Source organism: Pseudorasbora parva, chromosome 15 (assembly GCF_024679245.1).
Source record: "Pseudorasbora parva isolate DD20220531a chromosome 15, ASM2467924v1, whole genome shotgun sequence".
NCBI classification, from domain to species: Eukaryota; Metazoa; Chordata; class Actinopteri; order Cypriniformes; family Gobionidae; genus Pseudorasbora; species Pseudorasbora parva.
This window is the reverse complement of record NC_090186.1, coordinates 44,284,479-44,356,567: the sequence shown is the minus strand read 5'-3', so window position 1 is coordinate 44,356,567 and position 72,089 is coordinate 44,284,479. Positions and strand designations below refer to the sequence as shown.

Genomic DNA, 72,089 nt, shown 5'->3' with positions numbered 1-72,089 from the left:
TTTAGTTTAATTTTATACTGTACAGATAATGTATAACATATATAATAATTTAATTCCAAGTTGTGTTCAGAGGCTGTTCGAAATAAGATAAAGTCAGTACAAACTAAGAGGAATTCACATAAATAAGGTCAAAAACTAATATAAAAAATAGATGAATATCTGTCAAAGGTGTACATTTATGGAATAATTTAGAGATGGAATTAAAACAGTGTAATTAGTTCTGCAAATTTAAGAAAATCTTAAAAAAAAATGAATACTTGAATATATTATAAATAATTGGTGTATGTAATACTACAGTTTTTGTAATAATATCTGAAATGTATATATGATCTTTGTAATTATCATTGTACATTCTAGGAAGTGTTTATAGTTATACTATTGTATATCTTGTACTAATCTAATCCATTAGAAAGAAAAGAAAAGAAGAAAAAAAAGAGTGACACTCATTTAAGAATAGTTATAAAGGGTAGGCATAAGCAGCAGTGGCTTCTGCCCAGAGCTGGACAGTCCCTCAGCTCATCTCCTCGAGTCCTGTACTGAAGTTCACTGTTTGAGTCTCTGTGCTTTACTGGAGTATTATTTTTTCTGTAATCTTCTGACTTTAACTTCACTCCATCTGAAAGACAAATATCGTCCTCTTTACTCCACTACATTTCTATCAAGGTCCTCGAAGTGGAAAGTCGTTTCTGTCGCAGCTCTGAAAGTCAGTGATGATTTTTTTCTTCTTTAAAAGGTGTTTGGGTTTTTGCAGAAAGCCTTTCAGGAATCACTCTTGTAGAGTCTCGTGAAGTTCAATGATTTCACAGCATTTATTAAACACTGATTTATAGTTTAGAGCAAAATGGAAGAAGACGGATGTCCAAATGCTCATTTAGTGGAGGATTCACATAAACAAAGTTGATTCTGTCTTAAAGGTGCACTATGTAGTATTTTTGCAGTAAAATATCCAAAAACCACTAGGCCAGTGTTATATATTTTGTTCAGTTGAGTACCTACAATATCCCAGATGTTTCCAACTATTTGTAAATTGTGAGAAAATTGCTGTTTTAACTGAGGACCGGGACGTTTCAGCATTGCGTCTGACGGAGTCGCCTGTCAATCACGTCATATCTGCGTTACCCTCGGTTTAGGCTTTTATTTGGCAGGAGCGCTTTACTCTTAGCAGTGTGAACAAGTGAACGCACGGAGTAACGTCATAACATCGTTTTAAACACACTTAAATGTATCTAATATGATAAACAGAGCTACATTACCTCATAATCATAACCGGAGGAGCGGATCTGTGCAGGCGACTGGCGAATGTGTCCCGTCCCGTCATAATAAAAGTCCCGGTATTCGCGAGGCGGGTATTTGTTTAACCATCGCTCCAGCAGCCGTGCTCAGCTCCACAACACTCGCTCCTGCTCTGCTTCACTACAGTAACGTTAATAACCGCACGCATGAACGTGATTTCTGCCCGAGTCCTATTTTCCACCGGCTGTGAGGTGAAGACCACATCTCCCAAGATGCTGCGCTCACACTTTGCGTCATCAAACTACGCATTTGTTTTGAATAGGCGCCCTCCAGTGGACGGAAAGTTGCATAGTGCACCTTTAAGTGAAGGTGAACAGTGTGAGACTATCAGATGTGTATCAGTGTATTGGTGTATTAAAGTGACAGCAGCTTTGTAACTTTTCTACAAGTATTTAAATGAGTTTAAGGGCGTTTTCACACCTGAAAGTCCGCACCAAGGTCCGAACCTAAGTTTGTGTTTGGACATTTGGTTCTTTTTGGTTTGCTTTCACATTGCAGTTATGTTAGCGCACCAAAGAACTTTACACTCGCACTGGCGTCCTGTCGTCATCATCTATGTGGGCTGCATCTTAACATTGATTGGTTTGTTAGCGGACGTGCGTCTGACGTCAGTGTGTTGTCAATTCAGCGGCTAACTTTGACAAGAATGAATGAACAGACGCATCGTTGCCAATAATGTTAATATTATGGCATTACTATCTGCAGCACTAACTATACTCGAGGCAAATTCACCAAATGAACATCCTCATTGTGCAAACATTTTATCGGCGCCGACAGGAAAGGAGGAGCTCCTAGAAGATAGGCTTTTTAGCCAAACAATGTATTTTATTTTATAGCCTAGTTATGTTTAAATATTATAATGTTATTTTTAAATTTCATCTAGGCTATATTGATTATGAAACGTGCACAGATGTGCAAAGACATCGAGTCAGAAATAATTTTGACCACTTCATTAGATTTGTTTTGTAGAAAGCTTTATTTTGTATCTTAATTTTAATAAATGTTTCATCGTTTGCCTGAATTTAATAAATAAGCTTAAATAAATAATATAGCAGACATCCCGTGACGGAGTGATCATTTGTGTTGCACATGAACTGGAGCGGTCTCATAACTAAACTGAAACTCATATAGTCAAGCAGAGCACGCTGTTCACGCGAGCTGAAATGAGCACACAAGCGGTTCTGGTTAAAATGCTGCGCGATCACTGCTGCTCACGTGTGCTGTGAGTTTAATCTGTGTTTTTTCACTAATCCTACACCAGAACTTCTTGTAAATGGTCTGAAAGTCCGAACTATACAGAAAATGCTTTCACACAAGAAACGAACCGAACCTTTGTTCAGTTTGGTCCGGACCGAGACTACCTCTTGACGTCGGACCAAATTTCGTCTGTTTGGTCCGGACCGTGGTCTGAGGGAGGTTTCACACCTGTAATTTTGGTTCGTACCAAACTGAAAAGTCCGAAAATCCGGACCAAACAAGGTAGGTGTGAAAGCACCCTAAGTTAGTCGTCTGCTAGTGTGTCAGATGGAGCGTCACTGACTGGCTTAAACCATGATGGCATAATGTGCATTTATACAACTATAATACAATAATGCGGCGACATACAAAAAGAAATGTACTTTTGATACTTAAGTACTTTTGAAAACAAATACTTCTGTACTCTTACTCCAGTAAAAATCTGTTTTTACAACTTTCACTTGTAACGGAGTAATATTTGACCAGCAGTGCTTTTACTGTTACTCAAGTAATGACGTTGTGTATTTGTCCGCCTCTGTTCTGCCTATACCCTTTTCGGTTATGTGTATTATGTTATATTTCTTTGGTTATTTTATTTAATTATTTTTTGTTTTTGTTTTGTTTTATTAATTGTGGAAAATTTTATGTCAAGAACGAAAAGACTGCTGTCAGACCTGGTGTGTGTGTGTGTTTGTGTGTGTGTGTGTGTGTTTGTGTGTGTCCTGTAGGTCCGACTGCAGGTCCAGAGTGTGGATAAACCGCTGTACCGCGGCACCTATCACTGTTTCCAGTCCATCATACGGCAGGAGACAGTGAGTGATCTTATCCTTTACATATAGCTCAACACTGAGATGAAGAATATACAGTGTTGGGTAAGTTACTCTAAAAAAGTCATTAATTACTAGTTACTAATTACATCTTCAATAGTGTAATTAGATTACTGTACAAATTACAATCTCCAAAAAGTATTTAATTACTTATTCAAATTACTTTCTAAATCCTATATCAACATCTATTCAAGGATAGACATGAAACGGCTCTTTTATACAAATTATAAAACTACATCAATTATTCTTATTAACTGACCAAAGTTTTACAAGTGAGACCGATAGATAAAAACATGCATTTTATTTATAAAAAAAACAAGTTTTGATATTAATTCCACTGTTGTATTATGTATAACTTTTCTACAGTCTATACACTGTATTTAGTTCAATAACATGTGAAGTAACTGTAATTAAATTACACAAAAACTAAGAGTAATCCCTTACTTTACTTTATCAAGGGAAAAGTAATTAAATTACAGTAACTAATTACACCCAACACTGAGAATATCTTACTACAGCTGCTTTAAAGCACAATTTGCATCATTAATCCTGTTTATTACTGTGAAGCTGCTACTATATGGCATAAACGTGACCCTATATCTGTGGCGATAGCCAACAATACATTAAAAGGGTGAAAATCATCTATTTTTCTTTTATGCCAAAAATCATTAGGATATTAAGATCATGCTCCATGAAGATGTTTTGTACATTTCAAAATATAAAATAATTGAAAAGTTATGGAAGTTTACATTTTTTGAAAATGAAAAATACAGTACTAAATATTTTTATTTTATATGAAATAAATATTTTACAAAAAATGTTTTACTCTAAAATTACTATGAAATCAAAGCATATGTCTAAACAAATTGTGTTCCAAATTTGAAGTTGATATCACAAAAATTGAAGTCCCCATGAGATTTTGTTTCGGCGCTGTACCAAAAATAGCCACCGGGTGTCATTCAATTCTTCATTGATTGTTTTTTTTGATGTATTTTCCTGTACATTTCTGTCCAAATATCACTTCCATCAAAAAACAGTCACCAAATATGGAACATTGAGACTCAGACCTTTCAAATGATGTGTGTTTTGTCAAGAAATTATGTGTTTTGTTAAGATAAGAAAAGATTTTCATTATAAAGTAGTTAAAGGTTACAACTGCTGTTATGATGTAGATTTTTTTTTAGAGGGGCACTCTCGTCATAAATTACTATTTTACTGTCATCATGTAATTTTTATCATAAAACAATGGACACACATCTCTTCAGGAGGGTTAGACCTTTCCAACAATATATAGTTGGTCATGATTACATTAGGATTTAATTGAAATATAGTGAAGTAAATGTAGAATGCCCGTGACAAAGGCAGGTGACAGTTAAGGGGTTAAAGAAGATTTTCTCAATATTTAGATGCTCTCAATACTCTCAAATTCCAGATATTCAAATAGTCATATCTCAGCCAAATATTGTCCTAACAAACCATACCTCAATGATGCTTATGTATTCAGCTTTAAGATGATCTATAAATCTCAATTTCAAAACATTGACACTATAGCAATATATATACTGTGTATTGCAAATCTCTGCTTAATTACTTCTATCATCAAAAAATGTAACCGTATTAGTTAGAAGCCCTAATCTGTTGTCCGTTAATATACTAAATGTGACCATAAATCCTAATGATATTAAGATATTATACACATTGTGTTTCGTGAAAAAGGGCTGTATTTAACTTGATTTCATTCTAGAAAGCAATTCAGATTTTGGTTGTATTTTCTAAAATTTAAATGAGGACCCTAAAGAAGTCTGACCTACATGGGGAAATCATCACACACTTTAAAAAAAATAATTATATTTAATATATATATCATTTCACATTTGTAATCATTTCACACATTGATATATCTCAAATCCTCATCTGAGAATGATTAGTGAAGGATCATGTGACGCTGAAGACTGGAGTAATGATGATAAATTCAGCTTTGATCACAGGAATAAATCACACTTTACTATATATTCACATAGAGAACAGATGATCTACACTGGAGGAATATTTCATCATTCTTACTGTATTTATTATCAAATAAACAGCCTTAGTGAGCAGAAGACACTCTTGAACTGTAGTGTATATTAATTAAATGTATCATTTATATTATTTAGTTCATTTTTAAGCAATTATTCTGTATTTTGAGTGAAATAATAAGCTCCATATTACTAACTTTTTCCTGTTTGCTCTGACACCAAAAACCAAATCTGTGTCGCTCGAATGTGAGAACCTTCAAATCTAGGCCGCGTCGAGCTGCGGTGGGAGAACAGTGTTTGACACACAAGTCAAGTCACCTTTATTTAGTGCTTCAGACAATACAGATTGTTTCAAAGCAGCTTCACTGTAATAAACAGAGAAATAACATAATCAATGATTCCAACTTCATGAGACTAGAGTTAAGCAGCTCTAAACAGTGTCATTATTGAGCTCAGTTTAGTTCAGTGTAAAGTTGGATTCGGCGATAAGCAGCTTTACAGTCACGGTAGTGTCGTTAGTCAGCTGTTGATTCTGTTCAGTTCAATGCTGACTCAGGTCAGTTCAATGCTGACTCAGGTCAGTTCAATGCTGAGTCAGGTCAGTTCAATGCTGACTCAGGTCAGTTCAATGCTGACTCAGGTCAGTTCAATGCTGAGTCAGGTCAGTTCAATGCTGACTCAGGTCAGTTCAATGCTGACTCAGGTCAGTTCAATGCTGACTCAGGTCAGTTCAATGCTGACTCAGGTCAGTTCAATGCTGACTCAGGTCAGTTCAATGCTGACTCAGGTCAGTTCAATGCTGAGTCAGGTCAGTTCAATGCTGACTCAGGTCAGTTCAATGCTGACTCAGGTCAGTTCAATGCTGACTCAGGTCAGTTCAATGCTGACTCAGGTCAGTTCAATGCTGACTCAGGTCAGTTCAATGCTGAGTCAGGTCAGTTCAATGCTGACTCAGGTCAGTTCAATGCTGACTCAGGTCAGTTCAATGCTGACTCAGGTCAGTTCAATGCTGAGTCAGGTCAGTTCAATGCTGACTCAGGTCAGTTCAATGCTGACTCAGGTCAGTTCAATGCTGAGTCAGGTCAGTTCAATGCTGACTCAGGTCAGTTCAATGCTGACTCAGGTCAGTTCAATGCTGACTCAGGTCAGTTCAATGCTGAGTCAGGTCAGTTCAATGCTGACTCAGGTCAGTTCAATGCTGACTCAGGTCAGTTCAATGCTGACTCAGGTCAGTTCAATGCTGACTCAGGTCAGTTCAATGCTGAGTCAGGTCAGTTCAATGCTGAGTCAGGTCAGTTCAATGCTGAGTCAGGTCAGTTCAATGCTGACTCAGGTCAGTTCAGTGCTGACTCAGGTCAGTTCAATGCTGAGTCAGGTCAGTTCAATGCTGACTCAGGTCAGTTCAGTGCTGACTCAGGTCAGTTCAATGCTGACTCAGGTCAGTTCAATGCTGACTCAGGTCAGTTCAATGCTGACTCAGGTCAGTTCAATGCTGACTCAGGTCAGTTCAATGCTGACTCAGGTCAGTTCAATGCTGACTCAGGTCAGTTCAATGCTGACTCAGGTCAGTTCAATGCTGACTCAGGTCAGTTCAATGCTGACTCAGGTCAGTTCAATGCTGACTCAGGTCAGTTCAATGCTGACTCAGGTCAGTTCAATGCTGACTCAGGTCAGTTCAATGCTGACTCAGGTCAGTTCAATGCTGACTCAGGTCAGTTCAATGCTGACTCAGGTCAGTTCAATGCTGACTCAGGTCAGTTCAATGCTGACTCAGGTCAGTTCAATGCTGACTCAGGTCAGTTCAGTGCTGAGTCAGGTCAGTTCAATGCTGACTCAGGTCAGTTCAATGCTGAGTCAGGTCAGTTCAGTGCTGAGTCAGGTCAGTTCAGTGCTGACTCAGGTCAGTTCAGTGCTGACTCAGGTCAGTTCAGTGCTGACTCAGGTCAGTTCAGTGCTGACTCAGGTCAGTTCAGTGCTGACTCAGGTCAGTTCAGTGCTGACTCAGGTCAGTTCAGTGCTGACTCAGGTCAGTTCAGTGCTGACTCAGGTCAGTTCAGTGCTGACTCAGGTCAGTTCAGTGCTGACTCAGGTCAGTTCAGTGCTGACTCAGGTCAGTTCAATGCTGACTCAGGTCAGTTCAATGCTGACTCAGGTCAGTTCAGTGCTGACTCAGGTCAGTTCAGTGCTGACTCAGGTCAGTTCAGTGCTGACTCAGGTCAGTTCAGTGCTGACTCAGGTCAGTTCAGTGCTGACTCAGGTCAGTTCAGTGCTGACTCAGGTCAGTTCAGTGCTGACTCAGGTCAGTTCAGTGCTGACTCAGTTCAGTTCAATGCTGACTCAGTTCAGTTCAATGCTGACTCAGGTCAGTTCAATGCTGACTCAGGTCAGTTCAATGCTGACTCAGGTCAGTTCAATGCTGACTCAGGTCAGTTCAATGCTGACTCAGGTCAGTTCAATGCTGACTCAGGTCAGTTCAATGCTGACTCAGGTCAGTTCAATGCTGACTCAGGTCAGTTCAATGCTGACTCAGGTCAGTTCAATGCTGACTCAGGTCAGTTCAATGCTGACTCAGTACAGTTCAAGGCTGACTCAGTTCTGTTCAATACTGATCCTGTTCAGTTAGATGTTTGTTCAGTTCAGTGTTGACTCAGTTAAGTTAGATGTTTGTGCAGTTCAATGCTGATACAATTCAGTTCAGTGCTGACTCAGGTCAGTTCAATGCTGATTCAGTCCAGTTTAAATCAATGTTGACTCAGTTAAGTTAGATATTTGTTCAGTTCAGTGCAGTCCAATGCTGATACAGTTAAGTTAAATTCAATGCTGACTCAGTTCAGTTCAATGCTGATTCATTTCAGTTCAATGTTCATTCAGTTCAGTCCAATGCTGATACAGTTCAGGTCAATTCAATGCTGACTCAGTCCAGTTCAATGCTGATTCATTTCAGTTTGATCCTGATTCTGTTCAGTTCAATACTAATTCAGTTCAGTTCAATGCTGACTCAGGTCAGTTCAATGCTGACTCAGGTCAGTTCAATACTGACTCAGTTCAGTTCAATACTGATTTAGTTCAGTGTAATACTGACTCAGTTCCATTCAATACTGATTCAGTTCCGCTCAATACTGATTTAGTTCAGTGTAATACTGACTCAGTTCCATTCAATACTGATTCAGTTCCGCTCAATACTGATATAGTTCAGTTCAATACTGATTCTGTTCAGTTAGATGTTTGTTCAGTTCAGTGCAGTTCAATGCTGACTCAGTTCAGTTCAATACTAATTCAGTTCAGTTCAATGCTGACTCAGGTCAGTTCAATGCTGACTCAGGTCAGTTCAATACTGACTCAGTTCAGTTCAATACTGATTTAGTTCAGTGTAATACTGATTCAGTTCCGCTCAATACTGATTTAGTTCAGTGTAATACTGACTCAGTTCCATTCAATACTGATTCAGTTCCGCTCAATACTGATATAGTTCAGTTCAATACTGATTCTGTTCAGTTAGATGTTTGTTCAGTTCAGTGCAGTTCAATGCTGACTCAGTTCAGTTCAATGCTGATTCAGTTCAGTTCAGTGCTGACTCAGGTCAGTTCAATGCTGTTTCAGTCCAGTTTAAATCAATGTTGACTCAGTTAAGTTAGATGTTTGTTCAGTTCAGTGCAGTCCAATGCTGATACAGTTAAGTTCAATTCAATGCTGATTCATTTCAGTTCAGTGTTCATTCAGTTCAGTTCAATGCTGATACAGTTCAGTCCAGTTCAATGCTGATTCATTTCAGTTTGATGCTGACTCAGGTCAGTTAAATTCTGACTCAGTTCAGTTCAAAGTTTGTTTAGTCCAGTTCAATGTTGATACAGTTCAGTTCAGTGTTCGTTCAGTTCAATGCTGATACAGTTCAGTTCAGTGTTCGTTCAGTTCAATGCTGATACAGTTCAGTTCAATGTTCGTTTAGTTCAATGCTGATACAGTTCAGTTCAGTGTTCGTTCAGTTCAATGCTGATACAGTTCAGTTCAATGTTCGTTTAGTTCAATGCTGATACAGTTCAGTTCAATTCTGACTCAGTTTAGTTCAATGTTCGTTCAGTTCAGTTCATTGCTGGCTCACTCTTCAGTTAATTGTCAATGCTTCGCTCATTCTGCTCCATCTCTTCCGCAGATGCTTGGCCTTTATAAAGGCATTGGTTCGCCCATGATGGGCCTGACGTTCATCAACGCCATCGTCTTCGGCGTGCAGGGCAACACCATGCGCAGATTAGGTGAAGACACGCCCCTGAACCAGTTTCTGGCCGGAGCGGCGGCCGGAGCCATTCAGTGTGTGATCTGCTGCCCGATGGAGCTCGCTAAAACCCGGATGCAGATGCAAGGAACGGGCGAGAAGAAATCGTCTCGGAAGATGTACAAGAACTCTCTGGACTGCCTGGCTCGCATCTACCAGCGCGAGGGTTTGCGGGGCGTAAACCGAGGCATGGTGACCACGCTGATCCGAGAAACGCCGGGATTCGGGGTTTATTTCCTGGCGTACGATCTCCTGACGCGCTCATTGGGCTGCGAGCCGGAGGATCCGTACATGATTCCCAAATTGCTGTTCGCCGGCGGAATGTCAGGAATCGCATCTTGGCTTTCTACGTACCCCGTGGATGTGATTAAATCTCGGCTTCAGGCCGATGGAGTTGGCGGGACTTACCAGTACAGCAGCATTATGGACTGCACCAGAAAGAGCATCCAACGCGAAGGCTGGAGAGTTTTCACGCGCGGACTTACTTCCACTCTTCTCCGAGCTTTTCCGGTCAACGCAGCCACATTTGCCACGGTGACCCTCTTCCTTTTGTACGTGCGCTCGGACGACGCTCCTAAAGATTGCGAAACGGCTCCTCATCACGCGCAAATTCAGCAGCAAGCGCATCCGTCCAGTCTGTGAGTAGCCTCATCGGACTTCGTTTCGAAGTATAGCACTTCCCGAATTATGGCTACGAATATACAGTACTGTGCAAAACTCTTAAAGGGTTAGTTCACCCATAATGAAATGTCTGTCATTAACTCCTCTCCCTAATGTCGCTCCACACCCGTCAGACCTCCGTTCATCTTCACACACAGTTTAAGATATTTTATATTTAGTCCGAGAGCGTATGCAAGTGTATGCACACTATACTGTCCATGTCCAGAAAGGGAATAAAAACATCATCACAGTAGTCCATATGAGACATCAGTGGGTTAATTAGAGTCTCTTGAAGCATCCAAAATACATTTGGGTCCAAAAATAACAAAAACTACGACTTTATTCAGCACGCTGATTCATAACCGTTTGAATCTTTATTTGAGGATTGAACACAAACGCGGAAGAGAAGCCAATGCTGAATAAAGTCGTAGTTTTTGTTATTTTTGGACCCAAATGTATTTTGGATGCTTCAAGAGACTCTAATTAACCCACTGATGTCTCATATGGACTACTGTGATGATGTTTTTATTCCCTTTCTGGACATGGACAGTATAGTGTGCATACACTTGCATACGCTCTCGGACTAAATATAAAATATCTTAAACTGTGTGTGAAGATGAACGGAGGTCTTACGGGTGTGGAGCGACATTAGAGAGAGGAGTTAATGACAGACATTTCATTTGTGGCTGAACTAACCCTTTAAGCTGATAATACACAGGGCAACTTTTTGAGCAATGTTGCTGAAAGATGTTTCTCTGGGCTTTTCCCCTTTGGGAATGGGAAACAAATTTCTCTTTGGATAACCAGATAGGAATTTGTTGCCCATTCTCAAGGGGAAAGTGCCCAGAGAAACACCTAGCAGCAACATTGCTCAAAAAGTTGCCCTGTGTATTATCAGCTTTAGGCATGTTAGTATTTTCACCCCACGCATTTTTTTTTAAGCCAGTTTTTTATATATTTTGCAATAGTAGTGTAATATAAGTTTGCATTTTCAAACATTTATTTTGCTGTTAATTGTAATAATCCATTGCAGTGAGATTTGAGTGTGACAGCAGCTGATCCACACGGAGATCTAATCTCACCGTCATCGAGTCCGTCTGAGATTACATGAAGAGACAAAATCCACAAGAACTGCCTCAACATCTCCAGACTCTTGAAGAAGCTCCTGCAAAGCTCCTGAAGAACTCTTGAGCAAGTGAAGCAGACAAAAGCAACGGGTCACACCAAACACTGATCTGATTTAGTTATTAGGAGTTCATTGATCAACTAAATCTATTTATGACGTTATTTCTGAAACCATCTCACTTTACAGCGTTTTTACACAAGTGTCTAAAACTGTTCTCAGTACTGGAGCTTTGCAGGAGTTTCTTCAAGCGTCTCGGAGATGTTGTGGCGGTTCTTGTGGATTTTGTCTGTGTACACTGCAAAAAATGCTCTTCTTCCTCAGTATTTTTGTCTTGTTTCTAGTCCAAACGTCTAAAAATTCTTAAAACAAGAAGTATTTCCTAGACAAGCAAAAGTAATTGTCTTGTTTTGGGGAAAATAACTCAAAATGAAGAGAGTTTTTGCTTAAAATAAGATAAATAATCTGCCAATGGGGTGAGAAAAATAATCTTGTTTTCTGTTTGAATTAATATTATTTTACTCGCCCCAATGGGAGATTATTTATCTTATTGTAAGACAGAACTCGCTTAATTTTTAGTTATTTCTTCCCAAAACAAGACACAAATTTGTACTTGTCTAGTTAATGTTTCTTAATGTAAGAATTTGTAGATATTTTGAATAGAAACAAGACAAACATACTAAGTAAGAAAAGCATTTATTGCAGTGTAATCTCAGACGGACTCGATGATGGTGAGATTAGATCTCCGTGTGGATCAGCTGCTGTCACACTGCAATGGATTATTATAATTAACGGCAAAATAAATGTAAACTGATATTACCGACTAACACACTATTACAAAATATAATAACTGGCTTAAAAACATTTTGGAGGTGAAAATTGTAATAATGTGCCTAAGACTTGTGGACAGTACTGTATAGTGTGCGGCGAGCAGTCTGTCTGTCCACTGTAAACGTAATTGCACAACCTGTACAATGACTTGAGATCTGTTAACTGCATTTGTAAATATATTTTTTATATTCATTGGTCAATGGTTCCCTGTTTCTGCCTTACGAGAACAGCTGAAAGAAAGAATCCGACGTCTGAAAGTAAGAGTTTGCGTGTTGATGTAATCGACAGCTTCGGGCTCCTCTGGGTTTGACCTGGCAGAACTAAACTAGTTTTGCTACATTGAGCGTCTAAACAAATCCTCCTACATTCATCAGCTTCAGTGTGGGCGGACAGCATTCTTTAAATTGCAATGTGCAGACCAGTCTTATGGTTATAGGTCATTTTGTATTAGTCAATTTTTCATCTCATTTTACTCTTAGCTAGGGTTGCAAATTTGCTGTGAATGTACAGAAACTTTCCAAAAGTGTCGGAAATGTTCCCCAAAATCCTGGAAAGTTTATGGACAGTTTGCAACCCTACTCTCAACCCCACCTACACAATCTGACAAATGTGATTCTGGAGCTGGAGAATTTAGTGCTTGTTAATGTGATGTTTTTATTCTTTATTCTAAACCTGCACCTTGAACCTTGAAGCTGCTGGTGATATTGCCAGAACGGTTGCGATATCTTGGCCTCATCTTGTGCAATTAATATGTTAGACAACAAATTATGTTTGCTAATCTTTCCCCGAACATTTTTGTTGCCTACTTGAATTGTTTTGGCTTGAATAATACAGATTTTGAAGTAGGGTTTCAAAGTTTCCAGAAGGTTTCCAGGATTTATTGGAACTTTTCCAGAGTTTTTGGAAATATTCTAGGAGTTTTGGAAACTTTCAATGATTTTTTTTTGGAAACTATTCTAGGATTTATGGAAACTTTTTCAGAATTTTTGGAAAATTTCTCATATTTGGAAAATTTCCAGGATTTTGGGGAAAATCCTGGATTTTTCGAAATATTCGAAAACGTTGTTGAAACGTTTCCAGAATTTTTGGAAATGTTTTAGGAGTTTTAGAAACTTTCGATGATTTTTTGAAACTATTCTAGGATTTATGGAAACTTTTCCAGGAAATATGGAAACTTTTTCAGAATTTTTGGAAATTTTCTCTCATATTTGGAAACTTTCCAGGATTTTGGGAAAAAAATTCAGAATTTTTCGAAACATTAAAGGATTTGTAGAAAACTTTCCAGGATTTATTGAAACTTTTCCAGAGTTTTTGGAAATGTTTTAGGAGTTTTAGAAACTTTCGATGATTTTTGGAAACTTTTCCAGGATGTATGGAAACTTTTCGAGAATTTTTGGAAATGTTTTCTGATTTTTGGAAAATGTTCATAATTTTTGGAAAATTTCTCTCATATTTGGAAACTTTCCAGGATTTTGGGAACAAAAATTCAGAATTTTTCGAAATATTTGAGGATTTTTAGAAAACTTTCCAGGATTTGTGGAAACTTTTTTCCCTGAATTTTTGGAAAGTTTCCCTAAATTTACCAGAAGTGTCCACACTCTGTGCAACTTTATTTTGAAGAGCCTAATTGGTCCTGTTGCACAAAAAAAGAGAACGAACCAAAGGTTTTTGTCTACAAATATAATTCTATCCCCCTCAGTGTAAGTTATGAACACTTTCCCCGTCCACGTGTCTTCGCCCCAAAGTTTGTAATTTATGATCAACAAAATTAATGCAATATTTGCATGTTTTATGTAACTTATTAAGTGGTTGGGAACGGATACAGGTTGTATCTGGCCCAGTGTAACTATACTGCTAGTAGAATGAAAATTGACCTGCTGTGTTTAAATCCTGTCGTTTGATTGACTATCAATATATATTTTATGTTTGTATATATACCGAGGCTTGAATTTTCTCTGCATAATATTGAAAGATGTTTGATAGTGTCAGACTTAAACCATGCAGTTGGAAAAGAAGCGTATAGAACGAACAGAATGGGCTTTTAAAGAGATGCTGCTCTTTTTGTAACGGTATGGATTGTAAATATGTAGGTATTCCATTAAAAAGGGAAGTTTAGAGAGATGCTTTGTGTGCTATCTATATGTTAGAGATGTACATAAATTGTATTTTACAGTACCGAGTTGCAGAAGTACTGAACTGATTTTACTTTGAATAGTTTTAGATTGTTACTGCTGAAGAGATGGTCAAATGTTTGTCCTATTTTTCTATGAAATTCTGTGCTGCTCCCATTTGAAATGTGGTTGGCCTAAAACAGTTTCTGAATTGCTTTTGGTCGGCTAAACTGAAATGTGAAAATAAATGGGATAAATGATCAGTGTTGTGTTTTTTTTTGTGTCTTCATATATCATTTGTTGTAACTTTTTTAGTTTATTCTTAGCTAAAAACACTTAGTTCTTTCACAAATATATGTGCTTATTAATGTATATTTACTTCTTTTAAGTAATTAAGTATTCTCGTAAGTTTATAATATCCCATTGAAAACACATACGGGTGAGGGGTTCGGATGCCGGTCGCCATGTTGCTCCTCCATCTTGAAAGTACAGCAGCCAAAGAGGGACATACCCGTAAATTCAAGCTTCGCCTTTCGCCTTTTAACACTCGATGGCACCGTGTCGAATGTGAAGAGGAGGATTGTCGTGTTAATCTTGGACTAAATCAGCCACCGTAGGAGTTAAAACGAAATCAGAATTGAGAGGAACAGAAACTAATATTCACTGGATGGTCATAAACCTTTACACCACTAGATGGGGGAAAATATCACACAGTGGAGCTTTAAATATAGGCTTTTTCTTTTATTTTGGCTTCTCATCATGTCAATGCATTTCAAATTCTAAGCAAAGATTTCATTTTGAGTGTTGGTTTTATGGTATTGTTCAATCACATTTGGATCGAAGATGAAAAGGGCATTTCAAGCGTCAAAAAATAATGTAATACAGCTTTAAATTATGTATTAATTAATGTGACAAAATCCTGTACATTAGTATGTTACTGCCACATACATATTTTTTTTCTACTCCATAATAACATGATGCTGTCGTTCAATTGAAATTTGTTCTTGTTAAAACATTTTCTCGTAATAGTGTCATTATCATTATATATATTTTTGTAATAATTGATATTATAGTTAAAACATAATTTTCTTGTTAAAATTACATTTACGTGCAACAAAATTTGTTTAAAAAATGTCAGTGTGTCATTAAAATTATATATATTTTCCTATAATATTTTTATATTTATATGTGATATATTGAACTTACATTTGTACGTGACATCTCATTACGACATAAGAGTGGAAATATGTATGCGGCAGCGATGGGTCAGTGTCCTGTTTAATTTTGAGATTTTTCTAAGCAAAAACCTACATAGATTTCGGCGTAAGAAATGTTGAAAAATAATCAGCACTTTATGTCTGACTTGCTCAGCCCCAAAAATGACCGCTTGCAGCTATATTTATGAATAATTTCTGTTTGCCAGCATAAATCACAATCAGGATATTTTGGATGGAGAATCCCCTCGATGATCTCTTTTGACTTTATGACTCTCTGTTCAGAAAAATTGGTAAGTTTTTATTCTGACCATTGCAATCCTCAATACTGCTCTCTTTCCCTTGATAAAGTGCTGCTCGAGCTGTTGGATCTGCATTTACTTTAAATATTTTTTAGGCTTTTTGTAGTGCTTAACAACGCTCTCTGTGATCATCTAAAATAAATCAATGACACAAACCAAACAATACAAAAAAAATGCATTAAAATAGTGATATTTATTAAGTGTAACACATTTGTCAGTGCTAACCATTCCTCATCTATCTGTAATATTAATAATTGCTAAAGTCAATGATCCCGTCCTTCAGTGTAATGGATAATACTGTGGCGTAACAGAGAGTTTGAACTACTCTAAATGACAAAAACATTTCTCTGAATGACAAAACTTCTACTTCAAGAAAACAAATAATGGTATTTTATGTTTATTTAAAGATGTAATCATAAAATTAAAGCCTGGATCATTACGCCAAATGACAATTTTACACTTTATTTTCTTAAAAGATGAAATGTGAAAGTAGACACTTGCATTTAATATGTTTTTGTATGTACAGTACAGATAAGAAGCTTGTTATTTTAATGTTTTTAAAATGAGTCTAATGCGCATCAAGCCTGCATTTATTTGAAATATAATTGAAATATTACAATTTAAAATATTTTTTTGTAACAACATAAAATATAATTTATTTCTGTAATCAAAGCTGAATTTATCATCATCATTACTCAAGTCTTCAGTGTCACATGATCCTTCAGAAATTATTCTCATATGATGATTAACTTTTTATCAATTTAATGCATCCTTGCTGAATAAAAGTATACATTTCTGTCCAAAAAAAGAAAGGAAACTAAATTACTGAGCCCAAACTATTGCATGGTAGTGTATATTGTTACAAAAGATTTCTATTAAAAAAATGCTGTTCTTTTTAAAGTTTTAATTCATCAAATAATCCTGATAAAAAGTATCACAGGCTATTAAGAAGAAATAAAATAAAATAAAAAATAAGCTGCACAACTTTTTTCAACATTGACAATAAATCATCACTGAGGTCTGGAGGAATGATGCTGAAAATTCAGCTTTGATTACAGAAATAAATTATATTTTAAATTATATTTAGATTGTAATAATGTGTCACAATTTAACCCTTTTTTATGTATTTCAGGTCAAATAAATGCAGGCTTGATGAGCATGAGACTAATTTCAAAAACATTAAAATAATAATGTTTCTAATCTTTGGACTGGTACTGTATATAAACACATGGTGACATCCGGTCTTTGACCCTTTTATTGTTTGACAAAAGTTTAATGCTTTAGAAGTTGTAAAATAAGATGCATTTGTAGATGTGCTAGTGAACTAATCTAGGTGTGATTGCACCACTAAAGACTGAACGTTACTCATCCTGGGACTTCTTTCCAGGTACTCCATCTCTTGTTTTAGCACGCAGTTTGTTCACTTGAGACTCTGCGATGTCTGCGCGCTCCTCCGCCTCTTCAAGCTCGTGCTGCAGCTTTCGTAATTTAGCCATGTTTACATTTGCCAGTTCTTCGGCTTCCTCGGCGGAGCGCTTGTAGGATTTTACTTTGAGTTGTAGCTTGTCCACTAAGTCCTGCAGCCTTGCCAAGTTCTTGCGATCCTCGTCTGTCTGATAAGTGAGCTCCTTAATGCGTCGCTCATACTTCCTCACGCCTTTAATGGCCTCAGAGCCTCGCTTTTGCTCTGCGTCCAACTCGCTCTCAAGATCTCGGATACGAGCCTCCATTTTCTGTAGCTGCTTCTTCCCTCCTTTCATCGCGACTTGCTCGGCTTCATCGAGACGATGCTGCAGGTCCTTAATGGTCTGCTCCATGTTCTTTTTCATCCGTTCAAGATGTGCACTAGTGTCTTGCTCTTTCTTCAACTCCTCAGCCATCATAGCAGCATCAGTGATGGCTTTCTTCGCCTTTTCTTCTGCATTGCGGCTCTCTTGCACCAGCTCCTCCATTTCATTTTGCAGCTGAAGCAAATCCGATTCTTGCTTCTTCTTTTGGTTGATGAGGCTAGTGTTTTGGGAGTGCAAGAGTTGCATCCTCTCAGTTGCTTCAGTAAGTTCTTGCTCTGCAAGTTTGCGAACTCTCTCCGTCTGTTCCAGCACGGCTCTCAGTTCCTCTAGCTCTGCTTGAATCAGGTTGTTCCTCCGCTCCATCAGGGCAATGTTTTCTTTGAGATCATCATTGCTGTGAAGTGTGTCGTCCATCTGGAGTTGAGTGTCTTTTAGGCACGACTGGATCATCTTCAACTGCTTTTGGGCATCGGACGCCTGTCTGTTGGCCTGGCTTAATTGAATTTCCATTTCATTAAGGTCCCCCTCCATCTTCTTTTTTACCCTCAAGGCTTCATTGCGGCTCCTCGTCTCCGCCTCAAGAGAAGCCTGCAAGGACTCAACCATGCGTTGGTAGTTTCTTTTAGCTTGTTCCATTTCTTCATCCTTCTCAGCCATCTTGCGCTCAACATCTGCCTTTAACTGGTTGAACTCCAGCTGAGATCGTAGGATTTTTCCCTCTTCGTGCTCAACTGAAGCATCAGCTTCCTCTAGAGCGGACTGCAACTCCGCCTTCTCCTGTTCCAATTGTTTCCTCAGTTTTTCCAAATCATGGACATTTTTCCGTCCTTCACCTACTTGATCTGTCAAGTCAGAAATTTCCTCCTGCAAATTCTTGTTCTCCCTCTTGATGGTCTCAAGGTGGTCTAGAGTCTCTTCGTAGGAATTTTTTAGTTTAAAGAGCTCCGTGCTTAAGCTGCGAGCTTCCTTTTGCGCCCCCTCAAGCTCACATTGCGACTCTTCGTACTTTTGCTTCCACTCTGCAATGACTTTGTCAAAGGATCTCTGTTTTTTGTCCAAGGCGGCGGACGCTGCATTTGATCGTTCGAGGTCTAGCATCAGATCTTCAATCTCATTTTGTAGCCTATGTTTAGTTTTCTCAAGGGAAGAACACTTTGCATTCACTGCTTCCACCGCTTCCTCGGCTTCTTGCAATTTTTGGACAAGTTTCTTCTTGGCTTCCTCCAGTTCCTCGGTCTTCTGAATTCCGTCAGTCTCATACCTCGCCCTCCACGTTGCGACCTCTGTATTGGCCTTTGATAAGGCTCGTTGGAGCTCAGCTTTTGCTTCTTGCTCCTCTTCGAATTGCTCTCTTAGTAAGTCACAATCATGACGGGCTGATTGCACAGCGTGTGCAAGAGCGTTCTTTGCTTTCACCTCTTCCTCAAGTTGCCTCCTCAAATCTTCAAGTTGCTGGGTGTAGGAAGTCTTTCCTCTAGTAAGTTGGGAAATCAGACATTCCTTCTCTTCCATTTGTCTCCCAAGTTCTCCATTTTCAGTCAAAAGCTTGGCTTTCTGGGTAGACAGATCATTAAGAGCTCTCTGGGCTTCTTCAGATTTTGACCTATACTCGTTCATCTGATCTTCTAGTGATCGGCACATCTTTTCAAGATTTACCTTGGCCTTTACAACACTCTCCATGTTTGAGGAAAGGTCATCCAATTCCAGCTTCAATTCAACTTTTTCTTTCTCTAACTTTTGCTTGACCCTTTGTAAGTTGTCAATCTGTTCCCCTAGTTCAGCAACACTATCTGCATGCTTCTTCCGAAGACAGGCGGTTGTGGTTTCATGCTGAAGGTTTGATTCTTCGAGGTCCCGCCGTAACTTTTGAAACTCGGCCTCCCTTTTTTTACTGAGCTCTACCTGAGCAGATGTCGCCCCACCTGCCTCCTCCAGGCGCTCACTGATGTCTTCCAATTCTCGGGAAATTTCAGATCGTTGCTTCTCCACCTTTGCACGAGCCGCACGCTCCGCGTCCAGCTCCTCCTCCAGTTCTTCAATTCGAGCCTGATTTTCTTTTAATTTCTTTTGCAGCTGTGCTGAAGCCATTTGCTCGTCTTCAAACTTTCCAGTCAGCTGATTGATTTCAAAGTCTTTCTTTTTAAGTTTCTCCTCAAGTTGCTGTTTGTCGTTCTCCAAGTCCATGACATTCTCCTGAGTCAGTTTGACATCTCCTTCCAGCTTTCTCTTGCTTCGTTCCAAGTCCATCCGAACTTTTTTTTCCTGTTCCAGTGAGCCCTCAAGATCATCCACCTGTTGTTCGAGCTTAGCTTTGGCTTTTGTCAATGTATTGACTTTGTCCTCCTCACTTTGAAGGTCATCCAGCGTTTGCTGGTGAGCCTCTTGCAGAGCTTTTTTCTCTTTGGTAAGTTTCATTATGTTTTCATCAAGGGATGCCATTTCCTCAGTCAGATTCTTCACTTTGTTCTCAGTGGCATGTTTTTCCTTTTCCACCTTGGCCAGTGTCAGCTCAAGGTCATCTATATCTTTCTTGAGCTCTGAGCATTCATCCTCTAACTTGCGTTTCTTGGCTGTAAGGTCGGCATTTATCTCTTCCTCGTCCTCTATGCGTTCTGACAGCTCTTTCACTTTGGCTTCTTGCTGGATCTTGCTCTTTATGAGCTGTTCGCATCGTTCCTCAGCGTCAGTTAGGGTGTCTTGCTCGGATTGGAGCTGAAGGAACAAGTCATTCTTCTCTTGAAGCAGACTGACCATTTTCTCTTCTAACTCTTTTCTCCTAGCCTCAGATTTCTCCAAAGCTTCCTTTAACTTACCGAATTCGTCTTTCATGTTTGCCATCTCCTTTTCAGACTCGGCGCTCCTTAGTAAAGGTTTTATCTTAAAAAATAACTTCATCCATGGCCAGTTTTTCACACCGAGGAAGGAGCGAAGGTTCCACTGGATGACCATAAGCGCATCTCTGCGCTCCACCAGTTTCTGGTACTCGGCTCTCATCAGTAATCCACGAGCGTAAGCTTGGATCCCAGTGAGGATACGAGCGAGTTGGTCATCTCGCATCTCCTCCAATGTACCAAGCAGGCCAGCTTTAAAAAAGACTTTTGTATGGCCAAATTTGTATTGCGTATGGTCAATGTCTAGTGAGCCCAACAGCTTTTCGGCACTCTTCTTGTTCTCAAGAAACTGGCCTTCCGGGATAGCAGATGCATTTAGGATTCTGTACCTCTGTTTAAAATCCCCATAGAGGATTCGATTTGGGAATCCTTTCCTGCAAATCCGGATGCCCTCTAGTACACCATTGCAGCGAAGCTGGTGCATGACCAGGCAGTTATCCATGATTCCAGGAGTCTTGCTCTCATTTGGAATCAAACAGCGAACAAAGTGTGGGTGTGTGGTTTTCAGATTGGTCATTAGTTTGTTCAGGTTTTCTCTGTGCAGGGCAGACACTGTTTGGAAAGATGACCCCTTCTTCTTGGCGCCTTTTCCACTTGACTTGTCAGATATTTCTCCTGCATAACCTGAGAATAGAAGACTCAACAACTTCAAAGAAGACTTCTGATAGAGCCCAACTACTGTTTCATTCAACGGGTCTCTGTTTTTCACCAGCCAGCCGGAGATATTATAGTCAACAGTCCCTGCATAGTGGGCTAAGGCAAAGTGCGCCTCTGCCTTACCCTTCACAACTCGTGGCTTCTGGAAGATGTTTGTCTTGCCCAGGTGGTTGTCATACAGCTTTGCTTTAAATGTCTGATCGCTGGCCTTTGGAAACATGCACTCTTCCTCCAGGATGGACATGATCCCTAGGGGTTTTTCAATCAGTTCGATGCAGGCTTGCAGATCCATCCCAAAGTCGATAAACTCCCACTCAATTCCTTCTTTTTTATATTCCTCTTGTTCCAGGACGAACATGTGGTGATTGAAAAACTGTTGCAGCTTTTCGTTGGTAAAATTGATGCAGAGTTGCTCGAACGTGTTGAAATCGAAGATCTCAAAGCCTGCTATGTCAAGCACTCCGATGAAATGCTGGCGATGTTGCCTGGTGTCGAGGGATTGGTTAATTCTTACCACCATCCAGTTGAACATTTTCTCATACACTGACTTTGCCAGTGCACCAATAGAGTAATACACTTGGTCCACACTCTGTCCTTTTGTGACGTACTCATTGCCCACCTTCACCCTTGGATGGCAGAGTCCTTTGAGTAAGTCGGCAGAGTTCAGCCCCATTAGATAAGTTGCCTTATCTGCTTCTTCCGTACCATCAGGCTCTGCTTGTTCCTCACGCTGTTTCTGTTTGAATCTCATATTGCCGTAGTGCATTATGGCACCCGTCAGCTTGTAGACTCCCATCTTTTCTTCAGACGTAAAGCCGAGTACATCAAACGCCTGGTCAGTTGCAAGAAGCTCCTCGTTGTCATTGATGGACGTAACGGTTACTTCTCCTTGGGAGATGTAAGAGTAGTCATATGGGTTATTAGTTATCAACAGCATGTCCAGCAGTTCAGGCTTCTCATTGGAGAGTATTTGGAAGAAAATATGGTAGTTCCTCTCAGACTTTAGCTGAAAGGTCACCCGAGACTTCTCCAGCAGGTATGTCTCGACATCCGCCGATGCCAGTTTACCGCTCGTCCCAAAATGAATGCGGATGAATTTCCCAAAGCGAGACGAGTTGTCATTTCGGACCGTTTTGGCATTGCCGAAAGCCTCCAGTGCAGGATTAGCCTGAATTATCTGATCCTCCAGGGTTCCCTTGCTGGAGTCTTTTTTTCCAGCCGCTCCGCCAGCGGCCGCAATGCTTGCAAAATATTGGATGACCCTCTTGGTGTTGACGGTTTTCCCAGCACCGGATTCTCCAGTGATGAGGACAGATTGGTTTTCTCGATCGGTTAGCATGTACTGATAAGCATTATCTGAGATGGAAAAGATGTGAGGTGGAGCCTCTGTTCTTTTCTTACCTCTGTAGGCAGAAACTACCTCAGAGTCGTACACAGGTAGCCATTTATAAGGGTTGACCGTGACACAAAATAGCCCAGAGTAGGTGTAGATCATCCAGGCTGCGTAACGCTCTTTGAGGTTGAATAGCACGGCAGGCTCATGAAGGAACGTTAGCATCGCCATGTCCTCGATTTTATCGAATTTAGGCGGATTCTGGGGGTGGACGTCTCCATCTTTGACAGTAACCGTTCTCCCATCCTCGGTGTTAACAGTAACCTTCCCTGCTTCCTTACTGACAATTTTCCCCTTCACAAACTCCACCTTTTCGTCCACAACAAAGCATTCGGTCTTGATGTCGAAGGCTCTCGTCTGAGCTTCGAGACGCTCTTTATCTGACTTTCTCAGAAATGGAGCGGCCTTTCCGAACTCTGCCATCATGGCATCACCCATCGTGTCTGCTTGATAATTTTCAGGTACAGAGAGTTGATGAACACGCCTCGGCTGAGGAAACTTTAAAGACTCAAACCACAAGGGCTTGGTTTTTATAGAGGGTAGTGGAGATCCAAATAAGGATGTGAAGGGAAAGAACACAGGGACGGGGATTTTATCAAGAGTTAAAAGTGGTGTGGGGTCAGCAACACAACCTTTAGTTGTTGATGTCCTTATATAGAAAACTATCAGCTCCCTGGTTGTTTCCATCCTTTAAATATACGAGACGTACCTCTAGCATTATGCACGATCCTCTTTTTTTTTTTTACGCAGAGGAGGTCCAACAGTCCTGTCATAATATAATTTCTAATGAAAATATGCTAAATAGAAATATTTAGTATTTTCTTTTGCGATCTCAGATTTTGAGACCCCATTGTGTTTTTGTTTTCCTTTGAAAGTAAGTAAGGTTACACTTTATTTTAAGGTGTTTGTTACACTGTAATTCTACATTTAAGTACTGAGTAATATTAAGTAACTGCATGTATAGGGTTAGGATTTGGTTTGGCTTAAGTAATTATGCATAATTTAGAGTTAGTACTATAATAACTCCATGTAACAATGACACTGTAAAATAAAGTGTTACCGAAAGTAATTCTCTTATTCATTAAGGATGCATTTAATTAATTAAAAGTAACAGTGAAGACATTTAAAATGTAATTCTAAGTATCCTGGAAAAATAAAGTGTATCAATTTCCACAAAAAGATGCTTTGATCACAATATATATAATTTTACTATTTATTCACATACAACAAAGCTACACAATTTGTACTGCATTTGTCATCAAATAAAATCATCAAACGCAGCCTAGGTGAGCAGAAGAGACTTCTTTCAAAAACACAAAAAATAGGCAACACTTTAAATAAATAAATAAATAAATATACACATATGTAAATTAATAAAAACATAAATAGATAAATAAATGTGATAATAGGAAAATAAATAACAGAATAAACGACTCGATAAAATAAATATGATTCATTTTTAATCAAATAAAAATGTTGTATTATCTTTCCCTTAATTTATTATTTTCTGCTTTTATAAAAATATATATTTTTAACTTGAAGCTACACAAGGACCGCCCTCCTCATTTCCATGTTGCACACGGAAAAAGAAATGAATCAATCGAACGCATAAATATAAAAATAAACGTAAAAATAAATGTTAAATTTAATTAACAAATAAATAAAAGTTAAAAAGATATATTTTTATAAAAGTAGAAAATAATAAATTAAGGGAAAGATAATACAAAATTGTATTTGATTAAAAATGAATCATATTTATTTTATCGAGTCGTTTATTCTGTTATTTATTTTCCTATTATCACATTTATCTATTTATGTTTTTATTAATTTACATATGTGTATATTTATTTATTTATTCAGTTATTTACTTATTCATTCATTCATTTATTTATTTTTAATTTGTGCAGGGTTGGTCCTCCATACCTTATAATGCATTTTAACTATGGTTACTGTTATTTATGAAAAAAATATAATGCATTATAAAGTACATTATGAATACCTTTATAACAAGCCCTTATGTATAATGCATTATAAAGGTGCATTGTTTTTTTTTTTTTTTTTGTATATAAATAATTGTAACCAAAGTTAAAATGCATTATAATATTTACTTTCTAAAGTTGTTTTCACTGAACAGATGAGTATTATAATGTGGTTACAGTTGTATTTGAGACCAAACAATGCAGCAAAAGGCATAATTACTGCAGTCTTTTTTATAATGCATTATACATTACAAGAAGAATGCAATGCTAAAAACCCAGATCATGTAATGTTAAAGTAGGACAAAGCTGCCGTCCTCTAACGGAGATGAAAGTCAGGAATGTGTTTGGCTTTGACTTTATCAACGGTTCCTCTGATAGACGCTACACACACCTCTGTGTGAAGGACTTCAGACTCAACAACACCCTTCAAATAGAACACAAGAATGAAAAGAAGTCTGTTCCTCTTCTCTTTTATCATCTGCCTCTCATTCACAGAAGAAAAAAAAAATGCTTTTCTTACTCAGTATTTTTGTCGTGTTTCTGGTCCAAACATCAAAAAATTCTTAAAACAAGAAGTCTTTACTAGACAAGCAAAAGTAATTGTCTTGTTTTGGGGAAAAATAACTAAAATGAAGAGAGTTTTTGCTTAAAATAAGATAAATAATCTGCCAATGGGGTGAGAAAAACACGATTATTTTGCATACCCTGCACTGGCAGATTATTTAGCTTATTTTAATCAAAAACTCTCTTATTTTTGAGTTATTTTTCCCCAAAACAAGACAATAATTTTTACTTGTGATTTTCACTTGACAAGAAACAAGACAACAATACTAAGCATTTTTTTTGTTGCAGTGAACTCCTTTGTAAATGCATTGCCACTTAAATTTCAACTTCAAATTGAACATTCACTTCAATGCAAACGACTTGCACCCACTTCTATAATAAATAAAGGTCACCGTCCCTGATAAAAGAGACTTTACTTTACTTCACTTTATTTATAAAAAAGGACCATGTACATTTTTTTACATAAATGTTTCCATTTTGTGTATTGGACCAGATTCAGCTCAAAGCTAATTTCCCCCGCAGACACGACATGTCCTCTCACTTGAAGAATGTAAGTGCTACATAAGTAAATAACAAGCTTATCAGGTGGAAGATTAGCCGACATACCGCCACCTAAGAGTGCATGCTCACACACTTCAGATCTCATGCTCACGCTACGATTAAATCAGTGTGTGTTCGCAACGATTGGCCACGGATTACAGAACGATAATAGCCGGAGGGTGAATACACTTGTGAAAGTTATTGGACCCTTTGAAATGATCTGATCCGAGTGTCATCTGAAGTATTATAATCATGATAAGCATGCTCTTATTAAACAGACATCAATCATCAGACATGCTTTAACATCTGTCCTGCGGTTGAGCCATGCATGCAATTTAATGCGTTTGGTAAATGAAAGGCTTGCATTTAGAAAATGACTCAGCACATTTGACATGCAATTAAGGAAATACAAGTTATTATTGTGCCTTTACATCTCAGGGTCTGAAAACAGGGCTTAAATTCAATAACCAGCACACACACACACACACAATGTTCTGGGACTAGGAAAGGTTGAGACACATTGTTTCAATGGACAGTAAGCAGTTTGGAGCCCGTTTGATGTTCCATGAAACATTGTTCCCTTCATCGCAGTGAGATTTTGTGGGATCTAAAAACTTAATTTATTGCATTTCCCAATCATTTTTCAATACAATCAATATATCCAGCATAAATCTGAACTCCCACACACACACACACACACACACACACACACACACACACACACACACACACACACACACACCACACCCACAGCCCCTAAACCTACCCATCACACACACACACACACACACACACTGCCCCTAAACCTACCCATCACACACACACACACACACACTGCCCCTAAACCTACCCATCACACACACACACACACACACACACACACAGCCCCTAAACCTACCAATCACACACACACACACACACACACACACACACACACACACACACACACACACACACACACACACACACACACACACACACACACACACACACACACACACACACACACACACACACACACACACACACACACACACACACACACACACACACACACACACACACACACACACAGCCCCTAAACCTACCCATCTCTCACACACACACACACACACACACACACACACACACACACACACACACACACACACACACACACACACACACACACACACACACACACACACACACACACACACACACACACACACACACACACACACACACACACACACACACACACACACACAGGTTTGACTACAACCGACAGCATTTGTAGAATTTGGCAAACAAAATGCAAATATGAAAGGGTGAGTCCTAACACACACATACAAAATCTCATATACACACACACACACACACTCACAAACGCATGCACACACACACATACACAAACAAATGTTAATTTTGCTTTTTGCTAATGGTTTTATTTACATATATTTTTTTATTTATTCTAAATACTAATTTTTCATTCTAAAGTTTGTGTTTTTCTCTCCATTTGGTTTATTAAAATAAATAATTTGTGAATACAGTCTGACTCTTATTTTTTACTGGCATTTGATCAACACTTCAAACAAACAAATCAGAAACATTCTATCCTTTCACAAAAATACTGATTTAATAAAAATATATTAACAAAATGGGAGCAGTCTGACATATCCCCCCCCCCCCCAACAATGTAATATTTCAAATGCAAGCTAATGGTGTAGCTTGTGGTAAACAGGTTAAAAAAAGTGCCAGAAATCCTCCAAAACACAGCATGAACGTATAGTTTAGAAAAAGGGAAAAAGTACTTAAAATTATATATCATTTGTCTTGATTTTTTTTATACAATTGCTCCTTACATGTGTGCGTCCGAACAGCTTTCCAGTGTCTCTCCAGGGCTCACTGACTGAAGCGGAGAGAAGGCGGAGCTTCAGAGCCACGCCCACCTGTTACATCATCATCACGGACCAATGGCAGTGCAGAGGCGTTTACCAGACGGAGATCTTTTCTGGAAAGGTCACTTTAGCCCAGTTTACACTGAAATTACCCAGAAAATGTGTCCCATGATGCTGCTGTCTGCGTTTCCATCGCAGTCTAAAGTACCGTGAAGATAAGTCCGGTTGGCGTAGGACTGAGTGCGAGTCTTTCAGGATCCCACTGGATTTAGTCTTCCACAAATAAACTTAATAAAGCCTGAACCTCATCATCAGTCCATCGGTCGTATTTTTTAAACTCCATTGTTGATTTGAAGAGCAAACGACTCTGACTGCACACACCGCAACTGACTTTTAGGTTGAAATGAAATGCTGCGTGAGCTCAACCAATCAGCATGTTCAACGCTCAAGCCCCACCCCCGAAAGTTCCTGAACTGTGAAAAAGTATGACCTCGCGAGCAGGGCCGCTTTAAGGGGGAGATATTTACCCGTAACTTTATTTAGACCCTGTGGTCGAAACACAGCCGAACTCAGCCCCGCCCCCAGCTGAACTCAGCCCCGCCCACAACATCTGAGCTCACGCAGTTCGGTCTGGACTACTCCATAGAGGAGTAATTATGCAGAACAGAAACTGACCAATGAGATCATCAGGGCGGGCTTTAGCCGATGACGGACAGATGATCAACAGAAACTGACCAATGAGATCATCAGGGCGGGCTTTAGCCGATGACGGACAGATGATCAACAGAAACTGACCAATGAGATCATCAGGGCGGGCTTTAGCCGATGATGGACAGATGATCAACAGTAACTGACCAATGAGATCATCAGGGCGGGCTTTAGCCGATGACGGACAGATGATCAACAGAAACTGACCAATGAGATCATCAGGGCGGGATTTAGCTGATGATGGACAGATGATCAACAGAAACTGACCAATGAGATCATCAGGGCGGGCTTTAGCCGATGACGGACAGATGATCAACAGAAACTGACCAATGAGATCATCAGGGCGGGCTTTAGCCGATGATGGACAGATGATCAACAGAAACTGACCAATGAGATCATCAGGGCGGGCTTTAGCCGATGATGGACAGATGATCAACAGAAACTGACCAATGAGATCATCAGGGCGGGCTTTAGCTGATGATGGACAGATGATCAACAGAAACTGACCAATGAGATCATGAGGGCGGGCTTTAGCCGATGACGGACAGATGATCAACAGAAACTGACCAATGAGATCATCAGGGCGGGCTTTAGCTGATGATGGACAGATGATCGACAGAAACTGACCAATGAGATCATCAGGGCGGGCTTTAGCCGATGACGGACAGATGATCAACAGAAACTGACCAATGAGATCATCAGGGCGGGCTTTAGCCAATGACGGACAGATGATCAACAGTAGCGTAATCATCTCGTCATCAAAGGCTCTTGGGTTGAGTTTGCTCTAATCCTAAACGGAGAGCTTGTTCGTATCTGCATCACCTTCACTATTTCTCTCAGTAATGATGATCGTGTTGGGAAGTTCTCTGTGTGTCCTTAAATTCTGTTTTTACAACACCGGCAAAGATCGTTTACACTCGTCTTTTTCTTCTAACGTTACTTATTCCAGCGCGCAGCGTGCAGACAGGGTTGGCAAGTCTTTACAGCAAAACCCGCCAACTACTAGCCCAAAACAAGCCCAATAGCTTCTCGGGGGGTTCTCCGGAAAGAAATGGCGTTTGGGGGCAAGTGTGTTATTTTGGCATAGTCGCTGCTAAAATTGTTATTCCTGGGTCTATATATCCCATAATTGAGGTCGCTTCAACCCGGGGGAAAAACGCAGACTTGGCAACACAGTGCAGTTGAGTTCTGTTGACATTTGACAACTAACGTTATGCGTCGCTCCGCTGCTCTGATTGGTTGTTGGTCCGTCCAATCGAGGTCTTTCCTGGTTGGGTTGAAACACGCCCCATAATCACAGCCCAATGGAGCATCAGACTCATATTCTGACTAGAGCTGAGGATGACCACAGCAGGCTACCCAAAGTTCCTGGGGAAAGTTCCCGTGTTTGAAACACAGCTTTTGGCCTGATTTAGTTTGAAATGGAGTCACACTAGTCAATCCTCACAGGCTCCTTTTCATCCGCATTAAGTTCAATATGGCGTCCAACCTGATTAAGGTCCATTGTGATGGAATAAAGTGCAATTTGTAGTGAAGCTCAATAAACGCTGCATGTTGTGTTTGGGCTGAACTGACGCTCTGGGCATGTAAATGTTCAGGAAACAGTGTGTGTGTGTGTGTGTGTGTCAGCAGCGGGACATGCGTTTGCGGTATTGCTCCACCAGGGGGACCAGACAGCGAGGAGAAGTGCTCTGAAGCAGGAACGGATGCTGAAGGAGATCGGCGGCGCTCGCTCTCCGCTCGGGGTCGCAGGTCAACATCGAGTCCAAAAAGTCCCTCAGGACAGGAGAGATCTGCTCAATTAGAGCACATGAACATCCCATAATTAACACACATCACTATGAAAATAATGACAGAACATGGCACTTCTAAATGCAAACTTTGATTCTTTTATTTTAAGGGTTAGTTAACCCCAAAACTAAAATTCTGTCATTAATTCCTCCACCCATAAAGGCACTAAAGACGTCGTTACAAAGCCCATCTCACTACAGCGGCTCTACAATCATTGATGAAGAGGCCAGAATAGAGTTAGTGCGCAAAAAACACTAAATAACGACTTATATAGTGATGGCCGATCTCACGATCCGAATCATGAATCGATTCACTGACTCATAACGGTTCGAATCTTTGTTCTGAAATCGGCCATCACTATATAAGTCGTTATTTAGTGTTTTTGCGCACTAACTCTATTCTGGCCTCTTCATCAATGATTGTAGAGCCGCTGTAGTGAGATGGGCTTTGTAACGACGTCTTTAGTGCCTTTATGGGTCTTGAGAGAGGAAATGACATTGGTGTCAATGAAGGCCTTTCTGAGCCATCGGATTTCAACACTAATATCTTCATCTGTGTGTGAAGATGAGCGGAGGTCTGACGGCTGTCAGTGCTAAAGCATTTATTATTCTTAATTTGAACATTTACTAATACATTATAGTTGCATTTGTTGATATTATTTAATGGGCCTGATGGAAAAAAATATTGAATAATTATTAATAAATGAATGATTTATTGGGGATTAATAAAGACTGTAATAAATGAACTGCTTGATGTTAGATGATGCGTTATGAGACCTTAATGTAATTGGTACCACGATCTGTAATGTGTTTAGTGGGTGTGTATAATAACAGCATGTTCTGGTTCACCTTGCTGGCGTTCCTGGCGGTCGGCGCCGGCTCGTCCCGCAGTCTCTTCATCGCTGCGATCGGCGTCTCGCTGAAATACGGAGGCTCTCCATCAACCATCTCCACCACCATGATCCCCAGAGACCACACATCCACCTACAAACACCAGACAACATCACATGACCACTCCAGAGGAGATCACATGACCACTCCAGAGGAGATCACATGACCATTCCAGAGGAGATCAAATGACCACTCCAGAGGAGATCACATGACCACTCCAGAGGAGATCACATGACCACTCCAGAGGAGATCACATGACCATTCCAGAGGAGATCACATGACCACTCCAGAGGAGATCACACGACCACTCCAGAGGAGATCACATGACCACTCCAGAGGAGATCACATGACCACTCCAGAGGAGATCACATGACCATTCCAGAGGAGACCACAATCCCGTCAACTCATATCCTACATCATTTATATATACACACACACACACACACACACACACACACACACACACACACACACACACACACACACACACACACACACACACACACACACACACACACACACACACACACACACACACACACACACACACACACACACCTCTTTTCTAATATTCCTAATAAAACATGAACAAAATGAGGTTTATTGAAGTTATTTTTGACTGTTCTAGGATGGAAAATCCCCCACATTCCCAGGTTTCTACAGGAAAACACCCGACCACATTAGCAACGTATCTGAAATATTTAATATGACACAGCAGATGTGTAAGTTATGCATTTCCTGACACATGGAATGTGTGTTTGTCAGTGTTATGTCATTGATCTCTACAGGTTATTAAAAACATCTTACACTCAGGGCTGGACTGGTGGGCCGACGCACTTTGGGGCCGGTAGTGTTTTTAAAAAAATATTATTATTATTTTTTATTTTATTTTTTTGTGCCACTGACAACATGCAGCGCAGCGGCCCATTGGTTTGTCTTCTGAATTGACAAGCCGAAGCGAGAGAGACCTCCCCTCCATATTAGGCGCTCTTTTTCTATTTATTTATTTCTTAGTATTTGAGCGCATGGAACTACAAAGGCAAATATCCGCGCAGTGCAGCCGCTGACGAACGTACGCTGCGTTTAAATGCTGCTCTATACGGCACTTTGACTCCGGATACAATTGTATGATAATTGTGGAAAACGGGAACACACACACGTTTCACTTTAGCAGAACCACAATTTACATTGCTGCTAACAGCGAAGAAATATGGTGTTTTGGAAGAAACATTTATTTAAAAATTTGCTATATTAGGCCTACTTAAATTAATATTGCAGAATATAAATCATTTTTATAGAGGCTGTTTTCGTATTTTCTACAGGTGTTTAAAAAAATTTTTAACTTACAAATATAATAGTTTATTATATATGTTTTATATATTTTAGAAACTATATAGCCATATAATGAGGAGCATGGTTTGTACAGTCTGTGTTTTTTACCCGGTGACCACCATGATCTTACATTTAAATGAAACTGGCCTACAGTTAAACTACAGTCTATAAAACAGCTTTAAGTCTAGATCCCATGAATTAAGGACAAAGCTTTTTTTTCCTCTTTAAAAGTTTTATTAACTTTTTTTAATAGATTTAATGAAATGTAATAGCCTCATGAAAGATAGATATCAGTGTCTTACTTAAATTATGTTAACTCTTGAAAAATATGATTGTTCAACCCAAAAATATGATCATTTACTCACCCTAATGTCATTCCAAACCTAAATGAATTTATTTCTGTGTAGCATAAAATAAAATGATTTGAGTCTGTTTTTTGTTGATACAATATTCAAATGGTAGTCTAACCAAAATGGCTGGGTTGCCAACATTCTTCAAAACATCTTATTTTGTGTTTCACAGAAGTCATGCAGGTTTGAAACGACACGAGAGTGAGTAAATGATGACAGCATTTAAAAGAAGTACATTTACTTTACTGCATCAGTGCTCAAAATCATCAGTGCTTTACTGCCAAGGGCATTTCTGTGTGACAAAAAAGCAATATTAAGTTTATCTGCATTTGCAGCAAGTTGGATAATATCTATAATTATTTGTCCTTGTCCTAGTTTTATTTATATACTCCAATATAAGGCCCCAACCCCAGTAAAAACATTCACGGGGAACTCATGGGCCGGATGTGCTGGGTATGCCAGAGACGAATTTTAGCCGCAGTCCAGCCGTGCTTACACTTAATAACAAGGTTTCATATAACACACGTTAACCACATTAATTCATCTCAGTTAATGTTTACATTTACTGATGCATTTTTAAAATCCAAACTTGTATTTGTTCACATTAGTTAATGCACAAACATTGAACAATTATATCTTAACCAAAATACTCACAAAGAATACATTGTTTAATAAATATATTGTTCTATTACTTTATATTATACAATACACCAGGAATGTGTACAAGGTTTTTTTTTAAAGTAAAGTTAAGTTTAAGTAAAGTTTTTCAAGTCTTTTAAGTAAAATAAAGAAAGAGTATTACAATAAGAACATTTTCTTCATAACCGTTTTCTGTTCCTGTCGCCTAAGAATAGAAGAGCAAAAAAAACGAACCGAACCGAAAACCGTGGTTAAAAACCGAGATGCGTATTGAACCGTGGACTAACTGTATTGTTGCATCCCTAATATATATATATATATATAAATAAAAGATGAAATATAATACATTGTAAATGTTTTGGATGGAGTTTGCTGACCTCAGTGCCGTACGGCGTCTTGGAGACGACCTCAGGGGCCATCCAGTACGGCGTTCCCACTAAAGACTTCCTCTTGGGAATATCTTTGCTGATCTGAGCGCAGAAGCCGAAGTCCGACAGTTTGACCTGTAAAACAATGAGAACGGGCAACACACGATGCCTTGAACATTACCGGAGTACAATTTACACAAAAGCATAATTTCAGTCTTTAAATTTTATATTTAATTCAGTGTGTTCAGGCCCTTTTTACACCTGATATTAAGATCAGTGTTGGTTGATCAACACTGACAAAGTTTAAAGAGTTCATGAATTGATTTTTGACATAGAGGTCACTGTACTATAAGAAGTTTCTGCAAGTTTCAGAACTCAAAACGTCCTTTTTATTGAAGCCAAGCTCAGAAAACAACTCGTTTCGGATTGTGTCGCATTATGACATCATAGTGCGACGCCCACTTCTACACGTCACCTCTTTAGCTCCGCCCACAGAGTCACACATGTAGCAGAAAATACTAGAGCGACGCAAACAGGATTACTCCAGCAATAAAACCACAGAGATGATTTTCAAGTGTGTATTTGGATTTGCGAACAAATGATAAAGCACACTTGCAACATAATATATGCCAACACCAATGCTAGCAGCTATGTTAATCCATGCTAACAACAAACTCAACTAGCAAAATGTTAAATCATGCTAGCAACATATGCTAAAACATGTTAGTAACATGGTAATTCATGCTACAACATGGTAATTCATGCTAACAACATGCTAGCAACATGTTTAAAAATGCTATTTTTGCTAACAATATGTTAAATAATGCTAGTGAAATGCTAATTCATGGTAGTAGTGTGTTAAAACATGTTAGCAAAATGGAAAACAGGGACACAAGTCGGCAGCTCTAATTTCGAGCAAAATGAGAAAGTAGCGTATATTTTTTTTCAAATTGTGATTTTCACTTTTTTGCTGAATCTGTTAGTTGAAATCACGAAGAAGCCTCGCCCTGTGTAGTTAGCAGTATTGGTATTTTTTAAAAGCGTACATTTTGAGGTTGAAATCGCCTTGTTTTGTCTGTGTGTATTTCTATAGTGGCTTTTGTTATTGCCCCGCCCTCCAAGGTACGCGTGGCTAATTATTTATGCAGCGCTCTGGCCGGCGAAAGCGGCATACTAAGACTGAATAATATCCCTAACCTAAAACTGAACGAAGATGAAGAAGAGGGAGGAAGATGACAGTGTAGGTGTAAGGCGCAGGTCATCAAGTTGAAGCAAATCGATCAGAGGTTCGAATCCGCCTTTTGCCACACTATCTCTGCTCCCTTTTCTCATCACATCTCAGATCGGAAAGGCATTTCTTTTTAATAAGAATTGAGAATATATTAGAAAAGTGGAAATAAAGCATATAACGTGTTTAATAATAAGTGGTAAAAGGCAGATTCAAACCTCTGATCGATTTGCATCAAAACTTGCCCCTTACCCCTACTTTATAGCCATGGTTACATATTTTACCCATTCCTCTGTCTTTATCCCTGTCAAACAGACGCACAGTACAGCCACTAAGAAGACCCCGGTAAACAGAAAGTGTGCACGAACGACTTATTTCATTGGAGGCAACGAGAGCTGCAAGAATACTTTTCTGTTTCTTATGGGGTGTGTTTCCATAAACACCAAAGTTTGTCGTTTTGTGTTCATTCTAAGAACACACACACGTTATCTCATGTTTAGACCTTGTTCTTAACTGGCGTTTTAATTGTAATCGTTAGCAGGGCCGGCTCTAGCTCTTTGGTTGCCCTAGGCGAGATGGAGCTTTGCCCCACCATCCCACTCACTTTTATCGTCTCTAATTCAGCACATGTCTGTTTACCTAGGCCTACCCCTAACCGAGAAGCACTTATTATTAAACACGTTAGACGCTTTATTTTCACTTTTCTAATATTATCTCACTTTTTATTGAAAATAAATGCCTTTCCGATCTGAGATGTGATGGGAAAAGGGAGTAGAGAGAGTGTGGCAAAAGGCGGATTCGAACCTCTGATCGAGTTGCGTCAAAACTTAAAGCTCCACTGTGTGATATTTTCCCCCATCTAGCGGTGTAAAGGTTTATGACCATCCAGTGAATATTAGTTTCTGTTCCTCTCAATTCTGATTTCGTTTTAACTCCTACGGTGGCTGATTTAGTCCAAGATTAACACTGCAATCCCCCTCTTCACATTCGACACGGTGCCATCGAGTGTTAAAACGCGAAAGGCGAAGCTTGAATTTACGGGTATGTCCCTCTTTGGCTACTGTACTTTCAAGATGGAGGAGCAACATGGCGACCGGCATTCGAACCCCTCACCCGTATGTGTTTTCAACGGCATATTATAAACTTACCAGAATACTTTATTACGTGAAAGAAGTAAATATACATTAATGAGCACATATATTTTTGAAAGAACTAAGTGTTTTTAGCTAAGAATAAACTAAAAAAGTTACACAGTGTAGCTTTAATGACATGTGTCTTACCGCTACACTATAGCCACTGTAGAGAATCTGGCTGTTTTCCTAATTTTGTCTAGCCCAATCAATCTTTAAGTAAACCACAGCATATTTGTTTTTAATGTAAATAATATGGCATCTATCGTTACAGTAAAAAAAAAAAAACACCAGAGGCCCCACTTTTTATTTGCTTCCGACGCCCATGTAGATTGCATACTGTTCATAACCAACATGCATACGTTATCCATATTTATAATGAACTGGACTTTTGATATTTAAATGACATCCATGTAGGTTATTGATTATTGTCAGTGAAGTTATGTTTGCAATACGTAATAATACGTAGAAAACTAGCAAGTGATAGCTTACTGACAATATTAATAACATTAATATTAGTTGATAATATTGATAATACTAAGTATATTTATTTGGTTTGACAACTTATTGGCTGAGATAAGAAGACTAACCTCTATACTGGGCTTTCTTTTGATCTTCTTCCTTCCTCTCTTTCCGTCCCTGTGCATCCGCGGGTTTAGACGCCTCATTTTTGATGAAAGCGCAAGATGAGCACTTGCTTGACCTAACGCCAATCAATAATCACCATCAATTCAATAATTCTAACATAATTCTCACCATCTAATAATCAGGTTGATAAGTAATTAAACGTGTGGCTGAGGGGGTGCCCTATGATGATCATGTTTAATAGACATTATGTTGTATTTCGCTTGTTCCGATTCTTTGCTTAATGGGAAGTGATGGGCGGCACTAGAGCGCGCTCGCGCCCCGAACACAATTGTCGCCCTAGGCAACCGCCTAGCTCGCCTATAGCAAACGCCGGCCCTGATCATTAGCATCGTATCACTTGCCAAAACCCCCATTACTATAATGGGCTTTTAGATGCCAATGTTTAGCATTTGCTACCCTTTATTATTAAAAGTATGCAGTCCGATTTTTCCCGTTGCGTCTGTCGTTGCTATGCAACCATGCAGCTTTGCAGGGGGTGTGGCTTATCTAAATGAGATGTAAATGAGCCCTATTGTCACTCCCAGCAGGTGAGAACAGCAAAACTTTAGAGGCTGTTTTCTCTCGTTTAAACTTTTCTAAAGGCCTACTTTCAACTTCTTCAAATATGATCAGATTTCCATGTGTTACACATCGTTGACTACAGGGAGACTACACTTTCAGAATCTGTGAATAACTCAAAATGCCCCAGAACCGACTTGTGTCCCTACTTTCCGTGATCGGTCACATATGTAATACGTTTCTGTATAACAAGATATTTTGTGAGAGGGTCAAAAACCTTGCTAAAAATCTTAATAAATTATAAGTGGACTGCAAAGTAAAAATGCAGTTCATGAGCCCTTTAAATCCGGTCTGGCTAGTCTGTTAACTATTGACAGCAGTAACATTCAGAGGATTGTGTAGTCAGTCTCACCCTGCCATCCAGTGTCAGTAAGATGGAGTCACTCTTGATGTCTCTGTGAATGACGCCCTGAGCGTGAAGATAACACAGCGCCTGCAGGACGGACTCACACACCGTCGCAATCTGCTCCTCTGTTAGTCTAAACACACACACACATACGGTTTCCACAAAATTATGAGAATAATCAGACATGTTCCTTAAAGGGTGACTTCAGGGATTTAGCATTAAGCTTTGTATTTAAACTGGGTCATTAATGTAGTAGAAATGTGAAATTATTTTGATATTTGGTGCCTTCTAGACTGAGAAAAGACATAAAAATGTATTTTTATCTCATGTGGATGAAAGACAAAAATTCCCAGAATGCATTGCTTCACTGCCCTACGAGGCCACTCCCACAGCCACCGCTACGGGATCACTTTCCCACCGCGTTCATCTTCATAAAATCAGTTCAGTTAGAGAACAGACACTACAATTAAAAGCTGAAGGTGTGTGTTCAATATAATGTGAGCCGAGTGAGAAACACGACACAAACGTTGAAACACTTACTTTGCTCCGCTCCTTTACATGAATGCCTGAGGCTGAGCCGAGCCTGAGATCGCACTGTGAGTGCGATCTCACCCCTCATGGACCGGTTGAAAACGTAGAAATAGCTCCTCTACTGGCAATAGTCTAGCCTGCCATGGTCATCCTCAGCTCTAGTCAGAATATGAGCTGATGCTCCATTGGGCTGTGATTATGGGGCGTGTTTCAACCCAACCAGGAAAGACCTCGATTGGACAGACCTACAGCCAATCAGAGCAGCGGAGCGACGCATAACGTTAGTTGTCAAATGTCAACAGAACTCAACTGCACTGTGTTGCCAAGTCCGCATTTTTTCCCGCAGGTTGAAGCGACTATTATGTGATATATAGACCCATGAGTGCGAATTTTAGCAGCAACCTTGCCAAAATAACACACATTTTACCCCCCAAACGCCATTTTTTCCCCAGAGAACCCCCCGAGAAGCTATTATTTAGGGCTAGTAGTTGGCGAGCTTTGTTGTAAAACTTGGCAACCCTGTCTGCACGCGCGCTGGAATAAACAATCTTAGCCCGTGTTGTAAAAAAATGAAAGAATTTAATGATACACAGAGTACTTACCCAACACGATCATCATTTCAGAGAGAAATAGTGAAGGTGATGCAGATACGAACAAGCTCTCCGTTTAGGATTAGAGCAAATATAATCTAAGCTCCTTTGATGACGAGATGATTACGGTACTGTTGATCATCTGTCCGTCATCGTCTAAAGCCCGCCCTGATGATCGCATTGGTCAGTTTCTGTTGATCATCTGTCCGTCATCGTCTAAAGCCCGCCCTGATGATCTCATTGGTCAGTTACTGTTGATCATCTGTCCGTCATCGTCTAAAGCCCGCCCTGATGATCTCATTGGTCAGTTTCTGTTGATCATCTGTCCGTCATCGGCTAAAGCCCGCCCTGATGATCTCATTGGTCAGTTACTGTTGATCATCTGTCCGTCATCGGCTAAAGCCCGCCCTGATGATCTCATTGGTCAGTTTCTGTTGATCATCTGTCCGTCATCGGCTAAAGCCCGCCCTGATGATCTCATTGGTCAGTTACTGTTGATCATCTGTCCGTCATCGGCTAAAGCCCGCCCTGATGATGTCATTGGTCAGTTTCTGTTGATCATCTGTCCATCATCGGCTAAAGCCCGCCCTGATGATCTCATTGGTCAGTTTCTGTTTGGAAATAATTACTCCTCTATGGAGCGAGGCCAGACCGAACTGCCCGATCACCATCCGGATTTTTCCCAGAAATAAAATTTGTGTTAATTTTGTCAAACGAGACTAACGTTTGTCAGCTGCCTTTTTTTTAAATGACTAAGACGAGACGATGACGAGACTGCACCAATGTCCAAAAACGCTGACTAAGACTAAATTAACATGCACTCTTTTTCACAAAACTAAAATGTTTTGCATAAATAAAAACTAAGATAAAATCGCTCTTCATTTTTTCATCTATAATCGTCTCTACTTTTTCTCACGAGATTGAATATTCAGTTGTTATGCCTTCAAAATATTCCGAATGAGTTTGCGCTGCTTTTGCTGCCATCCTGTGGCTGCAACACGAAACTACATGGAGCAAGAAAACAGTTGCCAACCGTCACACATTTAGCGTGAGGCACACACTTTCAGGCTCTGTCTGACACTCTCACTCTGCCCAAGTAAATCTCACGGCAAATTTGTAAAGTTATAATGCGAAATTCAAACAATAAATAGCGTTTTGGCGCACTTAATGTGGCATAACAGTGAAAGCCAGAGCCGTTTAATAACAGATTTGCGACATGTTCACTATGCTCATGGAGCTCTTAATAGTTGCACATCAGTGAATCGACAACAGCTTCACTATACAGGTAAACATTACAGCATAGTGTGCATTGATTATTACATCAACCACATTTACAGTATAGTTTTGTTGAGAGCGATTGAGATGCAACATTGTTAAAATTAATGTTGGTGGTCAAATGTGACCATCCACCTTAACTATTTTTCAATTAAATATTCTATATTTTAGTTCAATAATATTTATTGAACATTTTGAGGAGATCTTTTGGTAGTAAAAACTATTTGTGCAATAATTATGGTCCATGAGCCGATCATTCGAATATACTCCCAGGTTTATACTGATACAAAGCCATGTGCTAAACCGCTGAAGAAACCCTTTAAGCATAAAATCTTCATCTGAGAATGATTAGTGAAGGATCATGTGACTCTGAAGACTGGAGTAATGATGATAAATTCAGCTTTGATCACAGGAATAAATCACACTTTACTATATATTCACACAGAGAACAGATGATCTACACTGGAGGAATATTTCACTGTTTTACTGTATTTTTAATCAAAGAAATGCAGTATTGGTGAGCAGAAGAGACTCTCAGAAACATAAAAACGCTTTTGAACGCCTCAGGATTATAATCTTGTCTAATGCATTGCATTTTCATATTGTGTTATCTCATCAATTCATATTCACATTGAATACTTGCATTATGTTTTCTAGATCTTACCAAAGCGTTTGATCGGGTTGATCATTATATTCTCTTAGATAAATTATATAATATTGGTCTCTCCGAACAGTCCATTTTATGGTTAAGTTCATATCTTCATTACAGACGTCAGTGTGTTAATGGTTCTTTCTCTCAGTTGGTGATAATGGATAAGGGTGTTCCTCAAGGTTCTTGTTTAGGCCCTCTTTTATTTTCAATTTGTATTAATGACCTCCCTCAAATTTGTGTTGATAGTCAAATTCTCCTGTATGCTGACGACAGTTATTTATTCTTCAAAACATGCTATTCATTTAATTCAATCCTCACTGCAGTTTGCTTTTAATATTATTCAAAGGTGGCTTTCGGATAACGGACTTATATTGAACAAAAGTAAATCATATAGTATGTTATTTTCCACTTGATCTGTCTGACATAACCAAGGTAATAGTCTATCGATTAAATTCTCAGATGGTTTACTTATGGAGCATGTTGAGAAATTTTAATAATTGCCTTTGGCTTGATTCCAGTCTCTCCTTCAGGCCTCATATCGACTCTATTGTGTGAAAAGTAAACTATAATTTAAGATTATTATATCGTTCAATTAATTGTTTTCCACCACTAATTAGATTAAGACTTGTAACTCAGCTCTTATGTCCTATTATTGATTATGCTGACTTTAGTTTATGAGTACAACAGAATCATGTTTGAAACCCTTAAATGTTGTCTATAACAGTCTCTGTCGATTTGTGTTGAGATGTCCGTTCCTAACCCATCATTGCTCTAAGTATCAACAATTGAATGTTTTATCTCCTAAGGCCAGACGACAGCTACACTGGTTTCGGTTTATTTATAAATGTATCTTTTTTAATTATCCTCTTTACTTGAAGCAATATCTAGTCCCATATAGGTCAACTTATGGCCGGAGACACCTTGATCATCTCTTTTTTTCTGTCCCAAATATATCAAAAGAAATTGGAAGACGCGCTTTCATATTCAAAGCCCCTTTGATTGGAATAGCTTACCCTGTTCCTTAAGGTCCATCTCTTCCTTTCCACTCTTTAAGACAGCTCTGTTAGCTTATTTACAATCATGTGATCATTGTAAATGTTTCCCTATATGAGATGTATTATATATGTTTTTTATTATTATTTTTATTTATTTATTTATACTTATTTTTTAAATTAATTAATTAATTATTATTATGTATACTTGGGTTATATGTATCTATCTGTTTGTCCTGGTGACTTTATCAAATACAGTGCTCTCAAATATGGTTCTCTCCTGTAATATTTTGTTTTTGAAATTACTTTATGCTGTTTATATGAATATGTTGTGGTCAGAGGGGGGACTGGTTGGGGTGGTTGATTGTGTGGAAGAGTTTTTTTATGTGTGAGTGTGCAATTGTCTGATATTATTTTGAGGACTCCCTCGAAAACGAGATGTTTCATCTCAAGGGGTTATCCTCTAATAAACTGAAACTGAATGTATTCCAAAACGTATTACACAAAAAGTGCAATCAGGGCTGACTTCTCCACAGGCGTTTAAGAGTGTGTGAGGAACATCATTAAAGAGCTTCTGCGCAAACGCTGTAAAAACAAACTCAACGGGCACTTTCCAAATTACTCTTTCCTTAGAGCAGACTTGAGTTAAGAGACTGTTTGGCAGAAGAGCTCCAGGACTGATCTTTAGGTGAGCATTTCTGCACTGTCTGAAGGACGTCACTGTGGACTTTCCGGCTGTTTTCTGCTCCGGCAGTAAAGCAACAGCACACACTCCTCAACAACACACATCGTGCAGGTGAGTTAAAAAACATGTAAAACTAGTTGATTATGATTACCTGGTTTCTGAGACGATGTTGGTTAGAGCGCCGCCCTGCAGGTACTCCATGATGACCCACAGCTCTTCACCCACCAGGGCACTCTTGTACATCTCCACCACATTTTTATGACTGTAGTCCCGCATGATAACCACCTGGGAGAAATGACATACAGAAATCATTTTTACGGTTACATTATTTATTTATATTTTTTTTTACAAATTTGTATATATATATATATATATATATATATATATATATATATATATATATATATATATATATATATAATTTAGTGTAAAAATTATATACATAATTGTTATATATAAGATTATATATAATAACTTCTTTTAAATGTACATTTATACATGTTAAAAAGTGTAATAATTTACTAGTGTAACTTTTTTTAAATGACAATTACATATATATATTTTTAAAATGTTTAACATATATACACATTTTTATCATTTTCAACAATTATGTGTGAAATTTATATATATATATATATATAATATATATATATATATATATATATATATATATATATATATATATATATATATATATATATATATATATATATATATACATGTCTAGAATACATTTATTTTTTGAATATATGAAATCTTATACAATATAATTGTATTTATTTATAAAACAATTTCCAAATGGCTTAATCCCTTTAGATTTGTTTTAAAAGTTAAAGAAAAGTTTTCATTGTTTAACTTCTCATTAAGTTTTGTTTTACTGAAAAGTGTCCCATTATGGAACTGAAATGGCTCATACTTCATTGAAGAGCAGTTCCCTCCGCTGCTGCTTCCTCAGGTCCATCATCTTCACCGCAACCTGCCGTCCGCTGTGCTTCTCCCGCGCGATGCAAACCACACCCGTCGAGCCTTCTCCGATCTTCACAAAGCTCTCCAGATAAGAGCGAGGGTCCCCTTTATCCACAACCATCTGCAGCGCGGCTTTGAACTGCTCGTGTGTGACTTTGGGCTGCTCCGGGACACTGGAGGTTTTCTGGGATGGTCTCAGACAGGGTGAAGAGGCTCCGGCGGGACTCTCGGATGAGCCTGTTGGTGCAGGCCTGGGCTGGGATGGGCTGTCCTGGGTCGGGGGCACTGAGGCTGGAGTCCCGGAGGTTTTGATGGCAGGAATGCTGTCATTGGAGGAGCGGCGTGTGGTTTGGAGGGGGATTAGTCCATGCCCTGGTTTTGGACTACTGGTGCCGTTGGGTTTGCAAATGGCTGCGTAGGTCGGTGAATTCACCTGTGTTTAAAGATAAATATGATGTCTGTTGAGTTCATCAGAGAAAACTAAGAAGCTGCTAAATACACTGGAAGAATACTGAAGGAATAGTTTTGGTCTAAAACAAGCTTTATCAACAACATCTGGGCAGTATCGTTATCGTTAAACTATTTCTGTAAATTCATCTCTCGGCGTGTTTCGCATGGTATGATCCACTGTTGATGTGTTTGGTTTTAGTGGAATAGATCTGCTGTTCCTATTGCTGCTGCTGATTATTGCTGCTGCTGATTATTGCTGCTGCTGATTATTGCTGCTGCTGATGATTATTGCTGCTGCTGATGATGATTATTGCTGCTGCTGCTGCTGATTATTGCTGCTGCTGCTGATTATTGCTGCTGCTGCTGCTGATTATTGCTGCTGCTGCTGCTGATTATTGCTGCTGCTGCTGCTGATTATTGCTGCTGCTGCTGATTATTGCTGCTGCTGCTGATTATTGCTGCTGCTGCTGATTATTGCTGCTGCTGCTGATGATTATTGCTGCTGCTGCTGATTATTGCTGCTGCTGATTATTGCTGCTGCTGCTGATTATTGCTGCTGCTGCTGATGATTATTGCTGCTGATGATTATTGCTGCTGCTGATGATGATTATTGCTGCTGCTGCTGCTGATTATTGCTGCTGATTATGATTATTACTGCTGCTGATTATTGCTGCTGCTGATTATTGCTGCTGCTGATTATTGCTGCTGCTGCTGATTATTGCTGCTGCTGATTATTGCTGCTGCTGCTGATTATTGCTGCTGCTGATGATGATTATTGCTGCTGCTGCTGATTATTGCTGCTGATTATGATTATTACTGCTGCTGATTATTGCTGCTGATTATGATTATTGCTGCTGATGATTATTGCTGCTGATGACAATTATTGTGGCTGCTAAAGACAATTATTGCTGCTGCTGACAATTATTTCTGCTGCTGATGATTATAACTGCTTTTAATTGATTATTGCTGCTGCTGCTGCTTATTGCTGCTGCTGATGATGATTATTGCTACTACTGATAATGATTATTGCTGCTGCTGCTGATGATTATTCCTAATGCTGATGATGATTATTGCTGCTGCTGATGATTATTGCTGCTGCTGATGATGATTATTGCTGCTGCTGATGATTATTGCTACTACTGATGATGATTATTGCTGCTGATGATTATTGCTGCTGCTGATGATGATTATTCTTAATGCTGATGATGATTATTGCTGCTGCTGATGATTATTATTGCTGCTGCTGATGATGATTATTGCTGCTGCTGATGATGATTATTGCTGCTGCTGATGATGATTATTGCTGCTGCTGATGATTATTGCTACTACTGATGATGATTATTGCTGCTGCTGATTATTGCTGCTGCTGATGATTATTATTCCTAATGCTGATGATGATTATTGCTGCTGCTGATGATTATTGCTGCTGCTGATGATGATTATTGCTGCTGCTGATGATGATTATTGCTGCTGCTGCTGCTGCTGATGACGATTATTGCTACTGCTGATGATGATTATTGCTGCTGCTGCTGATGATGATTATTGCTGCTGCTGATGATGATTATTGCTGCTGCTGATGATTATTATTCCTGCTGCTGCTGATGATTATAGCTACTACTGATGATGATTATTGCTGCTGCTGCTGCTGATGATTATTCCTAATGCTGATGATGATTATTCCTAATGCTGATGATGATTATTGCTGCTGCTGATGAAGATTATTGCTGCTGCTGATGATTATTGCTGCTGCTGATGATGATTATTGCTGCTGCTGATGAAGATTATTGCTGCTGCTGATGATTATTGCTGCTGCTGATGATGATTATTGCTGCTGCTGCTGCTGATTATTGCTGCTGCTGCTGATGATTATTGCTACTGCTGATGATGATTATTGCTGCTGCTGCTGATGATGATTATTGCTGCTGCTGATGATGATTATTGCTACTACTGATGATGATTATTGCTGCTGATGATGATTATTGCTGCTGCTGATGATTATTCCTAATTCTGATTATGATTATTGCTGCTGCTGATGATTATTGCTGCTGCTGATGATTATTGCTGCTGCTGATGATGATTATTGCTGCTGCTGATGATTATTCCTGCTGCTAATGATGATTATTGCTGCTGCTGATGATGATTATTGCTGCTGATGATGATGATGATTATTGCTGCTGCTGCAGATGATGATTATTGCTACTGCTGATGATGATTATTGCTACTACTGATGATGATTATTGCTGCTGCTGCTGCTGATTATTCCTAATGCTGATGATGATTATACCTAATGCTGATGATGATTATTGCTGCTGCTGATGATTATTCCTGCTGATGATTATTCCTGCTGCTAATGATGATTATTGCTGCTGCTGCTGATGATGATGATTATTGCTGCTGCTGAGGATGATGATTGCTGCAGCAGATGATGATTATTGCTACTGCTGATGATGATTATTGCTACTGCTGATGATGATTATTGCTACTTCTGCTGATAATTATAGCTGCTGCTGATTATTCCTAATGCTGATGATGATTATTGCTGCTGCTGATAATGATTATTGCTGCTGCTGATGATTATTGCTACTGCTGATGATGATTATTGCTACTTTTGAATATGATTATTGCTGCTGCTGCTGCTGATGATTATTCCTAATGCTGATGATGATTATTGCTGCTGCTGATAATGATTATTGCTGCTGCTGATGATGATAATTGCTACTACTGAATATGATTATTGCTGCTGCTGATTATTCCTAATGCTGATTATGATTATTGCTGCTGCTGATAATGATTATTGCTGCTGCTGATAATGATTATTGCTGCTGCTGATGATTATTGCTACTGCTGATGATGATTATTGCTACTACTGATGATGATTATTGCTGCTGCTGCTGATGATGATTATTCCTAATGCTGATGATGATTATTGCTGTTGGTGATAATGATTATTGCTACTGCTGATGATTATTCCTGCTGCTGCTGATGATTATTCCTGCTGCTAATGATGATTATTCCTGCTTTTAATTGATTATTGCTGCTTCTGCTGATTATTGCTGCTGCTGATGATTGCTGCTGCTAATGATGATTATTGCTACTGCTGATGATGATTATTGCTACTGTTGATGATGATTATTGCTACTGCTGATGATGATTATTGCTGCTGCTGCCAATGATGATTATTGCTACTGCTGATGATGATTATTGCTGCTGATGATTATTGCTGCTGCTGATGGTGATGATTATTGCTGCTGCTGATGATTATTGCTGCTGCTGCTGATTATTCCTGCTGCTGCTGATTATTGCTGCTGCTGCTGATGATTATTCTTGCTTCTGATGATTATTGCTGCTGCTGCACATGATTGCTGCTGCTGATGATGATTATTGCTGCTGCTGATTATTCCTGTTGGTTATTGCTGCTGCTTTTGTTATTGCTGCTGCTGTTATTATTGATGCTGCTGTTGTTGGTTTTTAATGCTGCTACTATTATTGCTTCTGCTGCTGGTTATTGCAGCTAAACAAAATAGCATGATGAATTACCCATAGCAGATCTATACAGGTGGAGCTGGGGAAGGTAGAGGGTGTCTGAAACTGCTCCAGAAACTGCTGACCAAGTATTTGAAGGTTGAACAGCAAGATATTGAGTGAGTAGCAAAGAGAAGTAATGTGATCTGCATAATTGTGCAGTTGTGTGTTACAGCGCTGTTTTAATTCTCCAGCACACAAAAAAGTGAGTTATATGAAGCGTAAAGCATCTAAATCTGCATTTTAGTTCATTACTGATAAAGCAAACTAAAGTTCAACTAAAGCAGCTGTAAAAAGACAATAGAGCTATTATTCAGCTCAATGTTGGTTCAGTTCAAAAATCTTTTTAAAGTTGCTTTACATTTATAACATTATGCGTTTCATAAGTGATGCCTTTTGCAACATTAACAATATTTCCCAGATGCTGTGAAACAATCTGTATTTTATTAGCGCTATATATGAATAAATGTAACTTGACACACCTTAAAGTTGTAGGTGGACTGCGGCCTCTTCTGCGTTTCCATCTTTGGCTGTTCTGAGATCAGTTTTGCTCCATCGTTTTTGCTGTATGGGCTGTAGAGACAAGACACAGGTCTCTGGGGGGATTTACCGTCCATTTTAGCGATGGTAAGACGTTCATGAACGGTCCTGGGTGAGAGTAGAATGTCCCGAGGCATGAGCATCGGTTGCTCCGTGAACATGGTCGCCTCGTGGATTGATTTGGATCTTGTCCGAGAGTCATTGGGGTCTAAAGTGAAGCTCTTCTTGAGATTAGACCGCGGACTTCCAATCTCACTCTGGAAATTTTTTGATTTGGCTTGCCAGTCCAAGACCGACTGATTGTTTCTTAGATTTGCCCCATTCAGCTCCTGATACTCATACATTTCTCCTTCGACTGACTCGCCCAGACGACCCAGAGACTGTGCTCTTTTCCGCAGAGACGGGCTGGTTCTCCTTAAGGAGTTTGAGCTGGTAACAGAGAGTTGGCTCATATGAGCGATCGCCGCAGAAATGTAGTCTTCGTGTCCGATGAAACTGCCCCGCACGATGTTCTGGAAGACAGAGTCAACACAACATCAAAAAATATTTACTTTACTCTTTCCCCACCAGTGTTTTAAACAAAAAAGTTGTCAGCCACCGCCAGGGTTTTTGTAGCCTGGATGCCAACCGAACTAAGCCCCGCCCACAATTTTTTTAAGTTGGGCGGTTCGGTCTGGCCTCGATCCATTGAGGAGTAATTATCTCCGAATAGAAACTGTTTGGACCAATGAGATCATCAGGGCGGGCTTTAGCCGATGACGGACAGATGATCAACAGTAACGTAATCATTACGTCATCAAAGGGGCTTAGATTATATTTGTTCGAATCCTAAACGGAGAGCTTGTTCGTATCTGCATCACCTTCACTATTTCTCTCAGAAATGATGATCATGTTGGGAAGTGCTCTGTGTATCATTAAATTCTTTCATTTTTTTACAACACCGGCTAAGATTGTTTATTCCAGCGCGTGCAGACAGGGTTGCCAAGTTTTTACAACAAAGCTCGCCAACTACTAGCCCTAAATGATAGCTTCTCGGGGGGTTCTCTGGGAAAAAATGGCGTTTGGGGGGTAAAATGTGTGTTATTTTGGCAAGGTTGCTGCTAAAATTCACACTCATGGGTCTATATATCACATAATAGTCGCTTCAACCCATGGAAAAAACGCGGACTTGGCAACACAGTGCAGTTGAGCTCTGTTGACATTTGACAACTAACGTTATGCGTCGCTCCGCTGCTCTGATTGGTTGTTGGTCTGTCCAATCGAGGTCTTTCCTGGTTGGGTTGAAACACGCCCCATAATCACAGCCCAATGGAGCATCAGCTCATATTCTGACTAGAGCTGAGGATGACCACGGCAGGCTAGGGTTTTTGACCATTTTCACCAAAATTGAATAGCCCATAGAATATTTTGTTTTATGAATATCTGAGTATGCAATATATCAAAAGGAAAGAGTTGACCCTCTTCTTTTAAACAAACAAACAAAAAAAACAGCTTCTTGCATTCCTTTTTTTTTTAATCAACGATTGAATATGGGTAAGTTTCATAAAAAAAGCAACATTTTGTACAAAAAGCTGAGAAAATCAGGTTGTTTGTGAAAGACTGACTCCAGATCAGAATCAGAGATGATCAAACACAGATGGAGGAGATATAGTCCATCAACAGTCCTGGTCCACATTTCATTCACTAACATTAGGCAGTTTTGATTTTTATGATGTTTAAAGGTCCCGTTCTTCGCGTGTTTTTGAAGCTGTGATTATGTTTACAGTGTGCATTATAACATGAGTTCATGTTTCGCATGTAAAAACAGTATTTTTCACACAGTTGACTTATCTGAAAACCGCTGCTTTCTCTGTCCTAAAAACGGCCTGATGATTTCCTTGTTCTATGAAGTCCCTCCTTCAGAAACACGTAACGAGTTCTGATTGGGACAGCGCTTCCCGCGCTGTGATTGGACAGCAGCTTAGCACACTTTGCCCGGAAAGGTCCCGCCTCTTACCATAACGGGGAGATGCAAGCGCTGAATGCGCGCTCTTCTCCACGTGTGAGAGCAACGAGACCACGCCCCCTATTTTGCATGTTCTTGTGGGCGGAGCTTTAGTCAACAAACAGTTCTAGTGACGTCATCACAGCAGGAAGTGCAGCGGTGTAGTCCAGACCGGCCGCTCGCTGTAGGCTTTGAAAGGGAACTTCTGTTAAATAAAATATCTCGCTTGGCATTGAACTTTGAGCTTTATAATTTTACAGGTATTATTTATGCTCTAACAGCAACATTACACACTAACTAAAGTTTAAAAGATGGGATCGCGAAGAACGGGACCTTTAATGTTGTTGATCACATCATTTTTTCATATGCATATGATTACATACGATCACTTGTTTTACTGCGTCTTCCTCCCGTATGTTTTGATCAGGAGATTCAGTACTCTCATTCAGAAGATGCGCAATAGCGCCCCCTAGCACCTGACAGTGAAAACCCGAAAAAATCAGTTTTTGGCCTGAAACGTTTTCTCACAAATAACGGAAAATGTTTGGTGGAGAAAGAGTTAAATATAATTAATAGTATTCAGTAATATTATAGATTTGACTGCACTGACTATCAGAGAAAAACTTGAACTGAATTGATCCGAATGACGAGGATGCTATTGTCTTTTTCGAATGAAAATTTGCTTGATTACTGAACTTTGCAATGCTATCGAACTGAACTGAATTGAATAATGAATCAACTGAATCAAATTTGTTTCAGAATTAATTAACGTTGCAATACTTACACTGTTATTGAACTGAATCAACATTATAGAGCTACTTTACAGCTCAAATTTTAATTCAGCTTAGAATATATCACATTGTGTGTCTCTGCCGACCTCTTGTGAAAAAATAATAATATAACATGATATTTCATGACTCTTGGTGGCCTTATAGCTCTATATGGAGTGGACGAGCTGTTCCGCTGGGTCCTAAAGGCAGTTTCTCTTCAGTATGCATTTAGAGACACATGTACACATTATAAAATAATTTTTTGGTAAAGGTGGTCAAATTGACCTACGAGGGAAGGATCTGTTACATTTTTATTTTTATTTTACCACCTTAACTCTTTGAATCCAGTCATTTTTTTTTGTGTATCAAATATGACAAAAGTCCTAGAGTCTCAGACCACTCCGGTGAACACTCGATTAAAAAAAATATATATATTCATATGTTCATATATAAAACTGAGGGAATAAACTATAATTTGTCGGGTGTCTTTTTAAAAAGAGACCAAAATTTCAGGATTTATGACCTCTCGAGAATGTTCCAACTAAAAACGTCATAAAAACGTTCCATGAATGATGTATAAGTAATGTTTTAGTGCTAACTCTGAGGATATTATTAAAAAGCAGATAACTTTGAAGGATTATTAACTTTGAGAGAGCGTTCTGTCATCGATCAGAGAAGAGCTGCATATACCGAGAGCAGATTACATTATAAAATGACCGCTTTATATGCACCGGTTCAGAACACCTCGTGCTTCACATTACAGCTGTTCGGGAAACTTCAGCCAGCGGGAACAACATGATGGCACTTCATAACTTAAAGGGTTAGTTCAGCCAAAAATGAAATGTCTGTCATTAACTCCTCTCCCTAATGTCGCTCCACACCCGTCAGACCTCCGTTCATCTTCACACACACTTTAAGATATTTTATATTTAGTCCAAGAGCGTATGCAAGTGTATGCACACTATACTGTCCATGTCCAGAAAGGGAATAAAAACATCATCACAGTAGTCCATATGAGACATCAGTGGGTTAATTAGAGTCTCTTGAAGCATCCAAAATACATTTGGGTCCAAAAATAACAAAAACTACGACTTTATTCCGCATTGGCTTCTCTTCCGGGTTTGTGTTCAATCCTCAAATAAAGATTCAAACGGTTGTGAATCAGTGAATCGATTCAAGATTCAAGATTCAAGATTCAAGAGTTTTATTTGTCACATACACAGTTATACAGAATACAACCGGCAGTGAAATGTAAACAGGTCCGCTCCATGGACAGCAAATTACAATTAACAAAAAAAGCACAATAAATTATAAAATAGGGATAGGATAAAATAGGAATAGGATAAGGTGCTATATATATATATACATATGTAGAATTATGAATAAATCAAGTAAAAGAAATAAGAGATGTGGAATAAAATAAGTGAGATAAAGTAAACTGGAGACTATAAAAATAAATACGTGGATAATAGAAGTGCAGGAGTGTAATGTGCAAACAGCATTATAATGAGTAGTTACATGAACACAAGAATAAAGTGCAGTGCAATATCTGTGTGTGAGTTTGTTAATACTGAGTGAGGTGAAGTCACATGTAGTTAAGTGACAGCGTTCAGGAGTCTGATGGCCTGTGGGAAGAAACTCCTCCTGAGTCTCTCAGTTTTGGCCATCAGGCTACGGAAGCGCTTACCAGAAGGCAGCCGGGTGAAGTGGGGGTTGGCCGGGTGATTAATGTCCTTGATGATTTTTGTAGCTCTGCCTCTGCATCATTCTACCCAAGGGGGTAATCTAGCGCTCGGAAAGCGTTCCACCCCTAGGGGCGGCCATTGCTAACCAAGCCATCACCTGCTGTTAGCATCCCATTGACTCCCATTCATTTTTGAGTCACTTTGACAGTGAATAACTTTACATCTGAGACGTTTAAAGACTCCATTTGTCCATTGTTTATTTCTAAAGAAACACAACAATTTATAAAAGGCTCCATTACCTTGTATCTTACACTATCGCCCCGCAGAAGCTGTTTTTGTAAAAATAGGCTAACGATTGCGTCATAACCAACGCGACCCTGTCGCACAGTTGAGAAATTACCGTATAGACCTGAGGAGACGCTCGCAGGCAATCTTTACAGTCTATGAGACAGTCGGGGGGACGTGGAGACATGTCCTGGAGACTAGTCTGATAAAGTCAAGGGGGAAGAATGGGGAGAAGCCCATAGTGAGCCAAAAGCAACGGGAGAAAATATTTAAACAACGGGATTCAGCTTTCGCTTTCCACAACTACTAGAAGACCTACAGCTGTCAGACAGGAGGCTCACGTCACATCTACTAGAAGACCTACAGCTGTCAGACAGGAGGCTCACGTCACATCTACGTCGTCAAGCTCAGTCTGAGCCGGCGCAGTTCGCTCCGCCATCAGGAAGTGAGTGCTCCTATACTGACATCACTTAACGCCGTAGAAGGCAATGGGATCCCTCTGTCCATTTCTTTTACTGTCTATGATTCTACCTGCAGCTCTGCTGAACTCACGTGACATTGGCGATCCGAATCATGAATCAATTCGCTGATTCATAACCGTTTGAATCTTTATTTGAGGATTGAACACAAACGCGGAAGAGAAGCCAATGCTGAATAAAGTCGTAGTTTTTGTTATTTTTGGACCCAAATCCAGTCTTTGAAGATTACAGTTGGCAGATATTTATATACATACATGCAATTCTTTATTTTTAGGGATTGTTTTTAAATAATTATAATCTATAAACTCCAGAATGGTCTTCATTAATGTTGTCATTACTATCATATTTTAGAGAATGATAGGTTTCCCCTCAAGAAAAGGATGCTGCTGTAATATTATTTGATTTTCAAACCATTACAACCACAACACATGGACACGAGAAACTAACATTTAAGATGACCCAGCTTCTGCTAAAGTAAATGTCATATAACAGCAGCGTCGAGCAGGTTTATCAGGTCATAATTGGTGTCACATTTGAATGGAGTCGCTGATATGTGAGAACTCTGGGGAAATGTAAGCGAGATGGAGGCTGTCCTGCTAACACAGAGACAAAACCTGTTTAACACACACCGCTGGACCGCACACATCCACCTCAAACACTTTCTCAGGGAACAGATTTAATGTTGAGAACAAAAGTAGGTGCTGTAAAGAATGCCATATTTCACCGTAAAATAAAAAAGACGATATACATTTAGCCTTTAATAAGGATTTGTAGATGCACTTTTCTGAAATGCATAACTTGGACACAGTCTCCTCTGATAACAAATCACTTTACATTGCGCTAGAATATCAATTGCATATTTTTTGACTGATATTTTTGCCTAATTGTAATAAAAATATCACTAAGTTTTCTATCTAATCTGTTCTTCAAGCATTCATTTTATACACAAATTTATTAATTTATATGTATAATTCAAACTACTTTTTAGCTTAATAAAGTAATATCAAATATAGATTTTTTGCCTGATATTTTTGCATAATTGTCATAAAATAATGTCATTAAGATTTGCAAAAAATGCAAAAAGTTCTTTAAGCAATTTATGTATTTTTGACTAATTGTCATAAATAAATAAATAAATAAAAGTTAAAAATAAAAATGTTTACAGTAATATATATATATATATATACATTGAAATGTTTGCAAAATAATATCAAATGTAATTTTTTGCCTGCTATTTTTGCATAATTGTCATAAATTAATGTCACTAAGATTTGCAAAAAATGCTAAAAAATATATATATAATTTTCTTTAAGCAATATATGTGTTTCGGACTAATCGTCATAAATATATAAATCTTAAAAATGGAAATGTTTACAGTGATACACATGCATTGAAATGTTATGCAAAATAATATCAAATGCAATTTTTTGCCTGATATTTTTGCATAATTGTCATACAATAATGTCACTAAGATTTGCAAAAAATGCTAAAAAATTCTATAATTTTATTTTATTATATTTGTATTTTTGACTAATTGTCATAAATAAACAAATAAATGTTAAAAATAGATATGGTAACAGTAATATGCAGTAAAATGTTATGCAAAATAAAATATTTTTGCATAATTTTCATAAAACTACTCTGCAAACAATGCAAAAAAAAAAATCTCTAAGCATTAATTGTATATACATTAACTATATATTATTTTTTAATTGTTGTATGTATGATTCACCGACTCTATTCAGTTTATCATGCAAATTATATGCATAGATGTCATTAGAAAATAGCTGTGATGCAAAAGCACATATTTGATCTGTTTTCCTGAGTTACCTTCTTTGGTTTGAGATGCACCTGCGTGATTCTGGACGGATCCACCACAGGTTTGGGTCTCTTGAGAGTTTCTATGACGCTTTGCCATTGGGGCGGCAGGCCCACAAAACAGCCCTGAACCGGGTCAAAGGACGTGTGGACCCTGTGCTGGAAGTTTTTGGGCGTGGAGATCTCCAGCCTCCTCTTCTTCTTCTTCCTCAGGAACATCCCGACGGCCTGCCGGGGAACAAAAGTCGGATCCATCGTGACACAACACGCTGAGTTTCTCCAGCAACGCCATTCAGTCGCTCTCACAGCATGCACTCTTTCTTTTACTGTCTAAGCATGCACTACATATAGAGACTGAGAGTATTTAGGCCACGCCCACAGCGGGGGGGGGGGGGGTCCAACACTCTCCATTGACTTTGTATTGCGTGAGGCGCCTCCTTATCATTTCTGACTTATTACAAAAAACAGAACAAGCTGATATGTGACAAAGTGTACACTGCAAAAAATGCTCTTCTTATTTAGTATTTGTTTCTTGTTTCCAGTCCAAAAATGAAAAAGTTCTTAAATCAAGATTAATTTACTAGATGAGTAAAACGACATAAGATATTTTAGTTTGTTTTCTGGGGAAAAATATCAAAAAGAAGAGAGTTTTTGCTTTAAAAAGGCAAAATGATCTGCCAATGGGGTGAGAAAAATAATCTTATTTCTGATCGGAAACAAGAAACAAGATTTTAATCAGAAATGAGATTATTTTTCTCACCCCATTGGCAGATCATTTTGCCTTTTTAAAGCAAAAACTCACTTCTTTTTTATCTTATTTTTAACATAACAAGGAAACAAATCTTATGTCGTTTTACTGATCTAGTAAATGCATCTTGATTTAAGAATATTTATATATTTGGACTGGAAACAAGAAGGAAATACTAAATAAGAAGAGCATTTTTTGCTAATAAGCTAAAAAAAAGCTGATATGTGACAAGGTGTGCCACAAACAAGCTAAAAAACACAGAACTCAGTTTTTAGAAGCTGTCGAATCCCAAAAAAGCGAGTGTTTAAGGAGACAAAAGTGGACACGGGCAATAAGACGTGAAGCTCCAGCAGAAGAATGGCTCAGTTTAGGATCCTGACACTCAGTATGTCTCAGTGTGCAGTAAACATTTAGTCAAATATCAAATGTCAGTTTTATAATATATTATATTTTCTGTCTCTGATGACTTTCCCCTCCAGTGGGCGTCGACCTCAGTGTAATATAACATGTCGCCTGTATCCACTTTTGTGTCTTTAAACGCTCGTTTTTAGGGTCAACAGCTTATAAACACTTCTGGGTTTCTGGTTCTGGGTTCTTTAGCTTTTTTTCTGCACACCTCGTCACATATCAGCTTTTAGACATTGTTAGATTTTTTACTATAAGTCAGAAATGATAAGGAGGTGCTTCCCGCAATAGAAAGTCAATGAAGACGATTGGTTTGTTCCCCCCGGTGGGCGTGGCTTTCAGATTATGATGCAGATTATTAGTCTCCGCCTAAATGGGGCGGGGCCAGGTGTGACACGCTGAGGACACGCCGCCTTCCAACACACTCAAAAACCTGACACCGTGAGCATCCTGTTACACATACACACACACACACACACACACACACACACACACTAATGCATATTCAGTGAACCATGGGAAACAAACAACTAGTGACAGGCTCAATATTACAGCAGGATAAATTGAGGTCAACCAGTGTCCTGATTCGGGATATATTGGATTTCCCAAGCCTGTAGGAATCTATTAACCTTATAAAACCCTGTATTATATTCGATAAGCACATATATAATGAGTCCTCTTGTCTCTGATTGATAGTTCAGACTCTATAACCAAGTAAACGTCTAATATAATCGTACAAACTTCAGCTTCACGTGCCGCTCTGCTGTCAAATGCTCCAAACTAAACCTGCACAAACACAAGCCACTGGATTTCCATATATGACTCCCGTGTGAGCTGTCAATCAATATTTGCCCACTCGAGAACATTAAACAGTGAGCAATAAACACGCAAAATAACCAGATAAGACATCAGGGACGAATATGGGCTGATATGATTGCCCATATGCACGTCTACACTGGTTATATTTACAGTGCTGCTGGAAAAAGTGTGTGAACTGCTTGCAGAATTTGCAAAAATGTGAATAACTTTAACTAAATAAGAGGGATCATATAAAATGCATCATTTTTTTTTATCTAGTGCTGTCCTGAATAGATATTTTACATGAATGATGTTTAGTCATAGACCACATGGGGGCGGGGCGAAAATTGAACAGGATGAAGATTCCCACATTTTTCTTATTTTGATTAAATATCTAATTCTTTTTTTTCTTTCTTCAAATTAGCAAGAAATATTTGTGAAATAAACACAAAGAAAATAAACTCGGAATTGGAATAAATAAACTCGGAATTGGAAGAAATAAACTCGGAATTGGAAGAAATAAACTCGGAATTGGAATAAATAAACTCGGAATTGGAATAAATAAACTCAGAATTGGAATAAATAAACTCGGAATTGGAATAAATAAACTCGGAATTGGAAGAAATAAACTCAGAATTGGAATAAATAAACTCGGAATTGGAATAAATAAACTCAGAATTGGAATAAATAAACTCGGAATTAGGAGAAATAAACTCAGAATTGCAAGAAATAAACTCGGAATTGGAAGAAATAAACTCAGAATTGGAATAAATAAACTCGGAATTAGAAGAAATAAACTCGGAATTGGAATAAATAAACTCAGAATTGGAATAAATAAACTCGGAATTGGAATAAATAAACTCGGAATTGGAATAAATAAACTCGGAATTGGAATAAATAAACTCGGAATTAGAAGAAATAAACTCGGAATTGGAATAAATAAACTCGGAATTGGAATAAATAAACTCGGAATTGGAATAAATAAACTCAGAATTGGAATAAATAAACTCGGAATTAGAAGAAATAAACTCGGAATTGGAATAAATAAATTTGGAATTGGAAAAAAATAAACTCGGAATTGGAAGAAATAAACTCGGAATTAGAAGAAATAAACTCGGAATTAGAATAAAAAAACTCGGAATTGGAATAAATAAACTCGGAATTGGAATAAATAAACTCGGAATTGGAAGAAATAAACTCGGAATTGGGAGAAATAAACTCGGAATTGGAAGAAATAAACTCGAAATTGGAAGAAATAAACTCGAAATTAGAAGAAATAAACTCGGAATTGTACGAAATAAACTCGGAATTAGAAGAAATAAACTCGGAATTAGAAGAAATAAACTCGGAATTGGAAGAAATAAACTCTGAATTGGGAGAAATAAACTCTGAATTGGGAGAAATAAACTCTGAATTGGGAGAAATAAACTCGGAATTAGAAGAAATAAACTCAGGATTAGAAGAAATAAACTCGGAATTAGAAGAAATAAACTCGGAATTAGAAGAAATAAACTCAGAATTAGAAGAAATAAACTCGGAATTAGAAGAAATAAACTCAGAATTAGAAGAAATAAACTCGGAATTGGAAGAAATAAACTCGGAATTAGAAGAAATAAACTCAGAATTAGGAGAAATAAACTCGGAATTAGGAGAAATAAACTCGGAATTAAAAGAAATAAACTCAGAATTAGAAGAAATAAACTCGGAATTAGAAGAAATAAACTCGGAATTGAGAGAAATAAATTCAGAATTGGGAGAACATTTCAGAAATTGGGAGAAATAAACTTGGGAATGTAAGGAAAAAAACTCGGAAGTGCAAAAAATATTTTAAAAATGTTATGACATTTTCACAGATTCTACAACGATTTCGCAAACTTTCAAGCACAACTGTATATATAAATACACACACACGTTTGTTTTTGTGAAATGTGGGGACATTCCATAGGCGTAATGGTTTTTATACTGTACAAACCGTATTTTCTATCCCCTTACACTGCCCCTGCCCCTAAACCTACCCATCACACACACACACACACACACACGCACACACGCACACACGCACACAGCACCTAAACCTACCCTTCACATGAAACATTCTGCATTTGTACTTTTTAATGCAGCAACTCAACGCATTTGGCCATAAAGACATGATCAAGACGAGCATTTCAGAAACTGCTGATCTACTGGGATTTTCACAAAAAACCATCTTTACACAGAATGGGCCGAAAAAGAGAAAATATCCAGTGGGTGAAAACGTCATGTTAATGCCAGAGGTCAGAGTGACCAGGCTGGTCCAGCTGATACAAAGGCAACAGTGACTCAAATAATCACCTGAGGTCTGCAGCATCTCTGAACACGTCTATCCCTCCCCATACATCTCTACTAAACCAGCATATATAACAGAAAAACCAGCATTTCAGATAGCCTATATAAAACACAATCAAACGAACGGACATGTCAGACAGTCTTACCTGTGTGGTTGTGTTTGATTCGCCTCAGTTCAGCTCATTCAGAAACTCCATATATCAGTGAGGAAAGTAGCGTTCACCGCCTAATACGTCTGTCCTCCATCCAGCCTCGCTGTCCTGTTTATTCAACGGGTGTGGGAGAAGCACATGACAGATGAGGAGCATTTGCACACGCTCAGGAAATCTTTCTACACCTACACTGCCTTTGGTTTCCTGCAACACGTCGTGACATGATCGCACAGAAAGAGCCCTGCATCTGAACATGCCATGATGGAGCAGATACCAGCGGCAAAACCTGAGAGCCACTGGGTCCCCGGCACAGGCCCTTTAGGCATAAAATCATGACTTAAGGGGTGTGCAGATGCTTTAACTATATATTCAGCCATACATGCATATCAATATTAGACTGCTTGGGAACGCCCATTTTTGCCATGTTTACTCCAATTGTGCAAGAAACCAGGAAGTCACATCCTTTATAACGGTTGAGAAACAGAGTGCAAAGCTTGTGTCATATATATATATATATATATATATATATATATATATATATATATATATATATATATATATATATATATACAGATCTGGAAAAAAATAAGAGACCATTTAACATTTAGAAATCCATGTTAAGTAGTCTTTTACTTTTTTGTAGAGCTCTATGTGTATATATAGGACATTGATATTAATGTGTTAAAAATGTTCATTTAGACTAAATTATGGAATATGGTTTCTGCCATGGTTTTTAAAAAAAGGCACAGCAATTGCACATTTTTCTCATAATTACGTTTTTCTAGAAGTTGCTGTATGGCTTATTTCTTGCGATTGTGACTGAGATATAACTGTGAGATATGAAACTCAGAATTTCAAAATATAAAGTGGAAATTGCAAGAAATAAACTTGGAATAGTGAGAAATTAACTTGGAATTGTAGGAAAAAGTCAGAATTGCAAGAACTAAAGTCGAAATTGCTAGAAAAGTTGGAATGGTGAGAAAAGGGGTAAATGCAAGAAGTAAACTCGTAATTTCACAAAAAACTGGAATAGTGAGAAATTTAATTGCAAATAGTGAGAAATTAACTTGGAATAGTGAGAAATTAACTTGCGAATAGTGAGAAATTTACTTGGAATAGTGAGAAATTAACTTAGAATAGTGAGAAATTAACTTAGAATAGTGAGAAATTCACTTGGAATAGTGAGAAATTAACTAAGAATAGTGAGAAATTAACTTAGAATAGTGAGAAATTCACTTGGAATAGTGAGAAATTCACTTGGAATAGTGAGAAATTCACTTGTGAATAGTGAGAAATTAACTAAGAATAGTGAGAAATTAACTTAGAATAGTGAGAAATTCACTTGGAATAGTGAGAAATTAACTTAGAATAGTGAGAAATTAACTTAGAATAGTGAGAAATTAACTTGGAATAGTGAGAAATTAACTTAGAATAGTGAGAAATTAACTTAGAATAGTGAGAAATTAACTTAGAATAGTGAGAAATTCACTTGCGAATAGTGAGAAATTCACTTGCGAATAGTGAGAAATTAACTTAGAATAGTGAGAAATTAACTTAGAATAGTGAGAAATTCACTTGGAATAGTGAGAAATTAACTTAGAATAGTGAGAAATTCACTTAGAATAGTGAGAAATTCACTTGTGAATAGTGAGAAATTAACTTAGAATAGTGAGAAATTAACTTAGAATAGTGAGAAATTCACTTGGAATAGTGAGAAATTAACTAGGAATAGTGAGAAATTCACTTGCGAATAGTGAGAAATTAACTTGGAATAGTGAGAAATTAACTTGCGAATAGTGAGAAATTCACTTGGAATAGTGAGAAATTAACTTAGAATAGTGAGAAATTAACTTAGAATAGTGAGAAATTCACTTGTGAATAGTGAGAAATTAACTTAGAATAGTGAGAAATTAACTTAGAATAGTGAGAAATTAACTAGGAATAGTGAGAAATTAACTTGCGAATAGTGAGAAATTAACTTGGAATAGTGAGAAATTAACTTGCGAATAGTGAGAAATTAACTTAGAATAGTGAGAAATTAACTTGCGAATAGTGAGAAATTAACTTGGAATAGTGAGAAATTAACGTGCGAATAGTGAGAAATTCACTTGCGAATAGTGAGAAATTAACTTGGAATAGTGAGAAATTAACTTGGAATAGTGAGAAGTTAACTTGCGAATAGTGAGAAATTAACTTGGAATAGTGAGAAATTAACTTGCGAATAGTGAGAAATTCAATTGGAATAGTGAGAAATTAACTTGCGAATAGTGAGAAATTAACTAGGAATAGTGAGAAATTAACTTGCGAATAGTGAGAAATTAACTTGGAATAGTGAGAAATTAACTTGCGAATAGTGAGAACTTAACTTGGAATAGTGAGAAATTAACTAGGAATAGTGAGAAATTAACTTGCGAATACTGAGAAATTAACTTGCGAATACTGAGAAATTAACTTGCAAATAGTGAGAAATTAAATTGGAATAGTGAGAAATAACTTGCGAATAGTGAGAAATTAACTTGTGAATAGTGAGAAATTAACTTGGAATAGTGAGAAATTAACTTGGAATAGTGAGAAATTAACTTGCGAATAGTGAGAATCTCACTTGGAATAGTGAGAAATTAACTTGCGAATAGTGAGAAATTCACTTGCGAATAGTGAGAAATTAACTTGCGAATAGTGAGAAATTAACTTGAAATAGTGAGAAATTAACTAGAAATAGTGAGAAATTAACTTGGGAATAGTGAGAAATTAACTTGCGAATAGTGAGAAATTAACTTGGAATTGAAGGAAAAAGTCAGAATTGCAAGAACTAAAGTCGTAATTGCTAGAAAAGTTGGAATTGTGAGAAAAGGGGGAAATGCAAGAAATAAACTCGTAATTTCACAAAAAAATGGAATAGTGAGAAATTCACTTGGAATAGTGAGAAATTAACTTGGAATAGTGAGAAATTAACTTGCGAATAGTGAGAAATTCACTTGGAATAGTGAGAAATTCACTTGCGAATAGTGAGAAATTAACTTAGAATAGTGAGAAATTAACTTGGAATAGTGAGAAATTAACTTGGAATAGTGAGAAATTAACGTGCGAATAGTGAGAAATTAACTTGGAATAGTGAGAAATTAACGTGCGAATAGTGAGAAATTAACTTGGAATTGTGAGAAATTAACTAGGAATAGTGAGAAATTAACTTGCGAATAGTGAGAAATTAACTTGGAATTGTAGGAAAAAGTCATAATTGCAAGAACTAAAGTCGTAATTGCTAGAAAAGTTGGAATTGTGAGAAAAGGGGAAAATGCAAGAAATAAACTCGTAATTTCACAAAAAACTGGAATAGTGAGAAATTAACTAGGAATAGTGAGAAATTAACTTGCGAATAGTGAGAAATTCACTTGGAATAGTGAGAAATTCACTTGGAATAGTGAGAAATTAACTTGCGAATAGTGAGAAATGAACTTGGAATAGTGAGAAATGAACTTGGAATAGTGTGAAATTAACTTAGAATAGTGAAAAATTAACTTAGAATAGTGAGAAATTAACGTGCGAATAGTGAGAAATTCACTTGGAATAGTGAGAAATTCACTTGGAATAGTGAGAAATTCACTTGCGAGTAGTGAGAAATTCAATTGGAATAGTGAGAAATTAACTTGGAATAGTGAGAAATTAACTTGGAATAGTGAGAAATTCAATTGGAATAGTGAGAAATCAACTTGCGAATAGTGATAAATTCACTTGGAATAGTGATAAATTCACTTGGAATAGTGAGAAATTAACTTGGAATAGTGTGAAATTAACTTAGAATAGTGAGAAATTAACTTGCGAATAGTGATAAATTCACTTGGAATAGTGATAAATTCACTTGGAATAGTGAGAAATTCACTTGCGAATAGTGAGAAATTCAATTGGTATAGTGAGAAATTAACTTGGAATAGTGAGAAATTAACTTAGAATAGTGAGAAATTAACTTGGAATAGTGAGAAATCAACTTGCGAATAGTGAGAAATTAACTTGGAATAGTGAGAAATTAACTTAGAATAGTGAGAAATTAACTTAGAATAGTGAGAAATTAACTTGCGAATAGTGAGAAATTCACTTGGAATAGTGAGAAATTAACTTGGAATAGTGAGAAATTAACTTAGAATAGTGAGAAATTAACTTGCGAATAGTGAGAAATTAACTTGGAATAGTGAGAAATTCACTTGGAATAGTGAGAAATTCACTTGGAATACTGAGAAATTAACTTAGAATAGTGAGAAATTAACTTGCGAATAGTGAGAAATTCACTTGCGAATAGTGAGAAATTCACTTTGAATAGTGAGAAATTCACTTGGAATAGTGAGAAATTCACTTGGAATAGTGAGAAATTAACTTGCGAATAGTGAGAAATTAACTTGGAATAGTGAGAAGTTAAACTTAGAATAGTGAGAAATTCACTTGCGAATAGTGAGAAATTAACTTGCGAATAGTGAGAAATTAACTTGGAATAGTAAGAAATTAACTTGGAATAGTGAGAAATTAACTTGGAATAGTGAGAAATTAATTTGCGAATAGTGAGAAATTAACTTGCGAATAGTGAGAAATCAACTTGGAATAGTGAGAAATTAACATGGAATAGTGAGAAATTAACTTGTGAATAGTGAGAAATTAACTTGTGAATAGTGAGAAATTAACTTGGAATAGTAAGAAGTTAACTTGCGAATAGTGAGAAATTAACTAGGAATAGTGAGAAATTCACTTGCGAATAGTGAGAAATTAACTTGGAATAGTGAGAAATTAACTTGCGAATAGTGAGAAATTCAATTGGAATAGTGAGAAATTAACTTGCGAATAGTGAGAAATTAACTAGGAATAGTGAGAAATTAACTTGCAAATAGTGAGAAATTCACTTGGAATAGTGAGAAATTAACTTGCGAATAGTGAGAAATTAACTTGGAATAGTGAGAAATTAACTAGGAATAGTGAGAAATTAACTTGCGAATACTGAGAAATTAACTTGCGAATACTGAGAAATTAACTTGCGAATAGTGAGAAATTAAATTGGAATAGTGAGAAATAACTTGCGAATAGTGAGAAATTAACTTGTGAATAGTGAGAAATTAAATTGGAATAGTGAGAAATTAACTTGGAATAGTGAGAAATTAACTTGCGAATAGTAAGAAACTCACTTGGAATAGTGAGAAATTAACTTGCGAATAGTGAGAAATTCACTTGCGAATAGTGAGAAATTAACTTGCGAATAGTGAGAAATTAACTTGGAATAGTGAGAAATTAACTAGAAATAGTGAGAAATTAACTTGGGAATAGTGAGAAATTAACTTGCGAATAGTGAGAAATTAACTTGGAATTGAAGGAAAAAGTCAGAATTGCAAGAACTAAAGTCGTAATTGCTAGAAAAGTTGGAATTGTGAGAAAAGGGGGAAATGCAAGAAATAAACTCGTAATTTCACAAAAAAATGGAATAGTGAGAAATTCACTTGGAATAGTGAGAAATTAACTTGGAATAGTGAGAAATTAACTTGCGAATAGTGAGAAATTCACTTGGAATAGTAAGAAATTCACTTGCGAATAGTGAGAAATTAACTTAGAATAGTGAGAAATTAACTTGGAATAGTGAGAAATTAACTTGGAATAGTGAGAAATTAACGTGCGAATAGTGAGAAATTAACTTGCGAATAGTGAGAAATTAACGTGCGAATAGTGAGAAATTAACTTGGAATAGTGAGAAATTAACGTGCGAATAGTGAGAAATTAACTTGCGAATAGTGAGAAATTAACGTGCGAATAGTGAGAAATTAACTTGGAATAGTGAGAAATTAACGTGCGAATAGTGAGAAATTAACTTGGAATTGTGAGAAATTAACTAGGAATAGTGAGAAATTAACTTGGAATTGTAGGAAAAAGTCAGAATTGCAAGAACTAAAGTCGTAATTGCTAGAAAAGTTGGAATTGTGAGAAAAGGGGAAAATGCAAGAAATAAACTCGTAATTTCACAAAAAACTGGAATAGTGAGAAATTAACTAGGAATAGTGAGAAATTAACTTGCGGATAGTGAGAAATTCACTTGAAATAGTGAGAAATTCACTTGGAATAGTGAGAAATTAACTTGCGAATAGTGAGAAATTAACTTGCGAATAGTGAGAAATTAACTTGGAATAGTGAGAAATTAACTTGGAATAGTGTGAAATTAACTTAGAATAGTGAGAAATTAACTTAGAATAGTGAGAAATTAACGTGCGAATAGTGAGAAATTCACTTGGAATAGTGAGAAATTCACTTGCGAATAGTGAGAAATTCAATTGGAATAGTGAGAAATTAACTTGGAATAGTGAGAAATTAACTTGGAATAGTGAGAAATCAACTTGCGAATAGTGAGAAATTCACTTGGAATAGTGTGAAATTAACTTAGAATAGTGAGAAATTAACTTGCGAATAGTGATAAATTCACTTGGAATAGTGATAAATTCACTTGCGAATAGTGAGAAATTCAATTGGTATAGTGAGAAATTAACTTGGAATAGTGAGAAATTAACTTGGAATAGTGAGAAATCAACTTGCGAATAGTGAGAAATTCACTTGGAATAGTGAGAAATTAACTTAGAATAGTGAGAAATTAACTTAGAATAGTGAGAAATTAACTTGCGAATAGTGAGAAATTCAATTGGAATAGTGAGAAATTAACTTAGAATAGTGAGAAATTAACTTGCGAATAGTGAGAAATTCAATTGGAATAGTGAGAAATTCACTTGCGAATAGTGAGAAATTAACTTAGAATAGTGAGAAATTAACTTGCGAATAGTGAGAAATTCACTTGGAATAGTGAGAAATTAACTTAGAATAGTGAGAAATTAACTTAGAATAGTGAGAAATTAACTTGCGAATAGTGAGAAATTAACTTAGAATAGTGAGAAATTAACTTAGAATAGTGAGAAATTAACTTGCGAATAGTGAGAAATTCAATTGGAATAGTGAGAAATTAACTAGGAATAGTGAGAAATCAACTTGCGCATAGTGAGAAATTCACTTGGAATAGTGAGAAATTAACTTGGAATAGTGAGAAATCAACTTGCGAATAGTGAGAAATTAACTTAGAATAGTGAGAAATTAACTTAGAATAGTGAGAAATTAACTTGCGAATAGTGAGAAATTCACTTGCGAATACTGAGAAATCAACTTGCGCATAGTGAGAAATTCAATTGGAATAGTGAGAAATTAACTTGGAATAGTGAGAAATCAACTTGCGAATAGTGAGAAATTAACTTAGAATAGTGAGAAATTAACTTAGAATAGTGAGAAATTAACTTAGAATAGTGAGAAATTAACTTGCGAATAGTGAGAAATTCACTTGGAATAGTGTGAAATTAACTTGGAATAGTGAGAAATTCACTTGGAATAGTGAGAAATTCACTTGCGAATAGTGAGAAATTAACTTAGAATAGTGAGAAATTAACTTGCGAATAGTGAGAAATTAACTTGGAATAGTGAGAAATTAACTTAGAATAGTGAGAAATTAACTTAGAATAGTGAGAAATTAACTTAGAATAGTGAGAAATTAACTTGCGAATAGTGAGAAATTCACTTGGAATAGTGAGAAATTCACTTGGAATAGTGAGAAATTCACTTGGAATAGTGAGAAATTCACTTGCGAATAGTGAGAAATTAACTTGGAATAGTGAGAAATTCACTTGCGAATAGTGAGAAATTAACTTAGAATAGTGAGAAATTAACTTGGAATAGTGAGAAATTCACTTGCGAATAGTGAGAAATTAACTTAGAATAGTGAGAAATTAACTTGCGAATAGTGAGAAATTAACTTGGAATAGTGAGAAATTCACTTGGAATAGTGAGAAATTCACTTGGAATACTGAGAAATTCACTTAGAATAGTGAGAAATTAACTTGCGAATAGTGAGAAATTCACTTGCGAATAGTGAGAAATTCACTTTGAATAGTGAGAAATTAACTTGGAATAGTGAGAAGTTAAACTTAGAATAGTGAGAAATTAACTTAGAATAGTGAGAAATTAACTTGGAATAGTAAGAAATTAACTTGGAATAGTGAGAAATTAACTTGGAATAGTGAGAAATTAATTTGCGAAAAGTGAGAAATTAACTTGCGAATAGTGAGAAATCAACTTGAAATAGTGAGAAATGAACATGGAATAGTGAGAAATTAACTTGTGAATAGTGAGAAATTAACTTGTGAATAGTGAGAAATTAACTTGGAATAGTAAGAAATTAAGTTGAAATAGTGAGAAATTAACTTGCGAATACTGAGAAATTAACTTGTGAATACTGAGAAATTAATTTGGAATAGTAAGAAATTAAGTTGAAATAGTGAGAAATTAATTTGCGAATACTGAGAAATTAACTTGGAATAGTGAGAAATTAATTTGCAAATAATAGGGAAAAATTCAGAGTTGCAAGAACTAAAGTCGTAATTGCTAGAAAAGTTGGAATTGCGAGAAAAGGGGAAATGCAAGAAATAAACTCATAATTTCACAAAAAACTCGGAATTATGAGAAATAAACTCATAATTGCAACAACAACAAAAAACTAGGAATTACGAGAAATAAACAAAATTGCAAGGAAAAACTCGGAATAGCGAGAACAAAAAAATTGGAATTGCAAAAAAAAAACCTAGAATAGTGAGAAATTAACTCTTTTGCTAGAAACAAATGTGGAATTGCAGGAAACGTTGGAATTGCGAGAAAAGTGGGAAATGCAAGAAATAAACTCGGAATTTCAAGAAATAACTGCAAGAAAAAAAACTTGGAATAGTGAGAAATTAATTTGGAATTGCTAGAAATAAACTTGGAATTGCAGGAAAAGTCAGAATTGCAAGAGCTAAACTCATATAATTGCAAAAAAAAATTACTTGTAATTGTAAGAAAAGTTGGAATTACTAGAAAAGTGGGAAATGCAAGAAACAAACTCGGAAAGTCACAAAAAACTCGGAATTACGAGAAATAAACTCTAAAAAGTCACCATTAACTTTTTCTTTCTATGGCGGAAAAAAGCTTCCATATTAAATGGCAATTAGTGCATGCAAAAAAAATATCAGTAACACTTCAGTTTAGAGTCCAATTCTCACTGTTAAATAGTTAATAATTGCATGCATACTAATAGAAAACTGGCTACACATACGAATGCCTCATTCTGCATCCCCTAATCACCCAATACCCAATCTTAACTACCGTACCAACTTAAGCAGAAATTAACAGTTTATTGAGGTAAAACTCATCATTAATAGTGAGAAATGGACCCTAATCTAAAGTGTGACCAAAATATCATCTGTTTTTTTGACGCTATTATTCTCCATATTTAAAAAAAATAAAAATAAGCCAATCAGTAAATACCTATAACATTTTCTTAAAAACTCCTTTACATTTATGCATTTCCTGATGCATAACTTCCCAAAAACGAACAAAAGCAGTTTTTGTAAAAAAAAAGAGCCAACAATATTCATAATATAAAATGGCTGCTTTATTAAACTCAAACGTGCGTTCCTGATGGTAAATGGTAAATGGACTGCATTTATATAGCGCTTTTAACAGACCCTATGGCCATCCAAAGCGCTTTACATTTTGCCTCACATTCACCCATTCACACACCGACGGCGATGTCAGCCATGTAAGGCGCCATCCAGCTCGTCGGGAGCAGCTGGGGTTAGGTGTCTTGCTCAAGGACACTTCGACACTTGGTCAGGTGGAACCGGGGATTGAACCACCAACCATTTGATTTGTAGACAATCTACAAACAATCTGATGCTTTCTTGATGGAGAGCACTCGATAAAGAGGCCATACGACACGCTGAGATATAACTAAATGGCTACCGTATGCGTCACATGACCTACAGATATAACTGGTCTCAGAGATATATTTACACTAGTCAGACTGGTTAAGTGTTTCATTCTCAGAGCTGTGACTGTCACAAGCTTCAGGCTTTACAACGGTTACCCATTAAACACAAGAGCGGAAGATCCAGACGGGTGGATATTTACTAATAAACCTTAAATATTGATGCAATATTGTTGTAACTGTGACAGGATTTTCCATAGCTGTGATATAGTTTCACATTAAATGGACATAAGTTGCAGAATTTGAGTTTTGCCAATCACTAGTGAATTTTCAATATATTATGTTTTTTCAGGCATAATATGCATAAATTAATGTAAAATTATGAGGCAACATTCAGAGATTTTAAGATGCATCTGCAGTACAATTGCCACATATTTGATGATAATCTGAGCTTGTACACGAGTTACATCCAGAATAGATTATGAGTTATAAAGTCAAGGCTTACATTTTCCTCTCTTCATCAAGTTCATGTGGTCCAGGAATGTCACGCTCTGTTTAGACAAGTTCAAAATGAACCCATACAAAACTACTACATCATTACACATGATTCACATTGTGTTTGTGCGTTCTGATCAAGACACACACACGTGCACGCGCACACACACACACACACACGCCTGAAACTGAGGAAACCAAACAAGCAAACGCTGTTGAACGTCTCAATCTGCTGTTATGTTCTGGCACTCACAGCTCAGCTTTATTTAGGGCTGTAAAAACTATAATTCATGTTATCTGTAATTGTATCCTCAAGAGTTAAATCTCACCATGGACTGCCATTCAAATTTCTAATTGTTGATATCAATAATTGATTTCTTACTAATTGAAATTCCACTTCCCCATTTCAAATTCAATTCTTACTAGTGAAGTCATCATTTTTTTATATCAAAATTCAGTTTTCACTTCTGGATATCCGTGAATGAATTTTAAAATTTGCTATTTTCTGATATCTGCAAATGATTTCAATAATCAGAAGAGTATTTCCAGATAATATTCACATCCATGATATCAGACATTGACAGTGTCACTAGTGACGATCAAATGATCTATTAACATTTTTACCTGCAGCAAATCCAAATGTTGAAATCAAGAACAGACATTTGCACTAGTAACCATGCAATTATGGATACCAAAAATTAATGTTATTCCAAGTGCTTGTCCTTGCATTTCCGAGTTTTTCCTTTTTTGTGTGTGTGTGAATTTGACTATTTCTTGCACTTCCAAGTTTTTCCCCTTGCAATTCCGAGTTAACTTCTTGCACTTCAGAGTTCATTTCTTGCAATTCTGAGTTCATTTCTTGATATTCCGAGTTAACTTCTTGCACTTCCGAGTTCATTTCTTGCACTTCTGAGTTCATTTGTTGATATTCCGAGTTAACTTCTTGATATTCCGAGTTCATTTCTTGATATTCCGAGTTCATTTCTTGATATTCCGAGTTCATTTCTTGATATTCCGAGTTCATTTCTTGATATTCCGAGTTCATTTCATGATATTCCGAGTTCATTTCTTGATATTCCGAGTTCATTTCTTGATATTACGAGTTCACTTCTTGATATTCCGAGTTTATTTCTTGTACTTCCGAAGTTCATTTCTTGATATTCTGAGTTTCTTTCTTGATATTCCGAGTTAATTTCTTGCACTTCCGAGTTAATTTCTTGCACTTCCGAGTTCATTTCTTGATATTCCGAGTTCATTTCTTGATATTCCGAGTTCATTTCTTGATATTCCGAGTTCATTTCTTGATATTACGAGTTCACTTCTTGATATTCCGAGTTTATTTCTTGTACTTCCGAAGTTCATTTCTTGATATTCTGAGTTTCTTTCTTGATATTCCGAGTTAATTTCTTGCACTTCCGAGTTAATTTCTTGCACTTCCGAGTTCATTTCTTGATATTCCGAGTTCATTTCTTGATATTCCGAGTTCATTTCTTGATATTCCGAGTTCATTTCTTGATATTCCGAGTTTATTTCTTGATATTCCGAGTTCATTTCTTGCACTTCCGAAGTTCATTTCTTGATATTCCGAGTTTATTTCTTGATATTCCGAGTTCATTTCTTGCACTTCCGAAGTTCATTTCTTGATATTCCGAGTTTATTTCTTGCACTTCCGAGTTTATTTTTTGTACTTCCGAAGTTCATTTCTTGATATTCCGAGTTCATTTCTTGATATTCCGAGTTCATTTCTTGATATTCCGAGTTTAATTCTTGCACTTCCGAGTTTATTTCTTGATATTCCGAGTTCATTTCTTGATATTCCGAGTTCATTTCTTGATATTCCGAGTTCATTTCTTGATATTCCGAGTTCATTTCTTGATATTCCGAGTTTATTTCTTGATATTCCGAGTTCATTTCTTGCACTTCCGAAGTTCATTTCTTGATATTCCGAGTTTATTTCTTGATATTCCGAGTTCATTTCTTGCACTTCCGAAGTTCATTTCTTGATATTCCGAGTTTATTTCTTGCACTTCCGAGTTTATTTTTTGTACTTCCGAAGTTCATTTCTTGATATTCCGAGTTCATTTCTTGATATTCCGAGTTCATTTCTTGATATTCCGAGTTTATTTCTTGCACTTCCGAGGTCATTTCTTGATATTCCGAGTTCATTTCTTGATATTTCGAGTTTATTTTCTTAAAATTCAGAGTAGTAATTAGCAAGAATTGTATTTCTGATCTGTTGAAACTAGAATTTAAAACTAGTAGTTGAAATTCTATTGCATTTGCATTTTAACTAGTGAAAATGTAATAGTTGAAATAAAGAATATCCAGGGAATTAATAAAAATTAAAACAGCTTGCCATATAATCAGTCTTACTTTTCAGATTAGACCAATCTACATGTTTATATAACTTACTTACAAACATTAGTCAAGTCTAAACAGTTGATGCACATGGCCACTTTATAAAGCGTTACCAGTAAATGTATTCATTTTGCTTTAGAGGTGAAATTAATTCAGTAAGAGGAATTGAAGCGCTTTTGTTGCACTGCACAAATATCTGCCAGTGAGGTAAGAAAAAAAAGTTG

General features: G+C 37.5%; 3 protein-coding genes across 3 annotated transcripts in view; 1 reads left to right on the top strand and 2 right to left on the bottom strand.

The window, feature by feature from the left end:
• slc25a29 (solute carrier family 25 member 29) overlaps window positions 1–10,429 on the top strand; it is a 20,436-nt gene extending 10,007 nt beyond the window's left edge. Inside the window, exons 3-4 of the mRNA XM_067418767.1 lie at window positions 3,258–3,341; window positions 9,525–10,429. Of these exons, the coding sequence (XP_067274868.1) occupies window positions 3,258–3,341; window positions 9,525–10,286 (846 nt within the window). The 3' untranslated portion in view covers window positions 10,287–10,429. The remainder of the gene's footprint in view (window positions 1–3,257; window positions 3,342–9,524) is intronic.
• Window positions 10,430–16,266: 5,837 nt separating this feature from the next.
• myh6 (myosin, heavy chain 6, cardiac muscle, alpha) lies at window positions 16,267–23,133 on the bottom strand. Its single transcript, XM_067418313.1, has one exon. The coding sequence runs from the start codon at window positions 23,052–23,054 to the stop codon at window positions 17,247–17,249; it is 5,808 nt and encodes a 1,935-aa protein (XP_067274414.1). The 5' UTR covers window positions 23,055–23,133; the 3' UTR covers window positions 16,267–17,246.
• A 5,357-nt stretch (window positions 23,134–28,490) lies between these two features.
• Window positions 28,491–55,083, bottom strand: pak6b (p21 protein (Cdc42/Rac)-activated kinase 6b). Its single transcript, XM_067418340.1, is given in 9 exon segments — window positions 28,491–30,080; window positions 30,927–31,061; window positions 33,667–33,792; window positions 37,574–37,700; window positions 42,444–42,577; window positions 43,209–43,691; window positions 47,713–48,282; window positions 54,804–55,022; window positions 55,024–55,083. Coding segments are annotated over 9 exon segments (2,022 nt in total). The 3' UTR covers window positions 28,491–29,912.
• Between the last annotated feature and the right edge of the window lie 17,006 nt (window positions 55,084–72,089).

Excerpts from the sequence above, each read along its gene's own strand:
- myh6 (XM_067418313.1), bottom strand. The coding sequence starts at position 23,054 with ATGGGTGATGCCATGATGGCAGAGTTCGGAAAGGCCGCTCCATTTCTG.